This window comes from Eutrigla gurnardus (genome assembly GCF_963514095.1).
Source record: "Eutrigla gurnardus genome assembly, chromosome: 2".
NCBI lineage: Eukaryota > Metazoa > Chordata > Actinopteri > Perciformes > Triglidae > Eutrigla > Eutrigla gurnardus.
Window position 1 is genome coordinate 6,561,653 of NC_139916.1, and position 60,948 is coordinate 6,622,600.

The 60,948-nt window shown below is 40.8% G+C and overlaps 1 protein-coding gene across 1 annotated transcript; it reads left to right on the forward strand.

Moving 5' to 3' along the window:
• Window positions 1–30,869: 30,869 nt before the first annotated feature.
• Window positions 30,870–60,556, forward strand: cfap20dc (CFAP20 domain containing). Its single transcript, XM_084039907.1, has 17 exons — window positions 30,870–30,929; window positions 31,060–31,149; window positions 32,968–33,061; window positions 33,151–33,223; window positions 34,382–34,496; window positions 34,619–34,766; window positions 35,186–35,332; window positions 36,920–37,098; window positions 37,213–37,276; window positions 39,473–39,583; window positions 39,690–39,824; window positions 41,321–41,559; window positions 48,792–49,139; window positions 50,374–50,616; window positions 55,154–55,215; window positions 59,075–59,174; window positions 60,040–60,556. The coding sequence occupies exons 1-17, from the start codon at window positions 30,909–30,911 to the stop codon at window positions 60,148–60,150; spliced, it is 2,280 nt and encodes a 759-aa protein (XP_083896033.1). The 5' UTR covers window positions 30,870–30,908; the 3' UTR covers window positions 60,151–60,556.
• The last annotated feature ends 392 nt before the right edge of the window (window positions 60,557–60,948 follow it).

The following is a 60,948-nucleotide window of genomic DNA, read 5'->3' on the forward strand; positions in this document are numbered from 1 at the left end:
GAGCTATTTTCCTTAGTAAACTTGATGTAGACTATTATATTTAGCGGAGGCAGCAGGAAGCTAATTTATAATATCATGCAAGCTGTTGAGAGGAGCCTAAAGTCTGTCTCACAGTAACAGGTGTCTGAGTTAGATGTGTTGAGCTGAAAACAGCTTGCGTTCGTTGCCTGGAGCAGCAGGTTTTCTCCGAATGTGCCGGGTCATATGCAAGCATGATTATCCAGACGCCGGCAAGGAAGCGGAGGATCGGTGGGACCTGTTCTAAGCCCATTTTACACAAACATGTCAGTGTTTATCGGCTGCCGTGAACATTAAAATCTGGTCACGGACACAATGAGTCATAGAGGAGAAGCCGTAAGTGCAGCTGGCAGATTTAGATCATTACTTTAAGTTATGGCATGATGCTGTAGTGGTAATTGCAGTATAATGGGCCATCAATGTAAATTCGGATGTTGGTAATTGTAGCTGTCTGACATGCAACAACAAGAAAGTAAGTTCTTTTTTTTTTTTATATGACTGGCAATAAATATATTTCTTCACTTTCAATTTTTTTTTATCATGCGTTAATATTCTGTAACTGTGATATAGTTTTTATCACAGTTAATTATTCACATTTATTGTGCTCACACGATAAGGAGTTACGGTCACATTAATTTAATAAGCTCAGAGGATCATGCATTGCGACGGTTTTTTCCACGTGGTCGTTTCAAAGTGCTGTGTTTGTGATTGTGTGTATGAGCTTCATTAGGACGGGTCAGTGTTTTCAGCCCCGTCCAATCAGAAGATAAATAGTGGGCTCCGCTTGTCTCAATTAAAGAGCCAAACAGTTCATTTACATGAGCAGCAACACGACCAGTATGAAAAATAATTTAACACCGCAAGTGATGTTCTGCTTGAGTGAAAGGGCACCGGAGGGTCCCCCATTACTATCTGATTGGTATGCATAAAATAGGATGCAGGCCTGCCGGCATCCTCTTCTTCACCTTAGTATTAATTGTCAGCTACAGAAATGACTTTGAACTTCACTAGTCGCTAAGTTTATTATGTGTACTCCTCACCTCTCCTCCAGCAGGGCTCGTCAGCAAGCTTATAGAAAATACACACCAAATGTTCAACCTCACTAATAACTATAATTAAGTTATGGGTGTACATCCTGGCGAGAAGCAGCAAAAGCTGGCACTGAATCACACTCAGATTATGATATTTTTAGAATCTATTTTGTTGAGCCAAAGTAGCTGCATTCCTTTTTTTTTTTTTTTTACATATGAGAAATATTTTTTGTTGAATCTAAATGTCGGGTGCTGCTTCCACTCAAACCGAAATGTGTGTTGAAAAGCTGGTGTTTCAGGAATATTGAGGAGACCTTGAGGATGCATCACACTAGATTTGTATCTGAGCACAATATAAAGACAGCAAAGTGTACCCCTCATGGTTTATTGGTGTTTGGTTTCCTCTGTTCTTCCTGTTTCTTATGTGATCTTAATATCTTGAAACAACTGCCGACTCTGAAATGTTTTGCTTGGGTTTTGGTATTAAAAGTCCCATTATACTCTTATTAGAACGGTAATAGCTGTGCACAGTTATGGCTGATTAATGACTTTGACTGTTGTTCCCTTGAGCAGAGCATATAAGCCCTAATGCTACGCAGGGGTGAAATTAAACACCAGAATGTACACTGTACACTATATTTAATAGAATAAACCAAATTACTGACGCGATAAGCATCTAATTTATTCTCTTTTATTTTGAAATGCTAATTGGTAAACATTTACTCGATGTGCATGTGTACGTCTGTGGGAGGGGAAATGGAAAAGAGTGTTTGCACAACATCAGGGCTGTAATTTGGTTTGTTGCACAGGTGTCTGGTCCGGAATGGAAATGGAAATGCTCATTTGCAAACACGATTCGTGAGCGCTGTAGTTACAGACATGACAGAAGTTGTGGAAGTGTTTGGCGAGTGAGCCGGTGTGGATCAGCGGGATTTTCTGTGACGAATGTCTCATTCACCAAATCATCACAGAAAACAGCTTCGCCCGATGCTCTTTATGACCGCTCGGCGACTGATGTTTGTCACCCTCGGCTGTATTATCAATCTTCGTAGCAGGATGTGAGATAGGGCTTTTCTGTCATGGTGCATTCAAAGATGCGGCAGCAGAGTGAGGGTGGGGGGGGGGGGGGGGGGGGGGGTGCATCCCTGCTGTGAAGCAGATAACAATCATCGGCTATCACAACTCATTCTGGGCCTCCTGCAACGATGTCAGAAGCAGCCGTTTTCCGTGATGATGGCGATTAGCGTTGTTGGGCTCGTTGCTAATGACATTTCAGAGCCAATGACAGCGCTCCTCGGCTGCAGTCATTAGCATTCTGGCTACAACAGGCCAGGTCAGAGGTGGCAGGCAGGCAGGATGTCTGTAAGCACGCCAAGAGCAGCACACCTGTCCGCTTCGCCGAGACCACGGATGCCCCCCTCAGTCACGGCCGAGTCACGGTGCAGTCCCAACCTCGGATCAGGTTGCTGCTGACTCACCCACTGCGTAGAGCGGCCACAAACTGACCGCGATGAATGACGAGCAAGTCATGCTGGCAGGCCACTTCTTGCGTTTGAGTTATTTTCTCTGCAGAATCAGCGAGGGGAGGAACGAGGCAGACGTAAGTGGAAGGTGGGAGAAAAAAGCAGTATTAAAAGTGAAAGTATATATTTTTTTTGATGCCGCAATTGCTCTCTGGAAAACAAGACATGAATGCGACATGAGCGAGAAGTCCAGTTCAGTCTTAGAAATGTGGAGCGTTTCCTTTGATGTGAGAATGCGATGGGAGTAAAGGCAGGAAAATAGTCGGGGAATGACACATTTAAAGAACGCTAGTCAGCCTGTTTCTCTTGATCTTCCTGTCATTTTGTGTCATAAAATGTTTTCTTTAAAATACCCTTTTTTTACTCTTTTCATACGCTGGAAATGATGCCATAATAATTATTGCTGCACCGTCACAGTAACAGATGCTGACAGGTAAGTTGACAGATGCTTTTTTCAAAGTCCATTGAGCGCTGGAAAAAAAAAACAACAGAATAATAATAAAGAAATAATATCAAAATATGGCATCGTGTCTGAGATTAGATGCTACAGTTTTCATCACCGTGGCTGTGAACGGAACCATTCGTGTTTATTTTCCAGCAACGCCGCTAAAATGGAGATCGCAGGCTGGCTACGTGCCCATGAGCTTGGCTATTAACCCCCAAACAGGTGCCAGTGATGCTGCCTTCTGACGTCGAGTCCGGAGTCAGAACGACGATCTCGGTTGTAAAACGCAGATAATGGAAGGCTTTACCTCTCTTGTGTTTCAGGAATTAAAGCAGGAAACCTTTAAAACTGACCTTGAATGTGCTTGTGTGTGTGTGTGTGTGTGTGTGTGTGTGTGTGTGTGTGTGTGTGTGTGTGTGTGTGTGTGTGTGTGTGTGTGTGGGAGGGTGGAGTGGTGGGCGGATGATGGGGGGGCTGAGGTGGTACTCAAAATGGTAATCACATATCTCATTGCATGTATAATGAATCACTGTGAGTGAAATGGACAATTTAAACAGCAGCCACGTTTTCTTTTTGCACATCACGCGTGTGTGTTTGTCTGTTTCCACTTGTACCGTTGTGTGTTAGGATTCAGGTTTTATTTGTTTGATTAAATGAAGATGATGGAGATAATTTTGTTGTGGGATAAAAAATCTTGGGAAGAGAAGCTGTTGAAGTCGATGTAATCTCAGCAGGTAAATCGGTCCAAAGTATTTGTTCCTGGACCAAAAGGCCGATAGCCGTTAGCCCTTAGCCGTGCCCCGCTTGCTCACAGCTGATGAAGCCCACCCGCATCGCCAGATCACAACACCCTCCCTCCGATTCCCCCTCCAGGTAAACACTATTAGCTCTGTTCCTGTTGTTTGACTGCCGTTAGCACTGCTCATGCCACCAGTGCAACCTTTAAACAACACACCACGATGAATATTCCAGGCCTCATTATTCACTGGTGTACATACATCTTTGATCAGACAGCAACATATATAAAACAGTACATGTAAGCATCAATGATATCATCCGAAACATAACATCATGAATATGGTGTAAAACATGTATGACTTCAAACCTTTGAACGCAGCCACAAACATATATGACTATGACTGAACAGTGCAAGTATAGGACAGGAAGTGTAGGAGAGAAAAAAAAACATTTTTAAGTTTAAGATATCAGTTGTAGTTCACTGTGAAACACTTGACTTTTAGTACATATTCCTTTTTGCCGAAGGCATCCCCGAGGGCAGGAATTCAAACGAAGCATAGAGGGGGCGAGAGTGGTCCTTTCAAACACGCGAGGCTTTGCTTTCACTTGTGATAGTGAACAAATCCCCAGCTGATTCTGTGGTTTCCCAGCCATTTTACCGACTGTGTAACCACTCTAGTCAAGTGGTTTTTTTTTTGTGTGTGTTTTTTTTTTTCTCGTTCAAACGCCAAGATGTCAGACTGTAGAGTGAAACTAAGATGAAGCTTTCAACACAAGTTCAAGCAGAAAGGCAATAATCAATATAATTCATCACCAACCTTTCAGCTGCACCTTTCATTGATTTCAGGGGAACTAAAGCTGTTGTATCCACCAAATGCTCTTGCCAAGGTCATCAGTGTGACTGGTGATTTGGAAATAAGCCACAATCCGGCACACAATAGCAAAATTGTCCGGGGGTCGGTGAAATAATTTGCTGTAAATGATAAAATTGTGATGTTTCATTTCCTAATGCATATCTACTCCCACCCACGTTAACTTTGGGCCAATAGAAACTCTGATATGATTGTGACGCATCATGTCAATCTGTTCTCTCCCGCTGCTTTCCACACCTGAAAACTGAGCTATCCCTTGAGTTAAAGCTCCTGCACCCTTGTTCCTTGGTGATGTCTTTCCCCAACCAGAGATTACCGACATCATTAAGTCGCCCGCGGTTGATAAAAGTAACAGCCGATCCCATAAAACCCCCCAAAAAAGCCTGAGCCAAACCTCTGACTACACTGCTGTAGGAGTGCGGCTGTCAGACAAACCCGCGGGTATAATACCTTTCTAATCTGCAGCTGGACTGTTTGGGGGTCAACAGGCTGATCCACTCCGAGACCATTTACACTGCAGCTGCAGCTCAAAGAGCTCACACAAACCAGAAAACCAGGCTGTCGATGTCGAGCAACAACAAAAACCTCAAGAAGAAGAGGAATATCATTCTAATATGAATCCTACGATTAAAGTAAAATCTATCGGGAAACAACGTTTTACATATGAATGCAGATTCCCAGGGGTTCTGTACTATGTTGACTCTACTAACATGCCATTTGAACAACCTTTTCGAGGGTGATTTTGGTTTTAGCTGTGTAAGAAAGAGACAACTTCATCACTTCAATCAACATCTAAATGGAGAAAATAATTGGAGGCGATTTCACCACTCAAATTGATTTCATTCAAACAAGCGCCGGGCAAGAAAGTCCAGGTCAGGAGGGAGCTAGCAGCGGGATAATTTAATTATTTGATCAGATTCCTGCTGCTCCAGTCCGTGTCCCATTGTTTTCTTTGTTTCCCTTGTTCCCTCTCTTGAAGAAGTGGTTTTCATTTATTTCTTATTTTGATCGTGAAGCCCTTGGAGGTTGTAACTACGATTAAGGAACACAAAATAAATACGAGTTGATGTAAAAGCCTGCGCAGTCTTCGCTATTGAAAAGGTCACTTAAGTTTGTTTTGCACATTTACATTTATTTCCCTCTGATGGTCATACATTTTGTACTGTTTAACATTTTGGAACATTTCCTTTGTACTTGTGGGGTTCACGATGGGGAGCGATACTATCTAATGGGAGTGTTTGCTGCTTCATTTTTGACTTTGCCTTCCCTACAGCCATGAGATTGCTATATTAGAATGCTTATGAGGAGTCATTTCCATACTGAATACTGATTTCCATATGCATGATTAACTAGTGGGTTTTATGGTTTTAAACTTTGTTTTCCTCACTGCTGACTGCGATCTTGAACTATCACATACTTTTAAACAATTAATTCCCTTCTTGAGGGACATCATCTACCCATTTGATATGCAATGCTTTCTGTGTGTAGTAAATGCTCATTAAAAGCTGGCCTCAGGTCATACACAGGTACCCGGCCTCCAGATGTGTCTCATGTGCGTCAATGCAACACTTCAACACAGGCTCTGCATGACAAAATCCACAAAAAACATTTCCATCCACTGAACCCCATGATGTAAGAATGCAGAAGTGTGGGAATATAATTGATGAAATGATGGGAACAAATGAGGTGCAAGAGATTCATATATACATAATCCACGAAAAAGCAGAATATTGAGAAAGTAAGGAAAATATGTTAACATTCGCAGTTACTTGAAATAATAAATAAATAAATAAAAAAAGAGGGCAAATATGTTTCAAATAGAAAGTGCCTATCAGTCATTTTAATTTGAATGTGGAGGTCCAAAATCTACTTGCGGAGGACAAAAAAAACCCACTTCGAAATTAACCTTGGCTTTGAAAAATCAAAGAGAGTGCGAGGTGCGCTTGAATATGTTTCAAAACGGTGGTTTCAAAGTGGTTTAGAGGTTAATGTCAACAGCTATAGAGCCAGCCCTTCCTTTAAAGACTTTCATAAAACGCTGTAAATGACCAAATGGCTCCCCCCATTCACAGTATATACAAGTCAATAGACGGCACGGAAATCAACTTAAAAACATTATTTCAATCGTGTCCACCGTGCATAAAACACTGTTTGTCACCTGAAGGACACAAGTGGAATCTCGTGCTTCCAGATGTCAGCCTTTCACTCAAATCCCCTCTTTAATTGCTCCTGACGTGTTGAGCGATAACACCTGGGTCACGAACAAACGGATGGGAATGAGGCGATCCGCTTAATACTTGACACGCGACGTCGTATCACCCTAAATAAGTCGACAAACAATTGAACCTGCCGTCACAAACCTCATTCCAACTCTCACATTTTCCTTCTCTTTCTTTCTTCCCCTGCCGTGAACCGACTCGGTCTCTGCCAGCCCACCAGCCTGATCCCATTTGTATACGTTCGCCTCGCCTCCCCTGTCAGCCTCTTTTCCATCTTGAGTGAACTGGAACGTTTTATTTTACCGGGCTGTGCTTTTTAAGTTCAAACACGTCTTTACTGAGCCTTTAGAGGGGGGGAAAAAAGTGTTAGTCAAACAATCCAGGCAACCAATCTGTCAAGCGTTAAGTGAAAATGTAATTGATCAAAAACAAGCTTGAAACTAGTCATCACAGAGCATTTCGCCACAATGATGGGGCAAACTTTTGGCAAGTTAGACTCAATCGCGGTGTGGGCCTTTTATGGGCTGAATGTTTGACATCTGACCTCTGACCTGCAGATTGGAGGGTGACGGGACAATCCCCCATTAAATGCCACACTCGCTAAAAATGCTACGTGAGCGGCGGCAGCAGCAGCCACACCTGCAGATCGCTGGGGAAATATACCATCTAATGAGCCCCTTCTCATCGTGGCTGTTCCCCCACAAAGGACTGGATCTGCAGGGCATTGCTAACGCTACAACCAACAAGAATAATTACTGACAGAAATGGCTCCGCATGACATGTTCCAGGCTAATGATATTGTCTTGGGTCCAGGGAGACGACTGTGGGGGAAACCTTTTGGACCAAACTGTCAATTAGGCAATGATAACTGACAAATTAGAATTTAGGCTCTGCGAGGCTGCAATTAGACGCAGCAAGTGCTCGGAGGTAAACGCTCAAACGTCACCAACGGTGGTGATGACATGGGGATGTTTTAAAGGAGTTCTCTTGCTCACCCTCTGCATTTGGCGTGACAGCATGCTAACTTTTGCTAATTAGCACAAAACGCACGTATATGTGAAATCGAATGCTGACGTTGTATATAAAGTCGAGGAACGGGGGGGTAAATGTTTATACTGAATGTCATCTATCCAACCGTTACTGAGACATTTCCCTCAAAACCACCTCATGGTGGCGCTAGAGGGGATCCCTAAAGTCATAACATGCAACAGGGCATCAGCAGCCTTCTATAGTAGCAAGAACAGAGCAGAGAATGAACATATTCTTTATTTATTGTACTGTATTGTATTCTTCGCACGTCAGCATGCATTTTTTAGGGTCATCCAGCTCAAACTAATGCAGTCTGATACGACTGCCCCGGAATAATTTGAATCGTCATTATTTGTTGAATGAGAGGCTTTGGAAGGCTGTAGTTTTCGGTGCTGTTGACCTGCATTACATTATACTGACAAATGCTACACTGAAATGAGATGTAAGTGATCACATCCGTCTATCTGAAGGAATTTCCACAGGGCCTTTTGAATTTTAGTAACTTTCAGTGTTTCTCCATCCAGCTTCAGTAAAAGTGCTGTGATATATTTGCACTCAAACTTAATTCTTAAAAGCGGTATTTTTGTTATTATTCAGTGAATTGGGTTTTTTTCTTTGCAGGAAACTCAATTTTATAGTGACAGCAGATTTATGAGTTTGGAGAAACACACAATAGTTAAACTGGAAGAAAAGGAAAACATCCCCGCTGCAGGTTTTTTATCGTTTTTCTTTCGCAGCTTGATTACTGAGACGTCCGTGGGACTGCGAGGCAGCGCGATGGGGATGCAGCTCAATTTGTTCAATGCTAATGTGATGGAAAAAAGATGAGGTCAGCGAGACATCGGAGTCACCGAAGTGGGGATTGATTCCAGATCAGATCATTTACATGAGAAACATGGGTGTAAACGTATTGATTATGAGTGCTGAGAAATCCTCCGTGCCTCTGGCTGGATGGAGCCAGAATCAGCAGTGTCCTTCTTCCCCTCGCCCTGTCCTTCTCTGACAACGCCGTGATTATCGGGGATCTGACTCTGTCAGCTCTTCCCACCTCTGGCTTCACGGCATTAACAACTGGTCTGCATAACTTGACTGGAAGTCACGCTCGCCGAAGGTGTTTAATTAATAGCTACAAATTCCACTTGCAGGGGAATTCTCCCAGTATTGAATTCACAAAGCGGGATTTTTGACACCAAAGTACAAATGTAGCTTAATTTGTTTGTTCCTTGAATCGTAAAAAAAATGTTTTTAGTGACACCCGGCGCAATCATCTATTGGCCTTATCTCCAGATGTCTCTTTTGTTTCAATCACGCTTGTCTTTTTATGGAATAGAAATCCAAAAGCCACGAGAGAAAAGTGCACAGCGTGACACATGTAGACCTCAGAGGTGTCCCTCCTTCACAAGTCTCAATGATAATCTGCACTTACTTACATCACTGATTATGTCTGAGGAAGAGGAAGTCCACCGGGCATTTGCTCCCGCTACCGCACAGAGACAGAGAAACACGAAACAAACAAGATTAATAATAGCCTGCGGTGCTCATCCCCGGGGCCAAGCAGCTAACAACTCTTGACAAAACAGGGTTTAGAACGGCAGATGGATTGTCTGCAGAAATGAAGGGAATGTGCTTTGGGAGTGTAAATGAAGGGAGAGAGAGAGAGATAGAGAGAGAGCTGGGTGCAGGCTTTTCTTTTCTTTTTTTTCCCAGAGTCCCTTTGAGCGAGCCTATGGAAATTAAATCAGCCTGTGACAGTTCCCATCGACTGATTCCACCGGGGGACGGTGACCGTGGATATGAACAAACACTAATCAGCCATTGTTTTAGCCAAAGAAGAGAATGCTTTTAGTAATTACAAACAATACACTTGTGGCCCAATAAAAAGACAACCATGTGCTTGGGAGAGTTACACCCGGGCCAACTAAGAGACTGAACATCTAAATATATAAATATATTTTTTTACTGGCCGTGGCGAGGAACGTGAGATGCGTCTGTAAAGCCAATGGAGCATGTTTGGATGCAAAACAATTCAATTTCCTGATTCCTTTCAACAGCTTTCAAGCTCCATGGGTGAATTAAGACTAACTGTACTGTACACAAACTATGGAATAAGTCTGCTTATCACAACGTGGATATTTTGAATGGTTTTGTCCATCAGTATATATTGTAATGACAATCAGTGAAAAGCAGTCTAAGCTTGTGTAACTTTTAAGTTTACAGATACTAAAGAAACCTCAAGGTTCTTTTCATTTAATTTGAAGAAAGTTTTTGGACAAGGTTGTATAAACCTTGGTATTTGTATTGAAGCAGACTCTCTAGTCCTCCGTCCATTCTCATCCACGGAGCAATCATCTGGTATTCAGACGCCTCTCCACCCCAACAAACTCTGAGGACATAATCTGTGGTGCAACAAAACATCCAAACAAACAAAAAAAAAAACATTCATCTTGGATGAATGTTGATGCAGCACCTTGAATTACAACAAGCATGTTTTAATATCCAATATCGAAAATGTCTGTTTTTTAATTAATTCTTGCTTTCAACAATATTTGTGCATGGCGAATAGAGGGACAGTGAGTGAATGTTGGCATTGGTGTGGTTGTTTTTCTGAACCCTGTGTTGCTCCTGAAGGCTGAGCCATCGGTGTGGGAGTGTGTGAATGAGTATTTAGATTAGATCCTGATGGGCAGCCTGGCACCTTGTGTGGAAGCTTCTGTCATCAGTGTGTGTGTGAATGTTGACGTGCAGTAAACAATGCTTAGAGTGAGAATGCTGCTATAGAAAAGTCCATGCGATAAGTGAAAACCCTTACGCCCTTCCCCTCTCTGAAGAACACACCTGAGCCTGCCGAATGGGACAGGTAGCTTTAATCATAAGCTAGAACGGCTAATGTTGGGCTCGTGTCTGGGAAAAAAACCCGGATCAGAGATCCAATCCAGAAGTTGTCAGGAAATTACACCCACCGGAAACCCCCAGGCAGCTGGCATGATGTAAAGAGCAACTACTAGCTGACACATTTAATCAAGTGAGAGGGTCCACATTTAGACAGGCGTGGTCCACAGGGAACTTACAGACGTGTCTTGAGGAAATAAAAGGAAGAGAAAGGAAGAAAATGCGTGATTGTCTGGATTCTTGATTGAAATCCGTCCACTGCTGTTGAGATACGTGACAAGAAAGAGGGATTTAGTTGGGAGTGCTTCAAAACGAGCAATGCAACATTTTAATGTGTTTAAAAGTATTGATTTTGTAATGAAACTTCAACAAAAACTCAAAATCAATCAAGAAATGATAGATTTGCTTTTGCGGTCAGTAATCTGGAAGTTAAGCCACCGACATGATTTTGTTTTATATCTGAATATGTGAACATTAAACATTATTCTATGTCACCCGCAGTTTTCTACAGATTTCTCAAAAACATTAAAAGAAAGACATCAAATAGATCACAATGCTGCTGCTTTGTTTACATCATGGCCTGAATCATCAATAGCATCATTTCAGTTTGATATCAAGGTTTTGAAATCATGTTCATCATTGCAGTATTTTGAGTGCAACATCAATCAAAGACTATAACGAAGCGGTTGAATGCAACATGAAGTGACTGCTGCATTTTGGTTGGCTTTTATCTAGAAATCACAGAGTAGGGAAAGGATTTATGTTGCCGATTGATGACTTCCTCCTTAAAGAGGCTTCTAATTACTTTGAACTGATTGAATCAGTGGATCTATTGGTCACTGTGAAGGTGCCATTGTGCCCTCTACTGCTGGAATTCAATACATCCTGAAGCGGAGAGCAGGTGCGCACACACTTAGAGGTATATTACTGGTTAACTAAGCGGCCTGTTTATTGCTTAACACTGAGAGAGATAAGCTCGGGCTGATCATGCAAAGAACTGTCTTCCTCTTCCAGGTTGAAGTCCTTTGCTCTCCTTATTTTCCCATCACGGTGCTAAAGGTGAACGTGTATTGGTTGATCGACATCAGCTGTTTACAACACATGCTTCACGTTCATTGGGTCATTCACAAGCTGTGTGGCTATGTGCTGTTATAACCTGAGACCCGTCACCGCTGATTACACTCATGGCAACGTTGCTTCCTGCCAGCAGCTCTCTCCGATGCCCCTCCACCTCCTCCTCATGTGGTATTGAATTAATTAAGATGCTCACGTCGGCCTTGTCTCGTAAATATTACATTTCCATAGAACAAAACTGCATTTTCAATTACAAAATGCAAGGCTTTCACCCATGAGACTGTTTGTGTCTATAGAGCTTTTGTTGCCTGACCATCACCAAGTAGCTGTGTTTTGTTCTGTATTCTTTATTTTGTTTAGTTTATCATTTTAACCACATCAAGCAACTGTGGTAATGATCCAGAAAAAAATATGTTTCCTTCGAAACATAATCGAAAGTGCAGTTTAGATGTAAGGGATTGTAATGTTTGCTTATTAAGGGGGTTTATGGCGAGACCTTCTGTACTGCTATGAATGGTCACCTTTATTGATTTAAAATGAGCTCGTACACTACTTGTGAAACAATCCGGTCATTCGTGTCATCTCTCAACTCCGACACCAACTCTCTCATCTCAAGCTGTAAATCAAAACCGATGAGCTCGCCTCCAGGATGGATGATTGTGTCACGTTTCAACATCTTGTTGACAGGAAACCTCCTCGGCGCAGGAAATGAGGTGCGGCGATTTAGCCCCATTACTGTTTCGACAGCAACTGCTAGTTTAGATTACATATAACAGAAGGTTTTAGCCTGTAGGATCGCACATGGTGGCAGCAGATTTTTCCCCCCCCAGCTCAGTTGGGCAACGGGGACTCGGTCACTGGCTGGATGAGCCCCCAGCACGTTGTTTCCAGGGGTTATGTGGCAGCGGGGTGCAGTTACTGGCATCATGTGCGACTGGAGGGTGATTAGTGCCTCAAATGAGCGGCTTGCACAGCTTTAAGTAGGTGAATTAACAGCTGGGTAAACAGTGCTTACATACCATTCATAATAATATCTTACAGTGCGTCTGGGTCCACAACGAGTCCATGGGCTGATTGTGTTTCATTGTAGAGAGCTCTGTTTGACTGTGTTTATTTCATGCCCTTCTATAACCTCAGAGACAGACTGCTTCTATGCAAATGCATCATTATCCCATCAACTACAGCATATAGAAATATATTGTTTTAGCTAACACACACGTCCATGTGTCACCCCCCCCCCCCCCCCCCCCCCCTATTGTTTTACAATATGAGTGTTTTACGGTAAATCATTTGAGAAATATTACATTCTGTTAGCCCGAGGGTAAAGCTTCACAAATTAAATTGAGTGTAGCATCTTTTTTCTTTTTTTTTCTTTCTTCAATCTTATCAGGTCACGGTCATTATTCAAACAAACAGACGCTACCGCTAGATTCCACACAAGTTTTATAGTTTACTTGAAACCAATTTAAAAAGTTGCAACAGGAAGAAAAAGAAAGAAAAAGAAAACCAGACCTTGCAGTTAATTATGTTTAGTTTATAACCTAGGCTGTATAATTGGATGAGGGCAACACATGCCATATGCATACAGCATGCGGGGGATAAAGGGTACATTTGGCATGGATTTAAAAAAAAAAAAAAAAGAGCAAAATATTTACCACAGAGCTCTATAACAGGATCTAACAGTATATGTAAAAGTCCGTGCCTTACTCTTGACACGGGGATCATCCATACGGAGTGCGCTGCACGCTTGCCTGCGTTTTTGTTGTAATGAGGCATTGACAACATTCACCAGAGATGGGGTCTTTCATCACTCAAGCGACTGCATAATGCTGGAAATCATTTAGCCGAACATATGGAGAGTGCTATCAAGGTCTCCTCAGCGGTTCTCAACGGAGACACATCTCATCCACCAATGCAACACAAATGGATTCCGCAGTCGGAGAGAATCAAGAGAGTCTGTATTAAACTTCCCCGCAAAAAAACACTTGCAGATGGATCTCTAACAGCACTTTGTAAATTGCTCTTTGTATTATATAGCTTTAAAAGTGGGGGAAATGGCCTCATGCGGAGAAAGACAGTTTGAATGAGTCCCAGATAAAGAGTAGTAATAGCCCTTTCATTCCCGTCATTGTAATATCCTGTTGAAAAGCACGATGTGCTGCTTTTCACAGTCAAGTGTGTTATGTACTATTATTTTCCATTAGCTGAAGTCAACACGGCATGGATTTTTTGATGCATAATTCACCTGGCTTTCCATTAATTTATTTGTGTTATTGCGTTCATGTCTGTCCCACTGTGTCATAATGAAAACAACTTAGAGGCACCGATGATGATTGCGCCCTTTATTCTGACCGCAGCGGAGGAGGTTTGTTTTCGGCTGTGTTGTTTTATCTGATAGTCTGTTTGATGAATCTCAAACGCTGATTTCAGTCATCTACAAAGACTAAAGTCTTGTTTTAAGAAAAATCTTTCATTGCTTTCCAAATATCAAGGAAATGTAGTCAAAGGGAGACCACAGTTTTGAATGATACAGATGTCAAGGCATTTTCAATTTTCCATTTTTTTTTTTTTTTCACGATTTCGACTATATTTGAATTTAAATACATTTCAACAACAATCTGACATTTGCACAGCATCTGTCGGCTATTTTGTTGCAGCGCTGGTTCCACATACAGATTATGAAGACAAAAGCTCAAGCTACATTTGTTTATCTTAAAGTGGGGTTTGATTTGGAGGCTTTGTTGTAGTGCAGCTCCATATTACACCACCATATTTGTACTAACCTGCATGTTAGCAATAATATGCAACGCCTTAGTATGTTAGTGCATTTGTGCTATAGCATTAATGTCCAATTAACTGCTGAGACAACAGATGATAAAGCTGCATGTAAATGCTACAATTATGTTGACTTCCCATTAAGATTTAATGAAAAAAAAAAGCAAAAGCATGGTAGAATGTCAGAAATTATCATTCATGCATAAATAAACCTAATGATATTTCACGATTAAAGTAATTGGTGAAGTAGAAACCTGATGCTGATCTCTTTCATCAATATTCAGAGTATAGTTGACTATTTTAAACAGCACTCTTGTGATGGAGGAAAGCTTGTTTTCACGGCCGAAGATACGTCTTCTTGACAAAGGAGATGCCAGGTCGATGATTAAAAGTCTCTCTCCATTCATTGTGATGGTGATCAACCCCTTCCCTTCCTTCAACCCTCCACTTAACCACATCGGCGTGGCAGGGTTGTAAAGCCCTACTTCTTGTTTCCTTTGTATTGGTTCGACCCAAAATAAAAGGAGAGAACATTTCATTTTCTTCATAGAATGAAAGTTTATTTTCAAAGGACAAAACTCACATACGGGAACAAGAACCAATCTCCCCAACAAGTGTTGCTTCATTTGATCATTAATTCAGATACCATATTTTCTAAGTAAATTCTGCTGCAGACTTTTACCCGGCACTTAATATCATCCAACTACACGTGTTTATGTGAATCGGGGCACACATTGTAGTACGGCCCTCGGGATCACTTAAAATGGTGCATGAGCAGCGAGTGTATTGTGAGTCTACAGCAGGAATGACCTTAGCTTCCCTTAAAGAAAAACATCCTTGAAGTAAAATAACTGTGATGCTCTGGGGCTCAAGAGAAATCTCTATCCCCACAAGAGACGTTGGCAGAGGCAGACCTGCTTTTGGGAGGAGGAGTGTCGGAGGGGGCCCCGCGGGCTGATGAGTCACTTTGAGGCAGATCTGAGAACACCGTTATGGCTGCGAGGGCTGGAGGATTGTCAACCATGCGGTCTTAAACATGAAAAGCTGCAGGAGAGAGTCACCCCCTCACTTCCTCGCTAATATTAAATGACGATGAATGCCTCGCGTTTTATTCCACATTTATGCGGGACACAGGTTTTTGAACTGCTGCTCGCGCGGCGCCGAGGTGGATGCTCGGAAATGTTTTTTTTTTCAAACGCAAAGGTGCCTTTCTTAGGGGGGGAAAAGAACAGGGCCAATGGCAATATGAAAACTACTCTCACGGATAGTAAAGTAGAGATTTAGCCTGAAGTTCAAAATGCCACGCAGCAGAAAATGAAAGAATTCACTGTCTTATCTGACTGTGTGTATTAGAAATTACTTTTTTATCTTAAGAAGACCGTAGAATCCGATGAACTAAATGCAGTGCATAAGGTGTTCTATAAGCAGAGCAGATTACCTCACTCTATTATACAGTGATTTGAGAGTGAGGTAAAGGTTAATGATGAAAGGAGGGCCGGCGTCTGCGGCCAAAAGGTGCCACACAGGCAGACGGGATTACTCACGAAATGACTCGACACTTTAACTAGGACATGTTTTCATTGATGGGTTAATCAAAATGTATTCTTTTTTTTCTTCTTCAAGTATTGCTTCAGTAAATGTAGTCCTCCTTCCAGATTCTGTGTCTTCATCTTATCTAACTTGGCCAGCCGGCTTCAATCAAAGGGGACCTTATAGTGAAGATAATTGTGTAATGGAGGATTTAAACACATGGACCTTTGGTTTGAAAAGGTGACGTCTTTGTTCTAATGCATTTAAGAAAGCACATAAAGTGGCTCCCTGTAAAATGAGTAAAATCCTCCAACGTGCAGTACAGCAGCTCCATTAAAGACACAGTGAATTGAAATACATTTTCCAAGTTTTTAATCTGAATTGTTCAGTTATATCTCTTAAAAGTCAAATGTCTTTTAGTATTTTTTTTTTTTCTCTTTTCTCCTTGTGAAAAAAAATATGTTTAATGAGTCATCCTACACTCATCAAGAGGCATACATAGATATCCAATCAAATGAAGCCAGCGATAGGAAGACCATTTTGCATGCTCAGGCCTGAAGCTCACTGATAATCTCCTTGCTGTCATTGTCGGGGGGGGGTGGGGGGGGGGGGGGGGGGGGGGCTGTCAATCCTGGTATCAGCTGTTTTCATCGGCCGATCATATCTATCCAATAGCACGGCGATACATCTGTATTGTAAGCCTTTCATCTCGCTGCTGTCTCTTTTCTCTCTCTGCCTTTAGTGCGTTTATGCTGTTACACGTGCACCTCTAACTCCCCATCACCGCTCAGTCTCAGCAGGATCATCAGCCAGTGTCTGGACTCTTCCCCCGGCTGTGAAACTGTGATATGAATTATGATTCAAGGGAAACTTATTTTTTCATGTGTTACGCTCTCTTTTGATGTATCACAAATAATTTGATAGTGAAATAATAATGAAATAAACTGTTTCCCTTGAAAGTTAATTGAGAGTGCAGTTTAGTTGAATGGGAATGTCATTTTGTAGACAGGGTTGTGTGTGTGTGTGTGTTTGTGGGGGGATTTATGTTGCTGCAGTTCAGGATCAATGCCTCTTGATTACAAATCTCCCCATAGATTCTGAGCGCCAAAGACTTATTATCACGTATCAACTCTTATAATAAACAATTATCTTTACTTCATACACTTGTCGCTCCTGAATGAAATGCAATTTGGGTTGAAGAGCTGACCCCCCCCCCCCCCCCCCCCCACACACACACACACACACATACACACTCACACAAACACACACACACACACACACACACACACACACACACACACACACACACACACACACTTCTGCAGAATGTCAATCATATTAGCAGAGGGATATGAAGAGGAGAATATCAAGAATATGCTCTAATGTGTTCATTTCTCCATCGTTCCTCCTCTCTCTCTCTCTGTATTCACCAAACCAAAATGGTCCTTTACTCCTGAGACTTGAAATACATTTGTTCAGTTAGGAAAGAGTCTGAAAAAGCCTCAGTTGGAGGTCACGCTCCCTAACATGCTGCATGTTGTCAATAACAGTTCAAGAAATAATCTCAAAGCATAAACTATTATAAAACTGCTATTTTTGTGTTAAAGCAGTTGACTTAGAATCATAGTTTCAAATGTGTCAAAAGTAAATGCAAGATTAAATTGATTAATGCAAGCGAGGTTGACCTCAGGACCGACAAATCCAAGAGGCAGGGGTTACTATGGCAACGGGTAACAAAGATATAGCAGAGTTTGACTGAGATGCAACACGAACTGGAAATACTGCAAACTGAGAAATCCTACAAGCTGGAAAATACTACAAAGCGACCCGGCAACATTCAACCCGAGATGCAACGGGATGAAACGTCTCTCTGTGTTTAACACTGCCAGAGTATCACTACACCTGAGAATGAGATCATTTCAATACAGCAACCCAGTGAATGGCAAAAAGGTCTGTCTTTCACTGTGTGTGTGTGTGTGTGTGTGTGTGTGTGTGTGTGTGTGTGTGTGTGTGTGTGTGTGTGTGTGTGTGTGTGTGTGTGTGTGCTTAACTAACTCTTGTTCACTAAACCCAGTTTTTATTATTATTTTGAGTTCATGGCTGAAATGCGTGCTGCATATAAATATCCTGCTTACATCTTACATTTCATTAAAAACACCGTGCTTGTGAGCCAAATAGGTTTCTACTACATTCATTATCAACACTACTTGGAAGGTCTGTAAAATGCAGGTCTCTTAAGTCTAACAAGCAGATGAAGGGGGAAAAAAAACACCTGTCAATCACACAAACAGCAACGTTATCCAGGGCGAGATGCTGTATTTGGAGACGTTCACGTCTCCGTGGAAACGATCCATCACCATGTCTTGAACCAAGAAATTAGATGAGGAAGAAATTCCATTTCCAGGCGTAGTTGGCTACACATTTTTATTGCAAAACATTTGAAAACAAGTTTGTTGAGAACACTGATAACATCAAGGTTTCTTGCTCTCAGTCAGTTTGCTTTTGAAGCCGTTCTGCACCCCCGGTTGTGAAAAATCAACTTTTATTAATTGGCCGTAAAGATGCTGACCAACCTAGAGATGCAGAAACACCGAAACACTAACTTTATAACGTCATCATAACCTGACTTCTCAGATGAAATTGTTCAACAAATTTCCTTTTCGTGGCTCCATGAGTGACACTGAACGGCTCTCTTGTCTACGTGATGAAAACTGCCAACGTACTCACTGCGTCCGTCATGGATTATTCCTTACTTACACAACTTTATGCCATTTAGGAATAACTACATTGCATTAGACAATCTTAGCTTGTGGCAATGCAAGCATATTAGGTGAATAAATCCCCCCAGTGGACTGGACATTAGTATGTGCAGGCATGGCTTCAAGATATAGCTTGCTTCAGCAAATGGCTCCTACTCAGCAGCAAATTAAATTAAAATGACCAGTGGGGATTACAGAAAAGCATGAGCCAAGTAAAGTTTTACTAGTTTGTGGCACTAATGAGAACAGACCATGTGTCATGTTTTGATTAACATTATTATGTTATTACATTCAGTGACTCAGAGATCATGGAAACATAATTACAGCGCATGGTATTGTTACTGCCCCCTAGCTGTTGATATGATAAATGCTGCCTGTGAAGTAGCCTATATTTTGTTTTCTTTCTATCTTTTGAGCTACACCTTTGTCTTTGCTAATTCATTTCTAATGTTAATTACTAATTGAATTTGGTGATCGACTCAATGTGCTAATCTATTTTTTGGCCATTGGGCCACCTAGTGGTTGTAATGTGCTTATAATGCATATGGTTTGTCCTTTTTTTTGTTCCGTTATGTTTGCTCAATTGCTAATATTATTATTTCGTTTTTTCTGTCATTTCTCTGTTATTATGATTGTCTTGTATGTTGGGACCCCTTCAAAACCGAGATGATACATCTCAAGGGTTTATCCTAAATAAACAAATTTCAATTAATTGAATTACAGTTAAAACAAAGGTATGTTTTTGTGCAGCTCCTTGTTGAGTAAAACCCCAGTTAATTTGACAGCAAGCATTTCCTCTCATCATACTGAAGGCACAAGACCCCGATATCTCCCCTCTAGCTCTTTACCATAAAACAAAACAAAAATATTGTACGTGTTTACAGCTGATTGCTGTTATATTCTTAAAATAATAGTGCTCAATCATCACAGCTAAGGACATAAACGTGTAATTAATCATTTAATTCTGCAAACGTGAGGCAGAGTCATGAACTAGTAGATGTGATAAAAACAAGCTGGAAGCTGCACGTTAAACCCTATTTTGAAAGAAAAAAGAGAAACAGACGAATGTTTGCAACATATTCACAATGGGCGGCAGAGAGGTGAATTATGCAGCACAAACGGTTTGAGAAGGCTCTGGGGTTTTTAATTTTTTTCAACCTCATTGCAGCTGCTGCACCTTACCAGAAGGACACATTTTGCATGAAACATCGCTGAAACGCACCTCACGTTGTTTCCACCCAGTGAAACCCCCCCCCCCCATCCACTCTGACTCCACTAAATACCCAGCTAGATTGGAGCTTCGGATAACAGTGTGTCACGTGTGCAATTCCATACAGGCTTTGTTGCTGAAAGGACTATACATGCGTGCACTTAAGTGTCTTAAGGTTAATGCCTCTCACATGTTACATGTGCATCCAACGCCTTCACATCGCAATCATTGTTGCTCCTACAAAACAAGGGGTTAATTACAAAAAAACAAACAAAGCGAACAAAGCAACCGATAAACCCAAATTGCATGCGATGCAAATATATGGTTATTTTTCTGCTGATATGAGCTATCTCAACCTGCAGGAAGCCACTAACAACCACAACACTGTCACACTGCCAAGCCCACCTCCAGGGTGGTGTACGCCAAAACACACACACACACACGCACACACACAAATTGTGAAGGATCAAGTGCGTGGGACCCCCTCCACTTAGACAAAATTAAAACGAGAAGCGTTTTCAGATCCAAACCTGCAACATAAATGAAGAGAGAAAAAAATATGACGAGGCAAAGGTAACACTGTGATCAGTTCAAAATGACAGAGCCGTCTTTACTGGCAGGTAGTGTGGGTGTGTGCCGGAAAGCCGGTGATGTGCAGCTGTCGGCACCGCTGAGCCACAGCAGGGTTAAACAAAACCACCGCTGAGCGCTCAATAAAGCTTTGCCAAGTACGTCAGAAAATAGCCAATTCTGTCTGCGTGTCTGTCTGTCTGTTTCTCTCTCCAGCTGACACACAAACACGCACACACACCCGTCTACAAAACTGTACTTTTCCACAAAGGAGGGTCGATGAACCCGTCTTGAATCTAGTCACAGCCGCCCGACAGCATGAAAAGGATTAAGCCGGTTGTTCTTCCCGCCACCGTTTCTCAGTTGTCTTGACAATCCGGCGGCAGCTTATCTCTCATTAAATGAGCCAAATTACAGTTACAGTGGGAGACGGACTTTGTGACTCGACTCAATTAATGAAATATCAATGACATCAATAAGACGAGTGGCTTATCACTCTGTGTCAGCAGCGCTATCTGGACATGACGTTGCATTCTTTGTGATGATTTTTTTTTTTTTGAGGCTTCCAATTTGTTGTTGTCCGTCAAGTCTACCTGATGTGTATTCAGCTCTGGTAGCCAGAAGTATTGAAAAAAAAACAAAAAAAAACTTAAAGTGTCAAAAAGGACATAAAAACAAACAAACACAAACTGAGAAAAGTATTTTTAATGACCAACTCCACCACTGGAGCTGTGATGCATGGGTTGTCACGATGCCACATCGATATTATAATCAACTTCAAATCTTATTAGCAGCTGTTTTTGTGTTGTACTCCAAAAAATACACTCAAAAAGTGTTTTTAATGGTGTGTGCAGTATGTACTCTGCCGCATTAACACCCATTTGCATCTGGGAGCCGCCATAGTCCCGCTGCCTTCAATTATTGGCGGTTGACAGCAACCGTGCTGTTTGCCCAAAGTATTATTTACTTGACCAGAGAGCTTTAACAGGCTTCATTTTGGTTTATTGATCACGGCAGAAAGGTAAACAAACAATTCATCAACGGATGAATACATCTGCAATATTTGACTAAACGTGTGACTTATTCCAATGATCTGAAAAACACCATGTACAAAGAGGAGCCTGCAAATGAGCAGAAAGTGAACCTAGAGCGGGAATTAATGAGGCCTGTGAATTTCCCATTTTTCTGATTCACCACCATCCACCTCAACCGACGCGTTCATCGAACCTGAATGAGCTTTGCCAAAGCATTGGATTGGTGTTGCCAGCGCTTATCATGTGGAGGGAGATTTTACAGTAATTGCCATGAAAATCCTCCAGCTCACTCCCTGTTTTTTTTTTTTTTTCTTTCTTTTTTTTTTGGACACCCAAATGATGTAAGACAGGATACATGATTTTCACTCCAAGGTAACAAGACTCTGTGCTTGGATTGGTTCATGTGGCTTCATCCAAAGCACTGACTATCACCGACGCCACATTAATGAGAGTCGCAGGATCGGTTTTAAAACTACAGTGAAATATTGGTCTTTTAGGAAACCACATGAGCGAAAGTATCCAGTACCAATCGTGTCATGCTAGCTTCGGAGGCAAAGCTGGAGTTTGAACGAAAGGAGAGGATAGCACCGATGACAAGCATTAAGAATAACTACAGAGAAATAACCAGACTTCTTGCTGATGGGCTTTTTTTCTTATTGGTCATATAGTGGCATCAGTATTAAAACGGTTTCATAATCAGTTAGTCTTTGTAGTACCTTTAAAAAAAGCCTTACCAAATGCACAAATGTAGCCACCAATGCTAGCATTTTAATATAAAAAAAGATACCATACTTTCTCAAAAGACTAATGACTAGTGGACATACACAATTATACAGGGTCATAAAGTTGGAATCATTTGCAAATGTCTTGTCTTTTATAGCCCCAAACAAATGTTACGAATAAATTAATTTCACCTGGGTCATTGGGACACATAATGTAATGATTGCACTCAGTCAAAAGTGATGACTGATGCATTTAAATAGGAATTGTGTCTGAAAACAAAATATTCCAACTTTATGGGCGAAAAATATCGATACAGCAATACATCGCGATACTTTGCCGCCCAATACAATATCAATTTTTCAACTCCAAAGATTGATTTAAAAAAAAAAAATAGATTCATGTTTACACACTTATCCTTTTTCATTTTATTTTCAATATTTATTCCAGTGAATTTCATGGGAATTTATAAAATGGAGAGGCTGTTTTGAATTAAATAGTTTTGACTCAATTTGTCCTCTGATCATCTGGGCCCATTTCAAAACTTAAACGGATCAGAATAATCCGGATAATGAAATCCTCCTTTTCTCAGTCATGGATCAAGGTGATCCTGCTGACTTTATCTGAGTATTTCAAAACACTGGCCGGGTGGATCACCGTGATCCCGACCTGGCTGGATACGGATTACCAAATCTCAAATCTCCGCCTCCGGTTCTGAAACATGGCGGACTACTTCACGGAAGGAGCAGCTGGGAGCACGACTTTCACGTCAAAAATGTAAGTTTACCGTCGTCTAATGTTTAGCGGTTTAAGGACCATATGAACGCCAACCAACATATCGTGCTAGCTAACTATATGAATCGTCACGTACTTAAAACCAGGCTGTAGCGATCTCTAATTGAGCCGCGGCCGTGCTAAACAGGGCTCCAGAGTGCGACCATTGCGACCAAAATTTTTATGAGTGCGACTGAAAAAAATTGTAGGTCGCACTGGTGCACCTAACGCTGCTCAGGTGAAAAAAAAAAATCATAAGCGCAGCATCTCTTTGTGTTCTCCTGACGGTATCGTGGTCTAAACCAATAAGAGACAGAGCTTGGGCGGGTCCTTGCCTCTGATTGGCTGTGGTCCTTTTCACTGCTGTAAATTGTGTCAGTTCGAAAAATGCAGGTACTCCTCAGCGCTTTGACAATGAGTCCTGAGCGCTTCGATTTTCTTTGAAAATGAAGAGAGGCAGAAAGCCTGGCCCTGAGACTCAAAAATATGCCTTCAGACAGGACTGGTTGAAGCAATTTCCCTGGCTGATGTACGATAAAGAAAGGGACTCAATGCACTGCATTTATTGTCGGGAGTGCGGTCAGAATATGGCCGGTAATAGTGCGTTTGTGGAGGAGTCAACAACATTTCGCATCGAGACGTTGAAAAAGTGCAATAAGTCCAAAAAGCATACTACATGCTGTGATAAGTGTGTTAATAAAGTGGCCCCTCATCCAGCTGCATTTCAGCGTCAGGCTGTATCAATCAGGTCCGCTGAGGAATCTGAAATGATTATAAAATTCAATGTCGCATACAATATTGCAAAGGAGGAGTTGCCGTTCACCAAATTTTAGTCAGAAATTATTCTGATGAAATAAATGCTGACAAACTAAAGAACAAGACAGCTGCGGAGGTTGGAAACGCCACGTACACGTCATTCATGATTGACGGCGACACAGACGTCTCTACGAGTGTGGAGTGCTTTATTGTCTACTGCCGCATTTTGCGGAAAGGGAGGCCGGTCAACATGTTAATTGGACATGTCGAGGTGGAGCATGGACACGCACAGTGTTTGGAGGTCCACATTACAGCGTGAGAGATCATGAATAGGAAATTGTATAGTAGCCTATTCCTAATATTATTATTAAAAATGAATAGCCGAAGTAAAATATAAGTAGGCTAGGCTAAGATCACATAAACAGGAATTTATGCTCCCACAAAGCAAGCATTTGCTGCACTTGGGCATCAGTGTGCAGATTGGCTGGAGAAAACGGTTCCTCTGGGTGCTGATGGTGCTGCAGTTAACCTAGGCCATAAGGGGGTGTCATTATGTAAAAGGAGAGCGATAAAAAGGTGACTTTTTGGCGTTAAAGGCAACACGATGAAAAATGTGGGTGCACCTAAATTAAGTCATACTCCTTCCCTTTCTTCTACTTTCAGAGCCCACTCAGCTATTAAGGACAGGGTCTGCATGAGTGCTGGGGAAGGAGTATGAGTAATATCTTTGTCTTCATTTGGAATCCACCACACTTCTGAATGAACTGCAAGATATGTTGGTTGGCATTCATATGGTCCTTAAACCGCTCAACATTAGACGACGGTAAACTTACATTTTTTGACGTGAAAGTCGTGCGCCCAGCTGCTCTTTCCGTGAAGTAGTCCGCCATGTTTCAGATCCGGAGGCGGAGACTTGAGACTTGGTAATCCGTATCCAGCCAGGTCGGGATCACGGTGATCCACCCGGCCAGTGTTTTGAAATACTCAGATAAAGTCAGCAGGATCACCTTGATCCATGACTGAGAAAAGGAGGATTTCATTATCCGGATTGTTCTGATCCGGATTACAAGTTTTGAAATACTGGGCCCTGATGTACATATACAGGTACTTGTGTTTTCATCTTTATTTATATCGCGATATAATATAATATCGTGATATGTATCGTATCGTGACCAAAGTATTGTGATGTGTATCGTATTGTGAGGTTCTTGCCAATACTCACCCCTAGTGTATATATATTACACACAATATCAATGAACATGTCACCTTTACCTCGTCACCCTGCTGGTTATGTTAAAGGAGCTGAGGGGAGGGAGGGTAACGTGGGAATTGTTTAACATTGTTTTCATGAGCCGCATGAAAGAAACAAGTATTCTGCCCATCCCATAATATGAACGAGTGACAAGTGATGCAAGTTTCTATGTGCGGTTGCTTTTCTTTCCTTTAGAATAGCAAATTGGGCAGCAAAAATATATAATATGACAAAAAGCCCTTGTTGGAATTGAGGTCTTGTGCATGCACGGTAACCGTCTGGCTCATGCTGCAATGTTTTCATCCTCCAAGGTAGAAAACAATATTAGACTGTGAGGATGTTGAGGATGAGTGACTTAATGCGGCATAGTTCATATTTCATCATTTCCTTTTCGGAGGCGAAGCTAGTGTAAACTGACGCCGAGCTCTCAAAGTTATCTTCACAAAGATCGCAAAAAAAAAAGGCATTGTGTTTTCATCGTGTGCCTCGTGGTCCGAGCCAATTCAAAGATCACCGGCTTAGTTTCTCCGTTCCACAGGCACACTCATCCATCACCGCTGTCGTGTTACAGATGAAACACACAGAATGAGGCACTACTTTCGAGGCACTACTTGGTGAGTTCTGTCCATTTATCCGCCACCCTGCGGCCCGAGCAATCAACCTCACTCACCGCATGACAGGATTATCCAAATCAAGTTGTCTGTCTGCAACCATGCATGTGAATCATTGCCTGTCATAGAGGTGAGCCATTCTTTTTAACAGCAGAAAGGAAATGTAATTTGGGAAGCGCATACTTTGACGAATTAATCAACACTCTCCCTCATGTCAGATACTTTACCGACTTCGGCGTGTGCCTCGGGCTAATTTTACTGAATGACATTTCCTTGCTCGTTATCTGTTTCTGTATCTCACATTCCAGCGCAGGTGTTCTCTTTGAGGCTGATACTTGATCAGATTGCAGCAGGTTGTAATCCAAAATGGTAACGAAATGGAAGATAAAATAAAATCCGTTGGAGGGAACTGGAGGAAAGATTGATTCACTGTGTTATGACTTGAATCCTGTATGTTGATGTACCATTTAATAGCTTGCATTACAGCAGGGAATTAAGGCACGGTGATGTTTATTTTTCAATCAAATCACTTTGGAGTTGCAGTAACAAAGGTTGTTTCAGCACATTTCGTCGCTGACGGCAGAGGGGCTGCCTCTGCTGTTTGAGGAGAGAAACTGTGATTTATCAGGAGTGGAGCAGGTTTGATTCACCACCTCTGTATTCAATGTCGTTTTTTCAGAGTCAGAGACTGCTGAGTCGTTTGAAATGAATTAAATGTTTCACATGTTTCAGTAAAACATCACATCTGCACTGCAGGAAACCGAACAGCTGAGACAAAATACATCAAAATATCTTATTTTGGGGGGCAATTGTAAACAGTTTAAATGCTGTTAATGAGAGAAGGAGTAGAATAGAGAAATAATATGCCTACATTTTACTGATTAAAAATAAATAATTTAGTTGAATCTCAATGTTCTACTCGTCAGCTTAAGTAAGTAAATGTAAATAGGCCTAGATACTTGTCATGGAAGTGACTGGACCTCACATGAACAATACAACAACCCTGAAACTGAATCAACTCTATGAGCCATCATTTCCTTTATTTCAAATGCACTTGAGAATGGGTTATGAGATATTAATGTTTTAAAGAATCTACAGGGTTGTATTTCTTTTACCTCTTAGCTTGAACAGGAATACGTTAAATGTTTCATGTTCATGTTTTCAGCCCTGATTTAAAAGTAAAGTAACTGAATGCTGCTTCACCCTGCTTGGTTCCGAGTGAACAATACATATGAATATCCTCCTATTGACCAACTGGTTATAATGTAACTCAATAGAATCCACATAGAACACAACAAAGACTGGATTAACAGTGAATGAATAAAAGAATAATTGGCCTTTAAGCTGATAAAGTTTATTAAACCAGAGGCCATTCAAATTAAACTTCCGCTGCACTTTATTAGAAGTCACTATAAAATTTGACACACATTGTACACAAAGTACACTTAAATGCTATGCAACCGATGCAAATAAATCACAAAATGAACCCCAGGCAGGAAATGGAGTTGAATTAGAGTAATAATGGAATACGTGACTGGTCCAATGGTGTGGGTTAAAGATACGACATTCAGAAGAAGAAGAGCACTTGTTGGGGAATATGAGCAGACAAAAGGTATAAGAAGCCCTATGATTTTAGTTTCTATTTAAGGTAAGAGTCGTGATATTGTGGAAGATAAAATAAAGAGGTCACAGTGGTTGAGAATTTGTCCCACTTGTCACCGGCCAGAGCAGGGAGTGAGAATATTAAGGAAGGTAAAATGACCCTGATTAATTCTCACTTTGATACGTTTGTCTTGGTGAACTTGTGACAAGTCTTAGGGAAGACTCTATAAATAGCATATTCAAGGTCGGATACTCTGGGTAGAGTGTCCAGACTCTGTTAGGTGACTTGGTCTGTGCCTGTTTTAACTTGATTTAAGTAGGTCACAAATGATAAAGTGAAACAATCATGCTACTCATTTCGGTTTCTTTTGGACAAATAATGTAAAAATCTCCTAGAATAGGACCTAAAGTGTGACATGTTTTTATCCCACTTACAAGCAATCCTACAAAGCTCGTGCTAGGTCATAGAATGCAAATAAGACTTCAATAATTCAATTACAACCAGAACTTTTAAATACAGTTATCTGTATTATGTCGTAATTGAATTATAAGCAGTCAAAAACCATGACATCACGTTGCTAAAAACCTAATATGTCTCCATTTATAGCAATGTCTGCAACGGTGATGAGATGCCTGCTCACTTTAATGAATGATCACTTATATCAGTACAAATAGATACAAAAGAATAGCAGCTAAATAAAAAAGATGAAGCTTTCTCCATGTATGAGAGCACTGCATTGACTGCATTGATAGCTTTTTGGTTTAATGTTTGAAAAGTAATCAATGTGCCTACTAACAACAAATGTTTTATGTATGTGGCTTTACTAATTACACTGGCCTTACTGGAAACCATGTTCCATACTGTCTCACATGTTTTATTTTAAAAGAAGCTTATGGTTCAGTGATGATGGGCATTAGGAGGAGAAACAGACTGGATCAATACAAATATGTTTAGTCAGCTGCTGTATGTATGATATACTCTGAGATGCATTTCCCAATCTGCCAGGGACACACCCTGCTTCCCTCCTTTCCCCCAAACACTGAAATCAAATGCTGTGTCGACATAATTCTCAGTCACGGTGTTGGTCATTTTAAACATGGACTCCTTCATTGCAGTAGTTTTATCATTAAACAAATGTTTATTGGGAATTTCAGCGACTTGATTGCGGTCAACATCAACGACAAAACCAGCGTGCGTCGCTGTCACTCTCCAGTGTATCAACACTAACATTGTCCACGCTAATTGACGTGTTTTGACTGATGCAAATGAATTGATACTTTTCAAAATAATGAGTGAATAATTAGTCATGATTAAGCATGCTAACAGACTGATTTATTAACTGATTTCTCCATACTGCCTTCGTCAGTGTTCGCTGCATGCCAGGCTTTATTTTAATGACGCTGTCTTCCCCAATCAGTGTCAAGTCATTCCTTTAGAGTGCAAAAAAAAAAAAAAAAAGGTAATTATTAAACTTTTCACTGTGCCATGCTCTGTTGACGCTGTTTCTGTCTTTCACCCATTCGACACTGAGTGTCATAATACAGCAGTAATACAGAGGGGACACTTTACATTGATTATAAGTCCAGGAGTGATGCAGCTAAAGCAATTACCAGTAAAGTAAAGTAAAGTACTTCACCTAAGTGCTTCACCTAAGTGCTTCATCTAAGAAATAATCATAGTAAAGTGAGGTGTATCATGAGCTTACACACTGCTGCACAGAGGTCCATTTAAGAACATTCATTTTACAGGAGTACAATGGCACATGTGAAAGTGAGGAAACGTCAACGCGAGGCAACGCTGGAGAGGTTCGTAATGTTTCTCCGTGGAAGAAAGACGCTCCTGTATTTACAACACTGTGAATGTGAAAAAACCGGTTGCGAGCAGAAGCAGCAAAAACAACTCAAACTGCACGTGAGATGAAGAGGAAGTATTTGGGATAAATTATTCCACGCAGGGTTGACACCATCTGGATTCATTGATATCATGTAGAAAATCCATTTGCACCTTTGAGCTTATTCCTATGTAATTTATTTTTGTCATACAAGAAGATCTATATGTGTGATAGATAATTGTATGCCAGCAAAGGTGACAGGATGGCAATCTAAAGAGTTGGCATCATATTTGTTTGTATGAGCATTTTTAGTATCACGGCAAGTCTGAACACACAAAAACATGAAAATGTAAATGGGGCAGTGATATTAAATGTTTTAGTGGCACTGGTTCAGAAACAATACAACTCACAGTATCCAAGTGTGACTGGACAGAATGTCTTTTGTTCTATATCCATAAATAACTGAGACCTGCTCGTGTTTGAAGTCAGTTACATGCAAAAAAAAAAAATGTTAATAAGTGGTAAGCCATACCATTGTACTTCCGGATGTGGTCTCCCTCTGTAGCTAATTAAAAAGACATCTTTTTGATCTCATAATAGCCCTGCTGCCAGGGTAAACAAAGCAAGCGACAATGACACAATAAAGGATTTTTGCATTTCAAGAGAAGATACGACTTACATGTCTATTTTTAACTTTTTTTGTAATAACATTATTGTTTAAACAACCCATATCACACTATGAATCGCATGATTTTGTTCTTGAGGAGTCCAGCGATGAGATTGGAGAGTGTAGAGTAAAGAGAACAAACATTTGCAGTCAACATATTTGAAATATGAAAGTCATGTCCTGTCTGCTCATTCAGCCAGTCAACCTACTCTCTTGTCTGAGAGGAATGTGAAATAGAAATTCGAATTGAGAACCAAAAGCAGCCCTGTGGGGAAAAGAATATACTGTGATTTGATATGAAACAGTGGAAATAAATAAAAAATAAATTATAGGCCTGAAATACTAATTTGGTGTGAAAATAAGGATGAAAAATAATTGAATAATGTCTTAAATAAATAAAATAAAATCGTGATATCACATATTTTGTCTGTATTTATTCATATGAATATTTATTTTACAAATGTACCTTGCACTTTTATATTGAATGCTTTGGATTAATAAATCAATAGCAATCAATAATCACTGCCTACTGACAAATAGGTAGTCTAGATGATAGCAAAGCCCCATACAAGTTACACAAATATGTAAATAACTCATTTTGGCATATCAGGCGCACGTTAATATATGATAAAGGTTTGCCATGTTTTTTTTATTTTATTTTTTTTTACTTTGGTTGTCAGGGACAACTACAGTTAAGTTAAGTACAATACATGTACGTAAACGCAGCATTCTGGTGCAACGGTTGCTGGTGACAACAACGGGATGTTTAATCAGCCTCTTAAACAGGTGTTCCGTCGAATACGTTTCCCCGTATCCGTAACGATGACGTATGAGCCCTCCTCGGCAGGTAACCATGGAGACACGCGCCTTGTTAGCTAGAGGTGTGTCCTACAACTACTTTTTAGGGTATAACGTCAACACTTCGCTTTGGATAATGTAAAAAGAAAATAGTAAAACCGTTGACACACGTTACGTAAAATGTTCAGGAATAACTATCAGGTACGTGTATCTGAACGTTGGCCTTCTATTCCTCGAAAGCTACGCTCGTTGTAAATGTTACCGGTAGATTCATTTTAGCTTTAGCCTCGTGTAGCATAACATAAACAGAAGGCTTCGGTGCTTTCCGCAGGGTGGAGCTGTGGTTGAAATATTTAGCGGACAAGGAAAAGACCCCGTAGCCAAGTGGAAACTAAGCGGGGGTCCGTCAGCCATACATAAGGTGAGTTTTCAGAGTTTCCCTCAACCTGCACTTAGGGTGATTAAACGAGCTCAGTGCCCGTACATGAATCACTTTAACTGGCCTACACGTCCTCCACGCCAAGCTAGTACCGGGCCTGACTAGACAGCAATGCACTCCAATAGGCATAAGTGAACATACTCTGGAGCAGGGGTCTCAAACTCAACTTATCTGTGGGCAGCTGGAGGTAGAGTCTGGGTGAGGCTGGGCAGCATCAATTAATCCCCAAAAAGGGGTTCAAATATTCCAAAAAAAGGAAGAAAAAAACGATTAAATCTTCTCAATTTTACTAAATTGTCTGTGCTCATCGCCAACCTTTCTCTTCACGGTAGGTTTTGAAAAAGACATGACTGGGGCTGGGTGACAAAAAAACGTATTTGCACTGGGTGACAGGATATATTTTCCCTCCACTCTGTGACAGTCCCGAAACACGTTACCGTAATTTCCGGACTATATGCTGCTACTTTGTTTCCACACGCTTTGAACACTGCGGCTTAAACAATGATGCGCAAAAAAATGTCATGCCGCAAAAAAAAATTGCCTCGTCACATCAGACCAATGAAATTACCGAACAGGTCACAGTGTACCAATGTTAGTGGGTGCGGCTTATATTGAGGTGCACTCAATAGAGTGGTGAAGTCCCGCCCCTCCATTTCCGGGACATGGGTCCTCAAAAGCAAAAAAATATCAATGCGATTCAATGGGTAGATACAAATTATTTTCTGGTCCCGTTTGAATTGTGCCATGGATTTCACATATGTTCTTTGTGATATTTAAAGAAAATGTTTCACGCAAAGAAGACGACAATTAAGCGCGAAGAGTTTTGATAAAGTTAGGTTTTGTGTGAGCCGCTTTGTGAACTACAGCTCCTCGCTGTTCTCGTCGCGAATGATATACGTCACCACCCGCCGAGTCCGAAGTCCGCCGAGATGGCTGTTTCTCTGCTCCACTTCACCGCTTTTTTCCAAGGGCAGAATAAAAGTATCGAAAGGGGGGAGAACCACTATAAGTCGGGTCATGTGGAGAGCCTCAACTTCGCCGATGGGGAAAGGGCGATGACGTGACGTCACATACGCGACACAACATGTAGTCTTTATCATTGTGTTTTCTCAATGAATTTTAACTGAAGAATTGCACAATAAACGGTCAAACTCTTGACATGGAAAATTATAATTTAAGCCTATAAACAACATTTGTGTAATCCAAGGCATAACGACCGGGGGATCAGATAATAATTATTTTCCGTCCATTGAACACCATTCATTTTTTTCGCTCCGAAAGGACCCATGGCGCCGTTACTTCCTGCTTCCGCTTCGGCACTCTATAGTCTGGAAATTAGGGTAAAAGTGACCAACGTTGCTAATTTGTGTTGTTGTCACGAGCCTGAGCTATGGTAGCCCATAAGTGTTAAAAAATACAAAACGCACAGGGCAAGGACTCACGCAGGTAAGGCCGTGCACATGGACTTTAGGCTGTACAACTTTACACTATAGCAGGACTATATTGTTTTGTGTAAAGCAACGTTGGATGCTAGAGTAAATACATTATATTGGAGATTTGTTCTAAACTGTCAGAATGAGAGAAATACAGACTCATGCAACAAGCAACTATGCCTAACATTTATCAGTGCTGTTCTTGACACAAAGCCTTTCCATTTCAAACTATTTTGCTGACATGAAAACATTCAAAACATGAAACATGAAAAAACAGTCTGCTGTCAAGGACACACAGTAGGTAGGTCTACACAATGCCAGTCATCATACCTCAACAAGGCCTCTTCCGTGACATTTCTTCCCTTAGGAGTACAATAAAGAGGTGAGAGGGTTTGTTTACTGTCTGGAAGGAAGCAGCCAGACGGTCAAAATGCAAATGCCAGAAAATGGGAAAATGTCTCGTAAGTCACATCACCAGCACCCATTTGTAAATTACATGCTTTTAACGCTGACTCGTTAATAGTAATTCACATCTTTGCCTGTTTTTAAGTTGGACTTCTGCAAAGATTCTTCGTCCTTCAAGTGAATATTCCCCAGTACAACGATTTTTCCGTTGAACTTGTGTAAGTACAGCAAGCTCAATATATTTGTGAAATTCTATTAAATCTTTAATTCTGTGGTTGGTGAAGGGATTTTATTAGAGTTAGTTTGGCTCAATCGAGTAGCTGGCATAATCTTTGATGGAGTGAAGTGTTGACTTTGTTACCAAAGAGAATGGTTGATATAATAATGAGCAGTGAAATATAGAAAATAATCATTGAGTCAGGAATTTCCCCTTTGACCAGTGGAAAAAAATATTTAAAGGCTAACATGAAAACCCCTGACCTGAAAAAAGTATCATATTATTATATATTGAAATGTTCTTAAATAATCATTTCTGAATAAGAATAATACTTGCTACAAACCAGCCAGAGTAATTCTTCAAGGTCAAACACACAGAAATAAGCCAACTTTGTAACATAAGCCTGTAATGTGTGGATGTTGACTGGTGGAAAGAAGAATGTCGCCCGTTGTTGTGCAATCAAGATTCTACAGAAGTCACAATACGACATTCAGAAAAATAATATTGCGGCAAACAACTCTTATCTATGTAGCAACATACAGGAGTAATGGCTACCTGAGCAGAGAATGAAGTCACTCCCTCTGTGTGTGTTATTGTCCAAGCTTTTCTTACATAGCCGGGTAGTGCATGTTTGTACATGTGAGTGTGCACCATAGGCTAGCTCATGGTCGTCGCCCTGCACCCACTCTCTGTTACCTTTAACTGCGAGCCAACGGCTCAGTTGTTTCCATGTTGAGAGCCGTTGAGAGGCAATCAAACTGCTCCCCACCTCGTATCTCGCACCTTTACCGTTTTTATGGATTATTTTATTGTGCTCAAAACGCTTCATATATGATTTTGGTATGTCATGGGAGCCATAGAGAAAACAAAATGGGGACATACTGTCAGACGTTGAAATAATTTCTCACTGTAAGGTATTTACTTACCCTTTTTACTCGCATACTAAATCATTTGAAGAATCTGGGGAAATGTTGCTGGTGGTGCTGTTCTTCCATTAGAGTGTCGTGACAGCTGATTACACAGCGCTACACTAAAGCCAACGCACCCTTCACAACTTACCGTATGGAGCTATAAAGCTTGTGGCTTTCTCTGCTCAGGACTTCTTAATGACACCATTGATGCTGGTCATGATTTGTGTTTTGTATTCTGTTATTCACAGGATAACTGATTCAGAGCACCTGAAAAGAAGACTTCACTTATCAACAGTACATAAAGAGTTGTCGGCCACACTTTTGCATGCAAAGATCCCTTTTGTGGGATTGAAACGCAGTGTTGTGAGTATGGAAAATGTTGAAATGTCCTTTTAGTACCTTTAAATCTGCTGCAGATATTGAGCCATACCTCATAGAAATCCTTTTACTTTAACTACACAATCATATTGTTTCTGTTGTCCCAGTGGTCTACTTTGTGCGTCGACCTTGTATCATTCACCGGTGAACTGTTCAAGGGGTTTCTGAAACTGGATGGCATCACTTTGTTTGCCACATGTAAAGTCCGCAGAATCTTCACCATGAAAACGGAGCCCACAGAAATGTCAAAAGATGGTAATAATTCATATCAAAACCGAGTTTTATCAGTCTAATCCCTAAGTCACAGGTTCGTTCTGTGTTCATATGAAATTGTGTGCATGTGTGGAGAAAGAGAGAGACAGAGAAATAGAAACAGTTTTTCTCTGTGAGTTGGCTGAGAGATCAATAGTGCTTTTGTTTAACCCTGAACTGCCTCAGCAGGGCCAGCAGCTGCACATGCTGCTGGCTACTAGGGTTCTCAGAAAAAACGATACTCGATAAATAATCAATGCTAAAAATTTGTATACTATTCGATTGCAAAGGTATCGATATCGTGACAACCCTACTGGCGACTCAGCCATTTGTATTTTTCTGTCGATCAAACTGTTCGCTTTGTTGCATGATGAGATTGTTGTTCTATAGAATAAATACGACATTGTTCTCTTTTCATCAAGATGTGGTTCTCAGTGGCGCTGCTCTCATGGACTTGATCCCTCCCAGTTGCCAGTTCCCACCAGACGTCACATACGTCACTCAGGTGTTGAACATGGCGAATTCGCGGAAGGCAGACGTGAGGGCTGGACTGTTGAGCTCTGATTCTGGTAGGTAAGAGAAAATCCCAGGATTGTGAAATGAAATGGAGAAAGTGTCCAAATATTTTTACTCAAGCACTGAACTTAAATACAATTTTGAGGTACTTTGATTATTTCCATCTTATGCTACTCCACTACATTTTGGATGCATTTGTGTTCTTCAGCCATAATATATATTAGCATAGTGGTGCAGACATTGTTGCACATAGAGAAATTGTTTTCCACAAAGAGACTGCCATGATAATCGTTTTGTTTTGCTCGTATGAAGTTCCTGTGGTCCTCATTTTTGTGTTCATTTGCACCTCACCTGTAGTCAGAGTGCTGCAATTATCTCCTCATATAAAAAGACACGCACCAGTAATCCAGTTCCGCCGCCTCTGTGGCCTTTTTTATCAGCGCTTATTTATTTGTTCTGACAGCTGTCTAAGTCATGTTGAATCAACCGGCAATGCCCATAGAAGAGAGCAGCAGCCACACACGAGGAAGAGCTATTCATAATTAGCATCTGCATTATTAGCATAACATTCCTAATCATAATTAAAACGATCGCTATTAAAGTAGGCATCCAATTTAACTGTGACGAAGTTGCTTGGTGAATATTGTTGCTTCAATACCCAATCTGTCAGAAACGGTTAATGGTAAGATACAGCGGTTTTCATCATGCAGCAACAAACAAGCCGTGGTTATCTTATCCAACAAAGACATTCTGTTTCAAGGTCAATTAATCTTCATTGATAAAAATCGCTCCTTAAAAGATCTCATTGTATTCCTTATTTTTTACCCCCATTCTTTTATGGGCTTCTGTAGATGTGGAGTACATTGAACTTTAGTCACTCCCAAACCTGGGTCACTTTTGTGAGTGTCTACTGTGCTGCATCAAAGGAGTGTGTTGTTGTTGTTCTTCTTCACTCTCAGCACATCCAACTCAGCTCAGGCTGTGTCATCTTGACGTTCCGGTGTCTTTTTGTCGCATGAAAGTGTCTCGGCTCTGATGATCGGGATGAGACAGAAAGTGTGTTTTTTTTTTTTTTCCTGCTCACATCAGTGGAGCTAATGAGCCCTGGCACAGATGCAGCAAGGTCAGGTCGTGGCCCTATCACCACTACGTGACAATACGGAGCAGATTGCGTGATTAAAGAAAAACACCAACTCAATGAGTTCGGCAGCAGAGTCGAATGTATTTACAAATACTGCATGTTATAATCAGTAGGCTATAATTCAATGTATGAAAATGCATGGTTTTTCCACCCACAGTTGGAAAAAAAAGTACCTATGAAAGTGCGTTGTGTCTAGTGTGGAGGCGGCCTCTCTGAGGCCTTCGCACAGAACCGGCTGTAAGCCTGCTTTCTTCATCTACATGAACTATGCGACTTAAGTAAATCTGAAGCACAACCTTGGAGTGTTGCCGTGGCTACGCGATCATTAACATGACTGACAACAGATTAAGGAAAATGGCTTAAAATCTTGAGCTCTGCTTGCCGGGTAGTTTATGTCCCAGCATTGAGTCGTCTAGTCTCTGTTTGTTTATTTAGAATATATGCGAGCATACGATGTAAGAAAATTCCTCCAAGATCAATAATGCGAATTTCTTTGCAGCTCCGGATCAGTCAACAGCTGCCGTATCAACCAGTTATCGACGATACAGGACCCAGGGGGTTTCACACACAGCCTCAGCCTCAGGCTCCAGGGTTTCAGGGCCACTGCCACAAACTGAAAGAAAAAGCAGTACAGGCTCAGACGGAACGGATAGAAGTGTGCCCTTTATCTCAAATGCGGTAATCTCATGAATCCCATAATAAGCTACATCCCTGCATGTCATACATTACCATACCTACAAAATAGACCATGTTATCTTTGAACTGGCTTTTCTTCTTTGCTGTTCCCCACAGGGAACCCAGTCCAGTAGAATAAACCAAAAAGTTGCAGCAGAAACTGAGAGCATTGCCAAGCCGAGTAAGAATTTATCATACAGAGAACCTTTTATAGTGTTGTCTTATCTGGACTGCATGCTCCCTACATACTTCTATACCCTGTTTGGCTGTTGTTTCTCCACAGCACTTTTTTTATCACACTTGGTTCTTTGTTTATTTGCGTGTTTGTGTTCTGACTTACATGGCGAGCATAATAAGAACGCAACATACCATGTGAATCTATAAACTCGCACTTGCTGTGTGATACAGAAGACCGAGGTCACCATCGCGCTCACACTGATTCACAACAAAGAGGTGAACAATCATCGGCCATTTCCACTTTCATCCCTGCAGTTCGGCGGGAGTCTGTTGCTGCTCTTTCTGGAGCTGTAAGAAGCAGCTAACGTGGAAGCAGCTAATGGGAAACCAGGAGGAACAAAATGTCTAATTTATAGTCTTATGTTGAAATGTGGAGCTAGAAGCAGGATGCAGAGGCAGAGCAGTTATCTTAAAAGGCAGATGATTGCTTGCTCTTTGTTCAAAAGCACGGTTAATAATAGGTAAGCAATCAGCGACGGCAAACAGACAGAAAGTGGCAGGGAGGCATATGAGACAATTTGGCAAAGAGAGTGAGTTGGTGGACCAGGATATATACTTAGTGACAGATGGGCGGGAATAAAGAGCAGAAATTAACTAAAAAGAAGCTGAACTCGAGACAAAAATATAGCTGACAATTTTGGGAACATTTCCAAAGACTTACAGTCTCATAGCTTGAAAACATTATTTGGAAAGAGCCATGCCTGCTTTCTATGCTCATATCTAGAGCAAATCATCATTAGGGGATACTAATATCACCATGTGGCATTGACTGTTGCCACAAATGTTCTCACAGCTCGGTGAATGCAGTGACACGTTGCAAGCTCTTGAGTCCTATAATGTTTTACTCACTTCTCAGGGTCTAAAGTCTGTGCTTAATAATATGGCCGGCTATCTGTGACTAAAATTAGGGGGTGCATAGGACCTAACTGTAGCCTTTACACAATGCTTTTTGTGCTAATTTGCACCGGCATCACAGGGAATCTGGGAATATCCTCGTGCACACACCTAATATCAACCGAAGCCCCGGGGGCGAACCAAGCTCTGGTGCATTATAGACTCAGCACAGCCTGAATCCAACCGGAGATCACCTGGCCTGCTTAACAATGTGCCTGGCTATGGCACATGGACCAAAACCACAGTTCCTTGGTCTCTTCTGCACAGCATGGCGGTGGGTGCTCTGCATTCCCTGCTCGCCTCCTACTTTTCATTATATAAAGGCTCCGTTAATCACCCAGAACTCCTGCAGCTGCGTCAATCAGCTGATACTGCACCACGCTCACTCCCACACACCACTATGCAAACCATCATTAGTTCTCGATATCCTCAAACATCGCTTTGAGTACAGAATAGATACCATGTAACTATGTTTTTGAAAAGTGCTATACAAATAAAGTTTGTTATTATAAAGAATATCACTTTTTCTCTTTTGCCAACAAAGCAAAGCAATGATATGTAGTGTTGGTACGCAGTGAAGATGTCCTTAACGTATCAAGTAACATGAAAGTGAATGTTATTTACTAAATTTAAAGTATATGTAAATGGTAAAATGGAATTAATTCACTTTTCTGTAATGTAATGTAGAGAACAAGGAAGTAAAAATCTTGCTAGTGAGTCTAATTAGCTTTGCCCTCTTATGCCCTCATAGATGAAAATCATTAATACAATGTGCATCACTGCAGATCACGCTTATAGCTGTGTGCTGCCTGCTGCAAAAGCGCATTTTTTTTCTTTGTATAACAGCTCTTCTTGGCCTTAAGAACACACCGGATTATTATTGTGCATCGGCATAAACATTGCATGTGAGCTAACAAAGCATGAGCCCAGCTCTGTCAGTCTATTCTTCCAAGCACTCTAATAACAGTAACAGTTTACAGTCGGCAATACAGCGTCCTTTGAGCATGTCTGAATGCAAAAAAGCAATGATTAAAATTCCTTAATTCAGCTGAACATAATGTAGCTGGATGTATTCTCCCTGCACTGAATGGATGTAAGAAGCTCAGTTATTAAAATGCCTTTATTAAAAGGGATTTTCACAGTGCATAATCAGTTCACAGATATGCTTCTGGCAAGCTATAATAACATTGTTGTTTGACCGTTTTGTGTTATACAGCTTTTCTAATGTTGAAAGTACTGTATGCAGGGACACTTGGCAGTTTACAGCCCCGTCCCCCAAAAGATGGAGTGTCTGACAAGCAGGGATCCAAGAAGCTACGAGTCTACAGTGCTGGAAGAGAGAGGATAGCACCATCAGGTTAGCTGTGTGCACAGCATCTTATATTCTGTGTGTATGTGGGAATACGTGGTATAGTGTCCTTGCCATGGTTTCATATATTAAGGTGTTTAATTCTGCTTTACAGCCTCTCCAGATGGTGTACTCAGTGACCATAGAAACAGAAGTAAAATCATGGAGAAGTGTACTCCTCTACCCAGGATGCAACAGAGTAGGCATCACGCTCTGACCTTAACAGAAAAGACAAAGCACCTAACAGCAGGTGAGGCAAACATCTGCCACGAATAGACGGGGCACACGACAGCAGGAAGCAGCAGCAGGAAGATGTGTGCACTTTCAAACCGAGCGCTGGTTAGAAAAGTCTTAAACGACAGCGAGGGATGGGACAAAAGAGAATAATATGCATATTTGACGGTCTACTTTGCATGTTCAGATTTTAGTAGCTCCTTTATACTTGAGAAAAATACCTATCCCTGCTTTATAGAGTAAATCACTTCAAAATATTGCATGAATTTTAATGAGCCTCATCCCATGCTGCATTACCATTGCTTTTGTTCCCGTTTTTTTTTATTTTTATATTCCATAGCCCACGTCAAGGCCATTTGTAGGATTCTTGTAGGCGTACTTCCTCCTGCTCAACCCCAAGAAATCCCACTGCCATCACCACACATACGCACACACTTAAACGCACAAACTCACCAGCATTGTCCTCACAAAAAAAAATGAGTGTGCAGACTCTGAAAGCTCATTTATGGAGGTTTCTCCACAGCAATAAGCTCCTCTCGCTGCAGTCCTGCCCACGGACAGAAAGTAGTTAGTTCATTAATGGTGATGTGGCACATTAAATAAAAGTCAGGGGGACATCGCCTGAGCCCAGGGTTTGCCACGCAGTGGGCAATTAGAAAAAGTGATTATACTGTCGAGAGGTCCAAATCTGCTCACTCGTTCAGACAGAGGTGCCTGTTTCTGTGAACCCCGGCCTATTGTGGAGTTTAAGGATTCAGATTGTCCTGCACACACACACACACACACACACACACACACACACACACACACACACACACACACACACACACACACACACAAATAATAGTATATTCAGGACAGAATATTCAGGGACATGGTGTTCAATATTGTAATCCTGCTGTAAGATTTTTTCTTTCTACTTTAAAAGAAGTACATAACCAAGAGATTAAAGAAGATGATATCTTGGAAGCAATATTTGCTTGGAGAATCTGCTAGATAAGTAATTTCATGAGTGACAACAGTACAACATGCTGTTCTCACTGCCGATCATGTTGTTTATGTTGTTACATTGTCATTAAGGTATTAGCATAGCAGCCTATTCACAAACCCGACAAAACTGTCAGTGTGAGAAATGAATGCTCTCTTTTGGCAAGCAATGGGATTCATTACGATATTGCATATTGGTATTATGAATTTTTATGCTCATATAGTCAAATGAGGAAACATTAGAAAAGGATTTATTGCTCACTGTAGATTCCTATAATTATTTTCAACACAGCTAAGAACGTCATGTATATTCTGAAAGATTTATTTGTGTATTATACAATTTTTAAACTCAAAGCCTGTCCATTTTGCCAGTGAATGTTCCAAATAGTGAATGTAGCTTAAAAGTTTCTTGTTTTGTTTTTTTAATAACCTGGTTAAAATGATGAGTGGAGCTGCACTGCTGCAAGGGAAGTTCAGGAGCTGCACCCTCACCAGCAGAGCCTCTCTCCCGCTCAATCTGTCTAGGTTCGTCTGGTGACCTGTCGGTCCGGGGCAGCCGGGAGAGTAATGAAGGGTCCGAGCCCCAGCTCACTTTGCAAGACGAGGTGTTCACTTTTTCATCCCAGCCACACTCACCCAAGCGAGGGCAAGTCCGGGGTGACCAGAAGAAGATGGAGGTGGGAGATGATCAGGTTCAGAACAAAAGGGAGCGGCGGTGTGAGGCCCAGCCTGAGGATGACTTTATCGGCAGTGAAAGTGATGAGGTAGGTCTGCTCTCAGGGAGAGACGCAAGCACACTTCTTTATATGTGCACACATTTGAAGTGCATCTTACAATATGTTCCTCTGACACTAATGACCATCTGCCTCTAATAAGCAAATGTGTTATCCTGCATACATTAACAGTAAGGACAAAAATCTAAAATATAATTTGCCCATTTTATTCTGATTTGTGTGATCAAATTTCATCTCAATCTGTCCAGAGTTTGATTTAAATCAGTTTAACTTCAGATGTACTGTAACTTTTAAGGTCAGTGGGGTTATTTATCATCAGATAATATATTAATGGTTCTGAGACTTATAATAAAGAATAGTAGTTTTCTTTATGCTGAGCAGGGAAATTAAACCGTTGAACTGAGTATAAAGATGACTATCTTCAAAGAAATGCTAATTGGTTTTACTTATTTAAAACATTATAAGAAGTCTGAAAATTCAGTTTTAAGAAGCTAATTTTGTTGCACAGCTGATTAGTTTAATTTTAATACAATTTTTATGGCATTTAAGTAATGTATTCTATGCACGACGTTAAAGACAAAATCCACCCTAAAACACTGCAGATGCTGGCAATGTATGTGTCCAATCCAATGTTTGATGGTGCATTATTTGACATAGTCTGCATTCCTGTATGATATGGATAAGGTACCAGTCATCAACAACATGCAACTGTGTCACTATATTTCCATGAGTCTACAGAAGAAAATCTTTCCTCAAACATTAAACACAGTCAATGTCAGGTTTTGGTGTCAGGGCTTCTCTCAAAATCCAAGACCATTTTCCATCGACATTATGTGCAGATACAAACGTGTAGAACTCACAGATGTCTTCCTCCATCATATATGAGCATTAATAATATTATAAGCATATTATTAGCAGTGCAGCTGTACTACTTGTCAAAAAAACAAATAAAAAATTGACTATACAAGTTGCTGCTTTTGGCAGGGTAGAGAGAAACACACACAGGTGAGACAGGTTTCCTTGTTAAATGGCAAATGATCACATTGCCTTTCCAAACAGTGATTTCAAACACTGCCTTAATAGAGCCATCAAAACACTTAAAATGAACACCCACCCACCCACCCACCCACCATAGCAAACTATTCCCTCGGCTTTAGTTACTAGAATGGTACGTGCAGTGTGTCTTGTTTCTCTCGTAATTTCTTTTTTTCAAAAGACCTGCTCTACCATGCTGTCTGAACCAGAACAATGCACTTTATTGCCATGCCTAGCTTATAGTTAGTCTTTTTCTCCTTCCACATTCGCACGTGGAAATCATCAACACAACTTTTTAGGGAATGTCTAAAAGCATTCTGGGACATTAACCGATGACTATTAAACCGATGACTATTAAACAGTTGACGTTGAAAGAAAATGAATGCAGAAAAAACTTATGAGGGGGTTATTTAAAGGAGAACTTTTTTCAAATTGGACACATTAAAATCAGCTTCTGGTATTAACTATGATGGCAATTTTAAGATGCATTGCAATGTGGACGTGAATGATTCTGCATGGATGCAGAGACAGTACTTAATGAGAGTTTGGGTTAATTTCAGCTTAGTGTCTTTAATACCTTTTGCTGTTATTTACCACCACGCTTCTCTGAACTGAGAGAGCGGAAAACACATGTACTGTGTGTGTGTGGAGCAAAGAGACTTGCTACTAATATTACCTGCTCTGTTGCTCATGTTGGGCTGGAAAAAAATATGCATACAGTCTGAAATTCAACCCTGATGTTGTTCTGTTGGGAGATGCAGTAACTTAAACCAAGTATGTCTGCTAGCCGCTAGGCTAATTCATGCAGTATAAAACGCCATAGGCATTCAGGATGTATTGACGTGGGTAACAGATACTGGTATTGAAAAGATGCAGATTTGTATACTATTGACTGTTGGAGTCTGCTTTTTGAAAGCACTTTCAAAACAAAAAGGGAATTTAGATTTATCTGACTGTTTGTAGGCTATGAATTGATGAAAAAGTAGCCATGTGCAGTAATAAAGAAAACTGCGAAAGTGTTAGATTGAGATTCTGCGAGATGCATATGGAATCACATTTGTTGACAGGTGAATTGTAATTGAATCGTGGGGCCAGTGCAGATGCACACCTCTAATGTATTTTAAGAATACAAGCAGAAAGAAGAGCATTTTCATGTTTTTGTGGAATCGATTGTTCTTCAGAGTGGAAAATATGAGTCACAATTGATTGTATTATCCAAAGAAAAAACAGTTTTTCTAAAAGGGCAGTGTGGCTTTTCCATCAGGTATCCACAAAGATCCTGTTGGATAACCACAACTGTTTCAACATAGACTACACTCGAACAGTATGCTGAAATGTTTTTCTGTGATAGATTTGAACGATGGCTGATGAAACAAGGCTGTTCATGGGGGAATTGCATGTTGCCCCAGATGTGGTGGAAACATATTGTGGGCTGCCTATAGTTATTGTTCATTAAAGGTTTTTACAAATAAACTCTGCAGGGCACTTTTACATTTTTCACAATGTTTCTCAAAGTAAGGCTTGTCACAAACTTTCCCAAACTACTGCTTGCTTACTAAACAGTTTGCTGTAAAGTGTCTCACTGACCAGAGTTTAACCATTTACCTCAGTACCATTGCCAAGAGTCATTCACATGATGTTTTACATCATTGTCACCTATGATTTTACCTCGAGGGAGCATGTAAAGGTTGAATAATAGTGACCCAAGAATTGATCCCTGAGGAACTCCCCATGCCATTGTGATCCGCTCAGACCACCAATGGCAGCAACATAGTCCATGCCCTTGAAGTAGGATCTGAACCAACGGAGGAATGTACCAGATAATTCCACCCACTTTTCCAGGCGGTCTAGAAATATTTTATGATCAGCAACAGTAACAATATCAAGGGCGTTACTAAGATCAAGTAGCATTAATTCTGATGTTTACTCGAGTCCGAATTCAGGCAAATGTAATTCAACACCTTGTGCAGTCTCAGTGCCGTGCAGTCTCAGTGCCGTGCAGTCTCAGTGCCGTGATGTGGGTCCAAAGCCAGACTGAAATCGCTCCAAAAGGCAGTTTATAAGTGCAGTTTAAAATGTTTTGAGTTTAAAATGTTGGTGTGTTGAATGTCAACAACTTTTCCAATGAGGGGATAATTGGAGTTGTAGTTGTAGAAAAGATCAGGACCATATTTATAAAAATAAAATAAAAAAGGACTGGCAGGGTGTCAACAGCAGGTGGATGAATTAAGAAGCTCCACAACATCCTTCAGAGTTTTAGTATTCATAGCACTGAATGCTGACAATCTAGCCAAATTGTTTCTGGGAGATTGCAGCAATGGTCTGGTTTCATTATGTGACATGGTGGAATTTACGGTCAGTCTGACATTTTCAGTGTTGTCACTAATAAAAGAGGCAATTTAATTTCACCTATTGGGAGTGTGGCGTTGAGGGATTAATGAGCTTCTCAACAGAAGTAAATCAGGCATGAAAATAGTAGATATTCCTATTGATGATGTTAGAAATATCAACACCTGTGCAAAAATACCCAATCCAGTGTGTGCCCTTGGATGTGTGTTGGCCCTTTCACATGATGCAACATATCAAGTGTTTCAAACAGACTACAGAATTCAATGGCAGTTTTGTCTTCGGGACTAACAAGGTGAATGTTGAAATTGCTCCATCTGTTGAGATGTCATAAAGCAGCCTCGTAAAAAAACAAAATTGATCAAACCTCAGTCTGTAAATGGTGAACAGTAGGATTTTTGGTGTGTCTTGCAAAAAGAGATGAAATAACCACATGATAACGGCTCGCACTGAGATGAGTCTTTAAATATAGCAGCAAAACCACCACCTCCCCTGTCAAGTTGAGAAGCATTCATAGAATTCAAGTTAGTCGGGGCTGACTCAGTGAGAACTGGTACTGCCACAATTATACGGAAACATTTCAGTTAAAATATGAATCTCCACATTATTTGAATGATGTAAATAGGACAAGTTTATCAAAACTGGGGGGGGTGCTGATGTGGAGGAGTTACCAGGGAGAATGGAGAACTGGATGGAGTCTAGGGCTTTATTTATATGGCACATATAACATAAAGCATTAACAGCATCGAGACAAAGTGCTAAAGATAATAAAAGATAAAATAATACATTTGAGATGAAAAAGAATACACAAAATACATAACAAAAGATGGAAAATAAAAGCCACCAAATAGTAATAATATATAAAATCAGTCGTAATTTGAATTTTATGAGACGAAGACTGTTGAAGACCTGAAGACAGGTGATTATTGGCATGTGGGGTAGAGTCTCTCTTGGTTCTTACATCCCTCATGTTTTAAATTCACTTCAGGTAGGGTCTAAAAGCGCTCTCCTCCAAGGTTTCTCCTGTGTTGTGTTATTTCCTCGGCAGAGGAAGCACAATAAATTGGTGATGAACAATTCTACTCTGACAGACAACCCTCCTGTTTCTTGGTGTTCTTAGTGTCTTGTCGTGGCATGACTTCCACACAGTTCATTCACTTCTAATTGGTGGATCTCAGTTAATGCACTGCAATATTTTCGAGAAGTTTGTGAAATCTAATCTAATCTCCCGTCTTTATATTTCCGTCTAGTGACACAGCAAAAAGGCTGTTTGTGGGCCATGCTTGTGTAATACTGAAGAATAAAAAATAGTGGCAGCCTTCTGTCTCCTTCATAAATGAAAGTGCTTGTGATTTATACGTATCCAGGAAGTTCTGTTCATGATTTTTTCTTCTTTTTTTTTTGAAACAAGGATATCACCAAAAGAATGCAAGCAGAGCAAAGAGTCAAGCAGCAAAGTGTCTGCTCTGTAGGAAAGCAAGGAGTCATCGTCTGAAGATATGTGAAGGAAAACGAAATGTCAAAAAGTTTATCTGCGTTAAATGTTGACTTTCAAAAAAGAGGTTGTGTACATAAAATAGGCCTGCACATGACAAAATGACAAATATAGATATAGCGTATACAGTGCTTTTTTTTAACTTATCACATAAGCTTTGCATTGCTTGAAGCACCATATTCTGCCACTCTGACTATAGGAATGAATCAGACTTTGGTTAGCCATCTGATATAAGTTGGCTTGATTTTTGATTTTCATCCATTTATGGCAGGTTGCTCATTTCACAACTTGCAGCAATATCATCTTTCAAGGTGTTGCATCAGTTTTCGTGCAATTCTTTTGAGCTAAGGTTTGTTCTAAAACACAGAGAAATATTTAATACATATACAATATTTTCAGGGATATAATAATAACTGAAAGGATGGACTATGCAGTATAACAAATGCCTTTATGACACTCTTACTCAAATGCCTGCCAAGCAGCACATTGCAACTTGCCCTCAACACACACACACAAACACACACACACACTGCAAACCCATATAAGGCCTTTCAAAATCGTGTTGATAATTGTTTATTCACTTGCACAATTATGAAGGAAAGAAAGAAAAGAGAAAATAAATAACATGCAGCAAGTGAGATAAAAAAAAATATATAACGCCTGGTGTGAAAATTGGGAACATATTCCAACTTTTTGTTTGAATTTCTGAATTCCTTTTGTAAACAGGGTTAATTGAAATATAAATCAAAATTGATATCGGCTTGTTAAACTAAGACATTGAATCAATTGTCCAATGGAGTGGTGCAGGGATGACATATCTCTGTAGGCCAACCCCAGACCCTTTTGGAGAAAATAAACTATTGAAGAAACACACATTTATGATACTTTAATGTTCAGCAAGATAATCTTCACAAACATTACTTTTATGATTTTGGATTATTTTTTAAGCCAGGTAAAAGCTTAAAAATTCAAGCTAGGGGTACTGATGTATTTTATATCGTAGCACAAAATGTTATATCCTCTTAAACTTGCGTTAACCACATACTTTGTTTAAGACAGCTACAACCCACTCAATAATCCCATTTACAATGAGACGAGTGCAACAATGTTTGTAGCCGTCTCCTACAACGGCAGCTGTAGTGTGTTTTGATTCAATAGTTAAAATGGATTCCAACTGTGACCCAGTTTCACTACAAATGACAATGTAGATGTCCACAGACACTTTGATCCAGCGTCGGTCCACACATACTGTACGTTTAGTTTGGTCAAAACAGTCCTATTTTCTCCAGTATGGCTACTTTTCTACACTATGTCCAGCTTTAGTGTGCTAACTAGTCAGTTTATGTGGAATCTACTACACTTACGTTACTGCAGGGTTTTTAAAACACTCTTTTGGGTAACCTGTATTGTTGCTAACAGAAGTGTTTTTTGCTGCAGGATTTTTTTTTTATATAAAGTTTCCATTGGTTTTTTTTTCTCGCTGTGAAACTGGGTCACAATTGGAATTTATTGTTACTTTTGTGAATCCAGCAGCCAGCCTCAGTAAAAGACTTTTCAGAATCATGTATCTTTCTAGTGGCGAGCATTTGATATTCTAACTCAGATATTCAGTGGAATATTCCTTTAATGTTGAAAAGCTCCATGTAGTGTGCCTGCGTTTGCAGTATGTTTTACATTTTTAACTTTATCATTGATTGTTAACCGTAGGAGCCCACTAGCATCTGAAATAGGTCACTACAATGAGTCTGAAATAGGTCCCAAACATATTTACCAATCAGAAAATAAGTAATACAATAACATTAAATGATTAATAGAACTATAATTATGTTTGGTTTTGTCATAAAAACTATTATTATAATTATGTAACCATTACTAGATGTTAACAGGTGCTTCAATGAAATAATGAAACATCTTATATATGTCTATGTGTGATTATAGTACAAAGTGGTTAATAACTGATTTGATGCACTGCATTGTTTAGTTGAACTGTGTACTGACATCAGTTAGAAAAACTGATGTCTCCCCCCACACACACACACACACACACACACCCCTCAGCGCAAATGTCAAACTCCGCCTATGGTGCTAACTTTGGACCTGAAGGTAGAAGAGATTAGCAGACTTAAAGAGAATGCCATTACCCTTTTTAAATGTGAGGTTAATATAAAGCTAAGCCACCACCACCTGGTCGATCCCAATGACTGCCATCTCATTATCAATGTTCATTAAGCATACATCAATCTAAAGGGCAGAACACAACATAACAGTTGTTCAGATAGCAGGAGAAAACAGTATACCATCTACTCTTAAGTCAGGAATAATCATCGCCTTTACAGTGTCTTTTACAATCGTTTAGATCGACATTTTCTCCTTTTATTTCTTTCAGGATGAGCTCTACACCAAGTTCAACACTGCTTCTCCCAGATCTCTCGGTCCAACTTTAGCTGTGCAATTTGAAGTTCATCCTGAATCTCATCACGTGGACCAAGCGACGCCGGATGAGCTCAGTCCAGCTACGACCAGTATGCAGCCTCCATCCAGTGGGAGAGGTGAGCCTGCTTGGATCGCCCCAACGCGCTGCCGCTCACCCAGTGCAACAGCCAGCAGACAGGAACTCAAGTGTGGCCGGCGTGGATCGGGCGCAGTTAACCAGTTTGTGGACGAGAACAGCAGTTTCTCGCTTTCGAGGAGACTCCTGCAAGAAGTCAAATTGGATGACACCACGCAGCGAAAGGTACTGCTGCTTATATCTACGAGGAAGACTTGTGGGAAAAGTTTGTAATGAGTGCTGAGAAGGATCAGACTTTGGGTCTGTGACAAATCGAGGCTGGCCGCTTCTCCAGTTGAAAAGATCCAGGATCACAGGATAGTCAGCTGGAGCGATCAAAAGGCCTGAAGGGAGATCTGTCACTTGGCTTTGGCTTTTGTGCATTTACGCAGCTCTCTGCTGATACATGTCCCAGCATCTTTTATCTCTGCCAACTCTCCGCCATGCAGCATGCGGTGAAGGCTCTGACTGAAAGGTTGTCAGAGAAATATGACACGGAGTTTGTTTCCCTCCCTGCAGCCCTGGTTTATTGACTGCCGTTGATTCAATACCAGGGCAACACCGTGTGTCCTTGCACAAATCAGTTTAGAATAGCACTCTCTTAAATCAATAGATCCACTGTTAGAAGACATTTCCTCCGAGGGTCAAAACATTACTGCAGTGAGCCCTGTCTGGGACGGAGTGGGCGGGACATGAATCGTAATAACAGTGCGGTAGACGGTAACGATTTCGATTAATCGATGAGTCGATCGTCAGTCCTACGGATTCAGCTAAATCGATCTGCTAAAAGAATATCCATATAAATGCGTTTAATCTTATGAATCGTGATTCTTAGTTATGATTAATGTTTTAAGACTTTTAAGACACTCTCTCTCCTGCCAGCATGTAGTCTATTGAAAAATGTTCAAAATAACTGAGCATTACATTTTTGTAATCAGCATAAAATATTATGCAGGACTACTTTTTTATAGAATAAATGTTAAGTTTCACCTTTCAGAAGAAAACAGATAGTCTCACTCGCATTATTGCATGTTTATTTCATGGATATAGAATTTTGGTTACAAGTTACTGAATCGAATCGTGGTTTACAGAATCGAATAAACAAAAATATAATCGTCCTTGAATCGAATCGCCAACTACTGAATCGTTAATTGAATCGCTGTGAAGCCAAAGATTCACACCCCTACAGTGTGGTTACAGTGCAGTAATAACAATTACTAGGGCAGTTTGATATATAAATATGCAGTTCTAAAGTCATTTAAACACAAGATGAGATTGTATCGGGGATGGGACTGGAGTGAAAATCCACTCTTGGTTCACCCTCTAGTGTGAATGTGTGACTGTGACTAAGTGCGAGGCATTGTCATTGCTTCCAATTAACAATTTATTTTCCTTTTTTTTTCACACTGGGAATTTAAAGGAAGAGGAAGTCAACACACTGAGGCCCGTTGGAAGCGATTACGACTTACATGTGCTTAGCAGTCTGCGGGTGCACGGGGATGATGATGATGATGATGAGCTTCGAATGCTGGCGAGTCTGAAAAGGGAGCAGAAGGAAGATGAATGTAGTGCCTCAGGCCTCAGTGCGTCTCAGATCCACCACTGTAACGTCAGCGTTGGCATGAGCAGTGACGACGCCTCTACCTGGACCCACGTCTCCATGGTCGGTACTATCATTCCCCGCTTCTCTTGATCTTTTATTGTTGGTTCTTCACTAATGAGCAACACTTTTGCCGAGCTCCATCTGCTATTTTCAATCATTAGCGCATTGTCCCTCTCCCTATCTCGCGTCTGGAATAATTTTTTTGACCCTGGCTGATCCTCACCCTTGTTAATTTCCATTTCAAGCCTCCAACTTATGCCACCGTGAAGTGCTAATGCACCTCTTTCTCCAGCATGTTTTTTTGCATTACAAAAGATTATGGAGATAGAAACACATTAATTTGCCTCTTACAGCTTTTAAAAGCACACTAGCATAATATCCAAGGTTCCCCCAGTGACTAAAAACTATTTAGGTCATTTGAAATCATCCCCAGAAGTCTTTTTTAGAATTCAAAGATGGCATAGCTTGCTCTTGGCTGATGAAGGTCATTTAGATCTATGGCCCATTACCATAAGCACCTTGCACTTATGAGGAGAGAACATTGCCCTGCCTGGCCCTACTGGGTCCACCGGCGGATCCCCAGTGAATACATGACACATGCTGGCCTGTTAGCATCTGTGTGCATGCAGGTAGCTATAAATATGCTGAGATTCAAGCAAAACACAATGAATAGTGGTTTTACCGCAGGGATTATCGTCTCGCGGTTCCGTTTCGAGGACGCGGTGACGTGGTCACCCATGAAAACATATATCTGTAGACCGTGCAGTTGTTCCAGCTTTCCACGGGGACAGGATGAAATTTAAATGTGACTTGATCAAACCCCCGAGTGGTGTTCCGAATCGGCTGCAGTGCTTTACTATTGTAAATACATATGGCAACAGCACCACCATCAGCATATTAAGAAAATGCTTTGCTAGTTAAGAGAGAGGAAGAGACAGAGAGAAAGACATAAATCTGTGTTTTCAAAATATAAATATAATTGTTATGTGTTGAGACATTGTAACAAGCAGATCTTAGACACACAACTAGAACTGACAAGCCATTAGTTGTCCCTGGGTGCTCGGCACACGACTGGGGGTCGTGAGAGTTTTTTTTTCTTCTGTTGGACCATACTCCAGCCCAAATCTTTTTATCATAGAATACTCCCCCTCTCTTGGCTTGAAACTTGTTTTTGTTTCCTTCATTGTGAATTTGCATCAGTCACAACGAACCCCAGTGGAGATGTTGAATAGTTATTTCGGGTTTGACTTCGAGGTGAACTATCAAAAACGCGCTAAAAAGTCTAATAAATGATCAACCATATCCCTCTTGTTAATAACAGGGGAACATTCACATTGGTTACTAATGAGAGAAGTGTGAAGGACTAATTGCAGTCTCAAATAGTTTTACTAAACTAAATGGGAGAATCTGCACTAGAGAGTAGGTAATTATCAGATTTAGCTTTCTCTATGAAGACGATGAGAGGATTCTTCTCTCTATAATTGTTGCAGTCAAATTTTGTGCTAAAAGCAGCTTTCCCCCTCGCTTATGCATTCAGACTTACACGTTATGTTCCTGTACGGTGAAACTACTCTTACATAAATCAGGATATGCCAATTCTTTACTGTCTAAAGCTTCAAAACAATGTGAGCAAGACGATAAAGAAATGTGCCCTCTCTCTCTGCATGAGTTCCCTGCATGCGCCATTTGAATATTAATCTATGTGCATGTGAGCGGTGAGCTGAGAGGTTGTATCCCGCCGGGTGAACGATTATTTTCAGTGTTTGACAAATATTAGCATAATAAATGATGATAAAACAGATTAAGAAGACAAGGGGACGTCCTCAGAGAAGGTGTCAATAAATAATTAAAAAATAATAAGTAAGGTCTAATGATCCTTTGTTTCAAAAGTTCTGATCAGTCATAGGCGTGATTTAAATTATGAATAGCTTTTTACACACTGTGCGGGCTAAAAAAACACAGGAAGCTTAATATTGCGTTACAATAATCCACTATATGTTTGCAATCAGATAGGCAAACTCATTTCAATATTGAATAATTAAGATCAGTGTTATTATGGAATAATGGCATTAGAATGCTGCTAAGTTTTCTCAGGAGGGGGGCTTGCCCTCAAACCCCATAAATCACTTTGCCAGAAAGTCATATTTCAGGCTACATGGCTGATTTAAACACTGGTGTAGCTTCATTAAATAACACATGTACAAGTAAGCTCCGTATATTCAGCTATGCAAAGCTAAGTTCAAGACATTCTGTAGAATAAAGGGAGGATTATGAATATTGCATCTGTTAATAAAGGAAATAATAGGAGAGGAGTGATAGGTCTAAGATTCACTAGCCTGTATGATGGGTGTTACCAATGGGAATAGCATATACAGAGGATGATAGGATCGCAGGAAATACAACCACTTGAGTGGAGCTGATCCGCCAGCAAACCTGGAAACTGCACTGATGAATAAGGCAGTGAGATGGATGTTGCAAAGCAATGATCTGGCACGAGCACTGTTTGGTTGAACGTGATTGCCAACTGTGCAGCCCAGAAATGTGGTGCCGCATAGTTTTACAAACAAATGTTGAGTTAATGTCTCCGTAACAGAGGGCAGGGAAAGACACCAGATTAGGTCTAAAGCGACGCTGATCAGAGACCAGCGGAGGCTTCGGTTCTGTGATTGTTTGTATTCGGCCCACCGTGCAGGATAACAGATGATGCACAGCGGTGGATGTGTTAGAACGGCAACAGCTTGAGCACCAGGAATAGCTCCATGTTTGTGCACCAGTTAAGGATTCTGCTCAAACAAGAGCGGTGCCAGCGACGAGAGCCAACTAGAAGTTGCGACTGTAGGCGTAACCCGTACCTGCTACGCACCGACCTTCCAGCCAAGATCTGTCCTGCGTTTTTTCTGGAAAGGCTGTACGGCAGGTTGTGTTTCAGGAAAGTCACTACATCGACTGCAGCTACAGGCAGCCAATGCTGCTGCGTTCGCTCACTGACTGCATTGTGCTCTTGAATTAAGTGGCGCTCAAAGTAAGTAATGGACTTCCTGTTGGCAGCAGATGTAGTCCTTAATCTTTTGCACAAAGCCTTCCCCTTTGCTTCTGTAGTTCATACAAGTTTAAATGACCATTTGAGGTTTAATATTACACATAGAGTACAGCGATGGTTCAGATCCGACCTTCCCCAAAATAATTTTCTCCATCACCCGACAGGTAACTTATCATCATCAGTACATATTACCTGCAGAACTCTACTGGGGACAATTTAAGGTCCCGTCTTATTTTTAGAAGAGGATTACATAAAGAAGGCACTGGAGCGCACAGATAGCTCGACATTTATTTAAGCGATGCAAGGACTAGGGCTTCAGCATGACCGCTTCTTCATCAGAGTCATGTAACGTAATAGCCTTTAAACAGGCAGTAGATTTAAATAGCCTCCCGAGGCTCTAATATGGTCTTTAGCTTTGACAAGATGGAGAGGGCTATGTGCTTGTGTTTTGTACGGCTGAATATCATTCGGATAAATTTGAATAAAACGCATATTGAATGTGAAAACATTCGGATCCTCTACCTCAGTTAAAGGCCTATTATGCTCACAGCTCACAAAAGCCGCTTTCGCTTTCCGTGATTTAAAAGGCCTCGGTGACAAAAACAACCCAGCATCAATGCTTTGTCATGCGATAGCTGGACTAAATCTACATATCTGAACATGTACTACACATGCTGATCCCTTGGTTTTGCTTTCTTCAGCCATGTTTTATGCAGCTTGCTGTGCTTAATGTTTTCCCTGTGTTTCCCTCTCGTCTTGTTATTGTCACTCAACATTTTGTCTTGTCCTGAACAGGCGGCGTACTGATTTCCATAAACTTGAAGCTTGAAGCTTAAAGGTCTTTGTGATTATATTCCTTGTCCTGCTTGTGTCGGGCACTCTTGTTGTTGCTTGTTGTTGAGGACCTTTTTCTGCTTTTACCCTTCCATTTAGTGTCATTGTGTCATGTGAAAGAAGACACAGCAACAGTCCTGAACTACTTGAAAACGCCTCATTTGAAATCTTGGCTTTTCTTCCATAAAGTGGTGAAGTCACCAAGAAACACATCTGCATAATATCTGCGCAGCCGCTAGCTTGGCACACCCTCAAACAATGCTAGTTAGAGTAGAGCTCATCATGGCATCTGCTCAGTACGGCTGAAATTAATTTGCATTGCTCTTCCTCAGCGGTGCAATTAATGTTACCTGGTAATGGTATGGGGCATGACAATCAGACAAACACGTTAAAGGGTTGACCAATCACAGCAGAGTGGGCCCTCTGACCAATCAGAGCAGACTGAACTTTTTGGGTGAGAGGAGCTGCTGCATGTAACCTGAAATATATGGTATGCATTGGCCTACATTAAAAGAAATACGTCATCCTGAACCGGAGAAAAAAAAGAAAATTAAATCTTGAAGTACTATGAATTTACATGTGTGTATATTATTTTTATGTCCCAAAAGATCACTCAGTGGTCTTTCCATCCTAATGAAGATCATTTGAATATTGATAATCATTTTTGTAAATATGTGAAGACATTTTTAACACAACTTTTTTCCTCTTATGATACCGATCCAGCCAGCTAATCAGGGTCGCCACTATCAGAAGGAAATGAACCCTCTCCTGCAATCAAACCCCAGGTGAGTAATCACGTGGCACACACACTGCAGCATAAATACTTTTCTGAGCTCCAAGTTTGTAAATTTACACTGAAATGTACGAGACGAGAAACAGGAAAAAGACAAGGTCAACATAGTCTCAGAATAGAAACAGAACTCAAGTCATTGTGGAGTGATTTACCACACGTTATTCACATGTCTTGCATGAATAGAGTCGTGAAACCGCTTGTCGTGGTGAGTATAATAGTATAGTATTTCATGTATTTTCTGACAGAAAATGCCCATATGCCGCCTGTTTCTTTCTATTTTAGCTGCACGTACATGAACCTCGTCCTGAAACGCCTAATCAGATGGTAACAAGTGACTGCAGTATTAAGGCTAAATGTCAGCCGTCAGATGGAAATGCAAATGGGGGCTTTTCTTGCTCACAGATGAGTCTGAATAAATTGAGTGTCTGCCTGCTAGGTACTGAAGTACAGATTATTGGGTCTGAAAGTTGGAAGCATTTAAGTCGTTATTGCATTTACATTTATCATTCATACCTTTCATAATTTCAGTAAAGAAAAAAAAAAAAAAAAGCCAGGACATTTCAAATGACTGGACGAAGTGTTGAAATTTCTTTCATTGTCAAACATGTTCATGCATATTCCTTGCTTGCTTTCTATCCTCAGTATGACATTGACTTTTTAATTTCTCTCATATCATTTTCACACTATCACAGTTCAAGTGTCGTTCAATTTTCTGAGATTCGGAGATTCAAACATTAGTGTCAGTAGTGTGTGAGAGGTGGAAAGTACTTTAGAGCGAATATTCTGATGAGTGTTGAGCATCACAGATTGTTATTTAGCAGCGATGGATGATCTTCTAGTCAAATCTTTTCTTTAGAATAAGGTTAAAGTGCTTATATATATATATATATATATATATATATATATATATATATATATATATATAAATATATGTATATTAGGGGTGGGGTAAAAATAGTGATACGGCAATATATCACGATACTTTGCCACCCAATACAATATCAATTTTTCAACTCCAAAGATCACGTTTAGACGTGTTGTGAATGCAGTACTTTGTCCTTTTTAATTTTATTGTCAATATTTATTCCAGTGAATTTCATGGGAATTAATAAGATGGAGAGGCTGTTTTGAATGAAATAGTTTTGACTCAATTAGTCCTCTGATCAGTATCATCTGATCTACATATACAGGTACTTGTGTTTTCATTTTTAGTTATATCGCAATATCGTGATATTGTGATACGTATCGTATCGTGACCAAAGTATCGTGATACGTATCGTATCGTGAGGTTCTTGCCAATACTCACCCCTAATATATATATATATATATATATATACATATATATTATTCTGTACAGAGCAACACTAATTGATATTTCAGTCAGTGGGGAAAAATAGCTGAGACTCTCAGATGGAGTCGAAGGGTCTTGGAGGCAAGTTTAATATCTTGAATTGGAGGTAGAAGAAATTCCTCAATAATATCATTAATAATACAATTTCACACATTAGCTGGGCAGTGCCTAAAGCCTTCCAAGCACTGTATCCATCTCAAGACCCGACGCCTGCATGGCAGCATATGGACGGAGGTTTCTGGAAAATGTGCTTCACTCTGCCGAGCGCTGTCCCAGCGATCTCCCTCTCTTTGTGGGTGCACACATCCACGCAGCGTATTACAAGACAACACAAAGGGATTGCGTCATCGGCCCGCTACTCAAATTATGCAATCGCCGCCTCTCAAACACTTTTGGTTTATTGATGAAAAAGGCGAGGTAGCGTGTCGACTGCGGTGTATTTTGATATTTTCACATTTCAATGCTAACATGTTTTCGGGGGCTGTTTAAATATTCAGTGATGTTCTTTGCTGTTTGATTGAGCGTCCATTGAAATGAATATTGCTTTTTTGACAGCTACCTCAAACACACAGCGCTACAGCATCCACAGCTGTACGCCTGAAAATAGACTTGGTAGCACGACTCCATTTACATATGGGAAGACCAGCTGCACAGGATTTGTCGTTGTTGCTCCCTCCTTTTCTTTCGAGGCATTCTGACACACCCTCACAGCGAATTCTAGCGTGGTTTGATTTGAGCATCAGTGCGAGGCCGCCTCGCTGTCGAGATCTCAGCTCCCGCCGTCGCTGCGCTTTATGTTGCTACGGCTTTTCTGTCATCCTCAACATGTGTCACTGCGTTTGGTACTTGTGTCGTCCTTTGGCTGGAATACCAAATGTGAAACCACAAATCAGGCTGTCAGAGAGGCCTTGAGGAGCAATTCAGTTGTTTTCAAAATAAAGACAATGTGAAATTCAGCACAATTGTCATGATGACAGACGGGCCGAGTTGCCTAGACGCCGTTTGACTGGGATATATATGAAAAGCTTCATTTCAATAGACTTAAATTGTTGCGCACAATCTGTGTTCTCACTCGTATTAAATCAAACTAATTTATTCCCTTTATCACAGGTTCTACCGTATCTGGATTATAATTACTTACTAAAATCTTAGAATTTAATCACTCTCTCCAAGTTCCTTTTTAACATTTTGAAGTTCAATTTTCAGCTCTGTGGAGGCCTTTGTCCTTGAAAATGGCTTTCATTAATTTTTGTGCTATGCGCCTGCCTGCCTATCACACAGTCGAAGGGGTGCGAGAGTGGGGCAGATGCCTTTTGTTAGAAAGAGAAATCAGCTCCAGTAGAGATAATGTACTTGGTCGCTTTTAAGGCATGGGTTTAGAAATGAAGAAATCTGTAATTTAGGCTGAAATGCATGGATAGATGAGCCATAAAAGAATGCGTGTGCGTACGTAGGTGTTAATCCTTGCATCGTTGCTTCCTTGCTTTATTTTCACTTGGAATAATTTAATCTGCGGTAACAATAGTGCTTAAACACGTATGTGTGGGCCTATTTCGGATGTTATGACAGGCAGCGTTGTCACCTTTGGTGTTTTTACTCCACTGGTGCAGTTAGTTCCAGATACATTGTTATAGTATTTACTGTAATAATCACAAAGTGGAATTCATTGGCACCCATTAAAAACAACACCCTGGTAACAAGATAATCAGAGTACATACTGGAACTTGTAAATGCTGTGTATTAACATGTCAGGATTTTAGTGAACATACCGTAATGTGGTCCGTGAACGTACTTTGTTTTCAGAGGGAGTGACACGATCAATCAGCCATAATGAACGTTTGAATTGTCTGCTGTCAGCTAAATGTTGTGCAGACGACGATTATAGTACCTCATTAAATATGCTATGATGTGCACTTATGAGATGTTAAGTCCAGGGGCAAAAGATGTAAATGGCTAATTGTGCAAGTGATGTATAGCCTCAAATGATTCTGAATTCTGTTTAACAAGTGAACACTGCAGTGCTTCCGAATTATAATTAATCTGGTGACATTTTTTTCTTTGCTCCCTCTCGTCTCTTGCTCCGTACTAAAAGGACACCTTACTGGGAAGTGATTGATGTACAGTTGAAGCATGCGTAGCTCTCACACGGCGAAAGATAAACTCATTTAGAGATAAAGGAAGTCCTGCTCTCTCAGACACAGGCAAGGTTAAGACCCCCATACTCCGGGCCAGAATGAAGACACTTGGAAAGCGCAGCTTGACTCAGACTCGAATAAATGATCCTTCAGGTAAAACTGTGAGGTGGCGGGACTAAGTGTGCGGGAGAGAAGTGGCTCAAGGACAATGGAGGCTTCGATGGGCTGCTGAGAGCACATCATGATCGGACTTCATTGTTAAAATGTCATATGGAGGCAATTTGATGCGCACCGTACAGCGGGACAGTGCGTGTAATGGCATGTGTTGTCATGACTGCTTGCTTTCACGTTTCTTCTCCCCCTAGGGAGTGGATGGATGTGCTCAGCCCTCCCATTATGCCTCCCAGCCAGCTGAGAAGGTCAGGCAGCACTTGGAACAATTTGCAAGATCTAATCGGAGGTACAGTAACCTTAATATTGATCCCATTGCCCCCTGCAGACACCCTGTTATGTGCTTTGCAGTTAGGCAGACAGCAAACAATGCCACGGCCGCACTAATTACACAAATGCATGGAACTACTGGAAACGTTCACCTGTGTCAAATCTGCCACCCGACGTGGTGGGAAAGCATGTGAAACGGTATCTAATTACAGTGGGTGGGGAAAAAACCCCTGAGAGTGGAGCTCTCTGTCCTCCACGTAACTCCATAGGTCAAAAGAGACAGGCTCATTACAGACCTGTACCCTCAAGACACATCGACAAGGTTAATTGACGAAACCTTTTCGGTTTACAACATCATTTTTAAACCTCTTACACTATGTGTCTTATAATTAGTTTTCATTATCGCCCGCCGAAGTTCTGATAAGATAAAAGGTTCCTCCTGGAGCATTCCCTAACCTTTTTAGCATTTAACTGCCTGTCAATTTAACGGCTAAATTCCCACACTTTAAAGTATTGGGGATTACAGGGGGAATCTCTTTACGGCTTCATAATGCGGTACGGGGACCGGGTGTCTTAGCTTTCTTGATTGATGAGTGGAAAAAATGTCAGCGACAGAAAACTTTTAAATCCACCTGAGTCTGAAGGTCGACTCACTATTCACGCTCCTCATTTCATTCCAGTAGCAGCTGATAGAGTGGGCCCTCGCTCATATCTGGCACGGCCACGCTACTGTATATAGAACATGCAATATATATTTTAAGTTTAGTCATTTTTTATGTGTGCAAATGTAATCGATTTGAATTACCAACGCGCTGTTATCCATGTATCATTCGGACGAATACAAGTGTCGCAGGCTGATGTTCCTGCAGGAGGGGACGGGTCGGCGAAGGAAGAGGAGGAGGAGGAGGAGGAGGAGGAGGAGTATTTGAATCTGCTCTATGATCCTTGCCTGAACTGCTACTTCGATCCAAAGACGGGGAAGTACTACGAACTGGCTTGACTCGAAGCTCAAGAGAATCCAGATGAATAAATCAGAAGTTATTGACAGTGGATGAATGGCGTCATCATATCTGAGGCCCTTGTGAATACCCCATTAGCAAAAAAATCTCGCTGCTTTTGTGGGTGAGAAAGTAACAGGAGATTTGTGTCTCCATAAATAGCCATGGTAGTGTGTAAGACTCATTCAACCGGATACGTTTTGTAGAAAAATAGAGAAGTTGCACATTCAGAAGCACATCTGATGGAAGAAAGAGTCGTGTCGGAAGTCTTGGCTAGCAAGTTAACATGTAAGCCTTCACAACATCTCTGAGCTTCTCTTTACTTGGATGATTTCTCACATTCAAGCTTGCCTTGTACAGTAAAGGTAATTCTGTTCTTTATTTATCAGAAGTGAAACGTATGTGAATGTGTGTGTATATATTGTTTGTATAAAATATGATTTGAAGTGACCTGTTGCTGATTTCATGTGATGATTTTGATGAAAGTGTCCTGGTAAGGATGTTAAATGTTGAATTAACCATTAGTGACGGCAGACAGGGAGCTCACAGTGCTGGCAGGTCTTCTCATCAGTCTTGCCAAAACACACCGATCACACTTGATGAGCAGCTGATAAAAGATTGATTGATGATTTTCAGCCCGAGATGAGTTGTTGCTTCACAGTGGCCGGAAAGAAGAGGAAAAGCAATATTAATGTATCAAATGTTGATTCCCATTAGTTTTAATCAAACAACCAGACAGGAGCAGCCAGAATAATGGGCCCAAGGCTAATACTGTGGATATACTATCGGAGAAATCTGTT

Excerpts from the sequence above, each read along its gene's own strand:
- cfap20dc (XM_084039907.1), top strand. The coding sequence starts at position 30,909 with ATGTTCAGGAATAACTATCAG. Across the intron at positions 33,224-34,381 it reads GATTTTTCCGTTGAACTTGT|GATAACTGATTCAGAGCACC; the intron begins GTAAGTACAGCA and ends TGTTATTCACAG. Across the intron at positions 41,560-48,791 it reads TCGGCAGTGAAAGTGATGAG|GATGAGCTCTACACCAAGTT; the intron begins GTAGGTCTGCTC and ends TATTTCTTTCAG.